The 72,089-nt window shown below is 46.6% G+C and overlaps 2 protein-coding genes across 2 annotated transcripts; one reads left to right on the forward strand and one right to left on the reverse strand.

Annotated features, from left to right (window-relative positions):
• Positions 1–2,188: 2,188 nt before the first annotated feature.
• Positions 2,189–38,764, reverse strand: LOC309550858 (IgGFc-binding protein-like; the record flags this gene model as incomplete). Its single annotated transcript, XM_082251221.1, has 3 exons — positions 2,189–2,547; positions 37,037–38,239; positions 38,659–38,764. The coding sequence occupies 3 exons, from the start codon at positions 38,762–38,764 to the stop codon at positions 2,189–2,191; spliced, it is 1,668 nt and encodes a 555-aa protein (XP_082107347.1).
• LOC309549496 (uncharacterized protein) lies at positions 28,413–32,503 on the forward strand (the record flags this gene model as incomplete). Its single annotated transcript, XM_082249830.1, has 2 exons — positions 28,413–28,441; positions 31,822–32,503. 2 exons carry the CDS (start codon positions 28,413–28,415, stop codon positions 32,501–32,503), a joined length of 711 nt encoding a protein of 236 aa, XP_082105956.1.
• Positions 38,765–72,089: the final 33,325 nt, after the last annotated feature.

Raw genomic sequence — 72,089 nt, forward strand, 5'->3', positions numbered from 1 at the left:
TCTTTTTATTGCATCCTTTTGAGCAATGAACATCAATTCTCAGGTTTTTAAGGGTAGAAAAGACAGAAGTTACAAAGTTATTAGCAAACAATATTAAAAGGAGACGACTACAGAAAATAATTCTTCTGGCATTGAATAAAAAAGTTTGACAACCCCCAATGCCCCCCCCCCCCCAGTGACCAGCCAATGTAATACATTTCTGCAGGGGGCCTCATTAGTGATGGGCGGCCTAACATTTCCTGGTGGAGGGGTGTCAGTAGTGATTGGTGGGTGTAATATATACTAGGAGGAGGGGTGTCAGTAGTAATAGGTGGGTGTTATATATCCCAGGGGAGGAGTCTCAATGGTGATTGATGGGTGTAATATAAACTAGGAGGAGGGAGTCAGTAGTAATAGGTGGGTGTTATATATCCCAGGGGAGGAGTCTCAATGGTGATTGGTGGGTGTAATATATACTAGGAGGAGGGAGTCAGTAGTAATAGGTGGGTATTATATATCCCAGGGGAGCAGTCTCAATGGTGATTGGTGGGTTAATATAAACTAGGAGGAGGGAGTCAGTAGTAATAGGTGGGTGTTATATATCCCAGGGGAGGAGTCTCAATGGTGATTGGTGGGTGCAATATATACTAGGAGGGGGTCAGTAGTGATTGGTGGGCGTAATATATACTAGGAGGAGAGGTGTCAGTAGTAATTGGTGGGTGTTATATATCCTAGGAGGAGGGTGTCAGTAGTAATAGGTGGGTGTTATATATCCTAGGAGGAGGGTGTCAGTAGTAATAGGTGGGTGTTATATATCCCAGGGGAGTAGTCTCAATGGTGATTGGTGGGTGTAATATAAACTAGGAGGAGGGGTATCAGTAGTAATAAGTGGGTGTTATATATTCCAGGGGAGGAGTCTCAATGGTGATTGGTGGATGTAATATAAACTAGGAGGAGGGGCTCAGTAGTGATTGGTGGGTGTTCTATACTCCAGGAGGGTTGTCAGTAGTAATAGGTGGGTGTTATATATCCTAGGGGAGGAATCTCAATGGTGATTGGTGGGTGTGATATATCCCGGGATGGGTGTCAGTAGTTATCAGTGTCTGTTATATATCCCAAGGGGAGGAGTCTAAATGGTGATTGGTGGGTGTAATATATCCTGGGGGGGGGGGGTGGTTAGTAGTGTTCGGTGGGTGTTATATATCCCAAAGAGGGGGGGGGTCTCAGTGGTGATTGATGGGTGTGATATATTCTGGGAGGGGTATAAGTAGTTATCAGTGTGTGTTATATATCCCAGGGGGAGGAGCCTCAATGGTGATTGGTGGGTATAATATATCCTGGGGGGGAGAGGGTCAGTAGTGTTTGGTGGGTGATATATATCACAAAAGGGGTGATTGGTGGGTGTTATATATCTAGGAGGAGGGGTGTCAGTAGTTATCAGTGTGTGTTATATATCCGAGGTGGAGGAGTCTAAATGGTGATTGGTGGGTGTAATATATCCTGGGGGGAGGGGGGTCAGTAGTGATTGGAGGGTGTTTTATATCGCAATGGGGGAGGGGTCTCAATGGTGATTGATGGATGTGATATATCACAGGATGAGTGTCAGTTAACATAGGTGGCTGTTATATATCCCAAAGGTGGGGGGGGGGGTCTCAGTGGTGATTGATGGGTGTGATATATCCTGGGAGGGGTGTCAGTAGTTATCAGTGTATGTTATATATCCCAGGGGGAGGAGCATCAATGGTGATTGGTGGGTGTAATATATCCTGGGGGAGGGTGGCCAATTATATACCCCAAAGGGGGGAGGTGTCTCAGTGGTGATTGGTGGGTATGAGATGCATCCCTGAAGAAGTGTCAGTAGTGATTGGTGGGTTTTTATGTTCCAGGGGAGGAGTCTCATTGGTGATTAGTGGGTATAATTTATCCTGGAGGGAAGGGGGTGAGTAGTGATTGTAGTGATTGGCGGGTGTTATATATCACAAATGGGAGAAGGGCCACAGTGGTGATTGGTGGGTATGAGATGAGATGCATCCCTAAAGAAGTGTCAGTAGTGATTGGTGGGTTTTTATGTCCCAGGGGAGGAGTCTCATTGATGATTGGTGGATATAATATATCCTGGGGGAGGGGGGGTCAGTAGTGATTGGTAAGTGTTATATGTCCCAAAGGGGGGAGGGGAATGGTGGGTGTTAGATACATCCCAGAAGGGGGGTCAGTAGCAGATAAAGTTAAGCTTCGTGGCACAGCACTGGTCATACCAGGTGAAGTTCTTGTCTGGTGAGATTAGGGTACACATGTTGGTGATGGGGTCACTGGGCTGACCATTCCCCCAGTTCATGTAGTCGGTGGTTTCCCCATCTGTCCAGTATAGATACCCCCACACTTTGTGCCTGCGGAGGCCAATCCATAGTCCAGTCTTTGGCATACTAGTGTTCCCAAATGTGGAGGCCACAAGGTTCTGGATGCTGCTGTTCGGCACACTGAATAGGTCGGTGTAGTGTTGGCGGCAGTAGCGTAGGGCGTCCCACCAACTAAGTTGCATGCTCATCATGTAGAGGTCGGCCAACCTATCTGCAGGAGGAAAAGAGACATATTAGTCAATATTCACATTATCGCTATGCTGAACTCTAACATGAAATTTGCATTTAAGACGACTCAAGGGACATTGAATTTAAGCCCCCCCCCCCATGACAATCTTATCACCTGTTGTAGCGGGATCCTTTCTACTCACCTTTCTCAGCAGGAGTTGTGGGTTCCTTTAACCTAATTCCCAACATTTGTATGGGATACCATCATCCCCAGACTCCTAGACACACCCAGAGATTAAAAATTCCACATCCTCCCACAATTTGGTGTTAAGAGAGACCATGCCTGATGGGACAGCAGTGACTGGGTACATAACCAGTTACTAAATACTGATTCTTCCATCGCTTTGTCTGTTGTGTGGGTCACTGGCAGAGGGTGCAAGAGCACACATCTCTGTAAAGCCCCAGTCGCTGTTTTTGGACACTCTGCCAGCAGATTTCAGAGTATTGCCCTTCCAGAGGGGTGTCATTGCCTTTAGCCAACTGAACCTCCAGACCAAAAGGCTCATCCAGCCATACCTTGTGGAGTAAACAAAAAGACAAGAAAAGGGCGCACCGACCTAGCGCATTATCCTCAATATAGGCTTTATTAATTGAAACAAAAAATGGCTACTCACAAATGTAGGTGAAAATCAATCACATCAAATTCATGCACTTGAGTATCAGAAGTAGTCCATACAGATGTCCATAGTCTCATTAGGATGACGTCTGACGCGTTTCGAGGCATAAGCCTCTTCCTCAGAGCATACCTTGTGGAGTCTATCTGGTTGGCTACCTGAAAATGTAGCTACAACAAGCCTCCTCCTCCAGTATCCCAAGTAACTGCATTTGTACTTGGCGATACTGCACAGTTTATTTTTCCATTGAACTTCCCCTATTCCTTGTTTGCTATTATTATTTCTACCATCTGCCCGTATAACTCCCTTGCTCCTAGGATTCCTGCCATAGCAGCTACCAGAGAATGCAGAACCAGATCAGGGATTGGAAAGTGGTCTGATCTGATCATATGAGATTCCACCAGATCAATATGCAGAACTGGTTATCAAAGCCCCAGAGAGGGAAGCAAGTAGGTTAACCCTCCATCTCCCGACAGAGGATCAGGATTCCCTGGAGAAGATAGTCAGCCACCTGAAAGTAGAGAACAGCCAGGCAGTAGCATTGGGGGACCTCAGGACTTGGGAAGTCCACTTCATGATACGTGATGGAACTGTAAAATTTGGCAGAGGAGGGCCAGCCAAAGGAATATCTATACCATTATATTTTGGTACCAGTACCAGTCCTGCTCACAGGGGTATCAAGGTGATGCCTCTGGCCGTGCCAACTGATGTGGAAGGGGTTTCCATAACCTGCCTACTACACCAAATGTGGGTGGTCCGTTACAAGTGTACAGAGAAAGTGGGAGGAGTGAACAGCAGGTTGTTGCTTTACCACAGCAAAGGTAAAATCTCAACTTACTTTACTTGTTCCAGCAGAGAGGTAGTGGTGTAGGATAAGGGTTCAAATCTCCTTTATGAATACTATGTGGTGCCAGAGTAAGTGGAATGGGTTCAGCTCAGGACAATTCAGATTAATAGATATTTTAGGTGCTTTAGGAGCCACTAGAGGTCCTCATAGGTGGGATGCCACTAAAAGCAGGGGACGTTCTGAGTTAATGCCAACCCTGCCCCTGCCAGCACATGGCATATAAACAGTTGAGGTGAGGAGACGCCTCTCTCTCTTAGATATGGGAAGCCCTGAAAACCAAGCTACAGCAAGCTGTGGGCTTTAAGGCTCTATCTCCCATTAAGGGGGAAGCAGGCAAAGAGAGGGACTTTTTCGATAATGCACATTCCTGGCTAAGGATGCAGGACTTTATGGACTATGCACCTCTCTTACACTTTTGGATGAGGCCTCCTGATAGAGTGCAGAAGGAAACTGACAGTGGATCACAGTGGAATGGCCTGGCTGGGCGATTGCAGGTAAGCAGCAGGTTGGAACAGGTAGGTACTGGCTGGCAGCAGACAGGTAGAGGGCTGGCACTGGCTGGTAGCAGTCAGTTGAAGGGCAGACGCTGGCTGATAGTAGGTAGGTGGTAGGCAGGTACTGGCTGGTAACAGGCAGATAATGAGCAGGTACTGGCTGGTAGCAGTCGGGTGGAGGGCAGACACTGGCTGATAGTAGGTAGGTGGTAGGCAGGTACTGGCTGGTAGCAGGCAGATAATGAGCAGGTACTGGCTGGTAGCAGTCGGGTGAAGGGCAGGCACTGGTTGGTAGTAGGTAGGTGATAGGCAGGTACTGGCTGGTAGCAAACAGATAATGAGCAGCTACTGGCTGGTAGCAGTCAAGGGGAGGGCAGGCACTGGTTGGTAGTAGGTAGGTGATAGGCAGGTACTGTCTGGTAGCAGGTAGGTGCTTGGAGCAGATTGCTAGGCAGCATGTGTAGGAACAGCGGAATTGAAAAATGCCAGGTCAGAGACTGGTAATAAGATCAGATACAAATACATAAACAGGAACATGTTCAGTGGTCAGTGCACAAAAGAGTTCAAGGGATGGTCAGGTCCAGCCGGGCCGGTAACTGGTATCAGATGCAGGTAACAGATCAAGCAGGAGACAAAGTAGATGAGACAGAACTGAACCTGAGCATTGGCTCAGTTTAATAGCCGCCAATGGCGCCAACATTCGTGAAAGATGCACATCTATGGGCACACGATTGCACACTCGTATTTGTCTCCAAGTGTGCCCTGTGCTCTCTGTGCCCCCAACTGTACCCCATGCACCTCAAGTCTCTAAGTGTGCCCTGTGTACCCCAAGTCTCCATGTGTGCCCCACGCACCCCAAGTCTCTTAGTGTGTCTTGTGCTCCCTGTGTCTCCAAGTGTGCCCTGTGCACCCCAGGTTTCTGAATGTACACCATGCACCCTAAGTCACCCAAGTGTGCCCTGTGTACCCCAAGTGCACCCATGTGTGCCCTTTGTAACCCAATGTGTGCCCTGTGTACCCCAAGTGCACCCCATGCACTCCAAGTCTCCCAAGTGCGCCCTGTGTACACCATGTGTGCCCTGTGTACCCCAAGTGCACCCCATGCACTCCAAGTCTCCCAAGTGCACCCTGTGTACCCCAAGTCTCCAAGTGTGCACCATGCACCCCCAAGTCTCTAACTGTGCCTTGTGCTCCCTGTGTCTCCAAGTGTGCCCTGTGCACCCCAGGTCTCTGAGTGTACCCCATGCACCCTAAGTCTCCCAAGTGTGCCCTGTGTACCCCAAGTGTCCAAGTGTGCTTTGTGCGCCCCAAGTCTCCAAGTGTGTCCTGTGCTCCCTGTGTCCCCAAGTGTGCTCTGTGCACCCCAAGTCTCCGGGTATGCTCTGTGCACCCCAGGTCTTCAAGTGTGCCCCGTCCCCCCCAAGTGTGCCTTGTGCTCCCTTTGTCTTCAAGTGTACCCTGTGTTCCCCAAGTCTCCAAGTGTGCCCTGTGTACTCCAATCCTCCAAGTGTGCCGTATGTACTCCAAGTATGCCTTGTGTTCCCCATTTGTCCCTGCAATACCCTTTTCTCCAAGTGTACCCTTGTGCACACTGTATCTCCAAGTGCACCCCTGTGAGCTCAGTGTCTCCAAATGCCCCTCTGTTCAACCCATGTCTTCAAGTGTGGCCCATGTGCCCTGTGTCTCCAGTCATACACCTGTACACCTTCATGACTCCTGTGTCCCCGTGCAACCTCTAGTATACCCTGAATTTTACTGACCTGCTGTCCTCATTTTTTCAGATTAGTGCATTCTTTAGAGCAATAAAAAAGGCTTATTCCTTTTTATATTTATTATTCCAAGGAGGGCGGTGGTAAGACAGTTACAAAATGTTACAAAAGCTGAAATGAATAAAGTAATACATACAAGCAAACAGTAGTAAGATAAAAGAGAGAAATTTGGGATGAAAATGTGGACCAAACCCCCCCCCCACCCCGATGGGACCTCATAGTCCCCATAGTCATTAATAGTGATGAGCCGAACATCCCCCTGTTCGGTTCGCACCAGAGCACCGCGAGGGAAAGTTTGTTCGAACAATTGAACTCGAAGTCTATGGGACTCGAATGTCAAAAATCAAAAGTCTTCATTTTGAAGGCGTAAATGCAAGTTATTGCCCAAAAAAACTGTATGGGGATCCGGGTACTGACCTGGGGTACATGTACCAATGCAAAAAAAGTTTTTAAAAAGGATCATTTTTTAAAGTAGCAGTGATTTACTGATTTTAATGATGCTTAAAGTGAAACAATAAAAATGAAAAATCCCTTTAAAGATCGTGCCTGGGGGATCCCCTTAATGTGCCTGTAAAGTAGCGCATTTGTGCGATGTTTGTAGCCTGCTGCAGCAATACTGACATTTATAAAGGAAAAAATCTCATTTAAACTTGCTCTCGGCTGTAATGTATTGTTGGCTCCCTGCAATACAGATATAAAAAAAAAACTAAAAAAAAAACACGTAGGGTCCCCCCAGTCCCTTTGGGTCTAGTATGGATTTGGATCTGGTACGCCAAAATTATCAGAAAAAAAATGCGCTGGGCGCAGGAACAAGCCCTGCTTTTAAAAATGTCATACCAATTTGAAATCGCATGTACTTGTCATACAGGTGCAGAAAAATTGGGCCTTTGGTGTTGGTGGTGCCTGAACACCGTAACCCCTCACAGTTACTCTTGCTGGGCACAGGGACAGACCCTGTCATTAAAAATTAGATACGAAATTGAAATTATATGAACTTGTCATACAGGTGCAGAAAAATTGGGCCTTGTGTGTTGGTGGTGCCTGAACACCCTAACCCCTGACAGTTACTCTTGCTGGGCGCAGGGCACAGGGACAGGGCCTGCTGTTAAAAATTACATACGAAATTTAAATTGTATGCACCTGTCATACAAGTGCAGAAAAATTAGGTCTTGGGTGTTGGTGGTGACCTAAACCAGAAACATTGTTGGAAGCTAGCAGAATAAAGATTGAGGAATAGGATAGGCAGCATATGCAGTCTTCAAGGGCAGACCCCTAGCTGCTGTTGATCCAGGACTGATTCATTTTGATAAAAGTGAGCTGGTCAACGGAGTCTATGGACAGACGCACTCTTTTTTCCCCCACAAAACCTCCAGCAGCACTGAATGTCCGTTTGGAAAGCACGCTGGAAGCAGGACAGGCTAGTAGCTTGATTGCATACTGAGCAAGTTCTGACCAGTGGTCCATCCTCAAGACCCAGTAACCCAGTGGATGCTCAGTTGGAAAGGTCTCCAAGTCTGCTCTTGCCCCTAGATAATCCTTCACCATATGATGGAGACGCTGCCGATGGTTGCTTAAACAGCCCTGGGTGCTGAGGACTAAAGAACTGTTTAATGGTATCGGTCAGCCGGCCGCCTTCTCCACCACTCCTCCTTTGGCTGAACGATGCCTCAGAAACACGTCCAGAGAATGTTAACCTCCCAGTGTCTGGAAAGGTGGTACACAATTTTTTTTCAAGGCGTCCTTAAGATGTTTCATCCTCTGCTCCCTCTGCGAAGGCAGGATGAGCTCTGTAACTTTACCCTTGTAACATGGATCAAGAAGAGTTGCCAACCAGTAATTATCCCTCTCCTTGTTGATAGCACAAATCCTCGGGTCCTTTTGCAGGCTTTGCAGAATGAAGGAGCCCATGCAATGTAAGTTTGAGGAGGCATGAGCTTCTGAGTCCTCTGGGTCACTAAGGATGACATTGTCAGAAGCAATCTCTCCCCAACCAGGTTCCATTCCAGGGGTTTCTGGAGAATGAAAATCATCCCTTGAAGACTGATGTATGTTATCCTCTACATCCATGCTACCACAATCCTCCTCTTGCTCTTCCTCCTGTGTGTTTTGTGGCCCTGCAGGAATGATATCTGCATAAAGGGGGCCTTGAGAGGAAAGGAAGTCCACCTCCTCCTCCCGCTGTTCTGCCTCAAGTGCCCTGTCCATGATTCCACAAAGCGTGTGCTCTAGCAGATAGACTAGAGGGATAGTACCACTGACTCATGCATCGTCCTGGCTCACCATCCTTGTGGCCTCCTCAAATGGTGACAGGACAGTTACACCTGGTGGACATGTCACAAATGAGGCAGTTGGTGGGCAGGTTGAATTCCTGTTGAATGTCAGATAGCAGAGCACAGGCATTGTATGAACGCCGGAAATGGCAACAGATTTTTCTGGCATCTTTAAGCCTGACTGCTTGCGTAGCCCCTTGAACGCTTAGGCAGCACTGCTGCTTCAGAGGACAATTCAGGAAGAAGAAGAGGAGGAGGAGGTGGAGAAGCCAGATGTGGCAGAACCAGCACCAGCTTTTTGGAGGCATGGTGGAAAAACAAGCTCCAGCACTGAACCCTGTCCTGCATCCTTCCCAGTGTGTTACCCAGTGCGTCGTGAAGGAAATGTAACGTCCCTGTCCATGCCTGCTGGACCAAGAGTCAGCAGTAATGTGAACCTTCCTGCTGACTGCTCTGTCCAATGAGGCAAAACACTACCTTCCACATGATGGTAGAGAGCCGGAATGGCCTTACGCAAAAAGAAATGTCTTTTTTAAAACCTGCCACTGTGATACAGCATTTTCTGCAAATCCATTAAAGGGGGCAGAGTCAACTAGATGAAAAGGCAGCAATTGTAGTGCTAGCAATTTGGCCAAGCTAGCATTAAGACGATGAGTAGGGATTAGCCTCGAGTTTGAATCGAAGCTAAGTTCGACTCGAACATCGCTCGTTTAACCACTTAACGACCAGCCACGTAAATGAGTGGTTATACCGGGATGATGCCTCTAGCTAGAGGTATCATCCCGGTACCGTTGTTTGAAGCCGACGGTCAGCTTTCCGTCGGTAACGATCGATGCGGCTCGGGAGCCGCTCGATCGTTACCCGGGGGGGGCGGGAGGGGACATCCCCCCCTCCCGCCGCCTTTCGCGGCTTTGCTCGGGGCTCCCGTCCCACCGGGAGCCCCGAGCACCCAGCCGGCGCGTCCGCCGGCTGGATGGAGTCCCGATGAATGCCAGAAACGGCTTCGATCGGGGCTCCGATGACGTAACCCGGAGGCGGCGTCCATGACGTCACTTCCGGGTTAGTGTGCTGCAAAAGGCGGCAGATTTGAAAAATGGCTGTATGCAAAAATGCAGTTTTCGGCGTTTTGCATACAGGGAAGTGTAGTGGAGAGGTATAGGGTCTTTTAGACCCTCGATCCCTCCATAAAGAGTACCTGTCACACATATTGGTGTCACAAGGGATGTTTACATTGCTTGTGACAGCAATAAAAGTGATCAGATTTTTTTTTTTTTAAAAAACCTGTAATAAAGTTAAAAAAAAAGAAAAAATAAATAGGAAAAAAAAAAAAAAAAAAATTTAGCCGCCCCCGTCACCGTTAGCTCGCGCACAAAAAAAAACGTATACGCAAGTCGAGCCGCAAATGAAATCGCTGTTCAAACCACACATGTGAGGTATCGCCGCGATCGCCAGAGCGTGGGCAATAATTTAAAAAAAAGAGCTACACTCTAACTCTAAACTGGTAACCGTTAAATAAATTTAAAGCGTCGCAGATTGAGATCTCTATTGACCGTAGTTTGTCGCCATCCCACGGGGGGGCGCAATTTTAAACCGTAACATGTTTGGTATCTATTTACTCGGCGTGACATCATCTTTCACAATATTCAAAAAAAATGGGCTAACTTTACTGTTTAGTATTTTTTAAATGCAGTGAAATGTGATTTTTCAAATTTTTTCCAAAAAAATGGCGTTTTAAAGACCGCTGCGCAAATACCGCGTGACAAAAATTTTTGAAATGACCGACATTTTATTCTCCAGAGTCTTTGCTAAAAAAATATATATAATGTTTGGGGGTTCTAAGTAGTTTTCTAGGAAAAAATACTGGTTTTAACTTGTGAACAAAAAGTGTCCGAAATAGGGCTGGGGGTAAAGTGGTTAATCGTTCATCGAATGACAAACAAATGTGCTTCTTCATGGGAAATTTGAGATCCCATAATGCACTGCGCGCGTGCGGCGCGTGCAGTTGGTTATGTGATTGGCCAAAGCATGCACCCTGACCTCATGCTTTGGCCAATCCAAATGATCTCCATGATTGCCATGATTGGACAAAAGGCAGGCTACCTTTAGCCAATCATGGCTCAGGGGCCAAGTACACGCCCCACACTACATAAAGGCTGCTTGCGCAGTCGCAGCGTGTAGTGTGATTATTGTGCAGGCGAGGAGACAGGGAAAGGAACGTGTTTTCAGGCAGGGCGAGAATAGCTTTTTTTGCAGTTTGCCAGATAGTGCAGTGAGACATTCCTAGCAGTGTAGGGAGAGGAACGTGTTTGAGGCAGGGAGAGAATTGTTTCTTTGCAGTTTGTCAAACAGTGCAGTAAGACATTCCTAGCAGTGTAGGGAGGGAGAGAGATTTGTGCTTTTTACAAGATCAGAGATCAGATAGTGAGAAGCAGGGCTGCTGTTAGAAATCGCGGGGCCCCATACAGACTACCTGGCAGGGCCCCCCTAAGAAAATATTAAAGATATATTTAGCTAAAGTAACAACAAAAATCACTATTATCAGACAAAAATACAATGTAACTCACATAATTCCTGCTAAATCTAAAAGAAAAAACTATGTTAATAAATAAAAATGAAGATAAGATGAAAAAAATATACAGGCTGGGCAGTTGGAGCTCTGGGATCAGAGAGACAGAGGGAGAGAAATAAAGTTACAGATAAACTCAGGAGCAGAGCTAACATTAGAGCCAGGGCTGGGAGGGGGGCCCGCACAGGGAGGGGGATTAGTGGGGGACAACTGTCTTTCTCAGCAGATAAAAGCGGATAGCAGGGAAAGGAACACAGATCAGATTCAGGTGCTGAAAGAAGATTTCTGTATTTGCTGTCCATCACTAATCCCCCTCTCTGTGTGGGCCCCCCCTGTGTGCTCGGGCCCCCTACAAGAGGGCTGGTGGTCCCCCCCTATCAGCGGCCCTGGTGAGAAGTATATTCAGTAGTGCATACCATACACCATATACCATACATAGATCTCTATATATATATATAGGACTATCAATTACATCATATCGGGTCATTGCGTATACTGTATACCCATCACATCTTCATCTATATATAGGGCTATCGATTACATCATATAAGGTGATAGAGTATTTTAATCAGTCACTTGCGTATACCCTATGTGACGGTTCACTGACAGTGGAAAAACGATGTGACAGATAAATTGATGGTTTGGACTGCTTCAGTTGGTCAGACTTGTAACAGATGCATGTCATCAGCTCAAACACCTGTCTTCCACGGATTGTAAATCATCCTGATTTGCTCACCTATTGTTTAGGGTGGGTTCTCAGTATTTACACTATGATATGTGTATTTGTATCTTGTTTTAGCTTTTTTTTTTTGGATATTTATAGCACTGATTACTGCAGTAATGTCACTGGTAACCCCAAAAGTGTAAAAAATGTCAGTCAAGGGTCCGATCTGTCCGCCGCAATGTCGCAGTCCCGCAAAAAACAAATCGCAGATCGCCGCCATTACTCGTTAAAAAAAAAAAAACAACAAAAATGACAAAAATCTTTCCCTTAGTTAGTAAACGCAATAACTTTTGCGCAAACCAATCAAAATACGCTTTTTGCGATTTTTTTTTTACCAAACATATGGTAAAAAAAAAAATTGGCCCAAAATGTTAAAAAATTTTGATTTTTACTTTTTTTTGGGGGGAATTTCATAATAAAAAATGTGAAAAATATTGTTATTTTTGAAAAATTGACGCTCTTTTTTTGTTTATAGCGCAAAAAGTAAAAATCGCACAGGTGATCAAATACCACCAAAAGAAAGCTCTGTTTGTGGGAAAAAAAGGACGTCAAATTAGTTTGGGTACGGCGTCGCACGACCGCGCAGTTGTCCGTTAAAGACACGCAGTGCCGAATCGCAAAATAGGCCCTGGTCAGGAAGGGGGTAAAATCTTCCGGGGCTTAAGTGGTTAAGTAGACTACTCTGCACTGCACTGTCTGTTAGAGTGTACATCACATTCCTCTCCCTGCCTCAACCACTTCCTATCTCCCCCTCACACTCTATACGCAGCTGCTGTGTGCAAGCAGCCTTATATAGTGTGGGGCGTGTCCTTAGCTTGATTGGCTAAAGGTAGCCTGCCTTTGTCCAATCATGGCAGAGATGATTTGATTGGCCAAAGCATGGAGGTTAATGTGCATGCTTTGGCCAATCACATAATGCACTGCAAGCGCGCAGTGCATTATGGATGCGGTCACTCGAATTTCCAGCGAAGAAGCCCATTTGTTCACCATTCGGCGAACGGGCGATGTTCGAGTTGAACTCACGTCCGACTCGAACACGAAGCTCATCCCTAAAAGAATGTTCTTTGCAGCCAGGAGCGATGGTCTGCCGAGAAGCCTAAAGAGACCCTTAATGGGTTCTACAGAAGGTTTTTATGATTGTGTGCTGCACAGGACGGAAGTAATTAGTTACCTTGTTTTAGACTTTCTGAGGGTTGAGATACACATGTCTGCCTCAGATGCTTCTTCCTCTATCAGTATGAGCTCTTTGGAACTCCAAAATTCTGACGCCAAGTCATTACTTGATGTAGCGCCCTCCTACACAGGCTTCTGCTTTAGCTACAGAAGCTGGAATCATTACGTTTGGTCTGCTCGAAGCTTCACAGACTGGGAGTTTGATTACCTTCCCCTGACTCTAGGAGAAGCTTCTGGAGATTAGGGCAAAAGGTTTTAAATACTCGGCCTGAATATTTGTTAGGGCCGATCCAAATTCTGGGGATGTGTGCTGAGATGTTGGGTGGGTTCCTGGTAAATAGGCTGAAGCCCAGCGGAGATCGTCTTCCCTTGAGAGAGAGAATGGAGGACCTCGGGCACTCCTGAATGGACTGCTGCTGTGTGCCTGACTGCTTTGCACTAACTTGGGAAAGAACCTGTTTATATCTTCAGCGGACCCTACAGGAGTGAGTGCTACATTTATTAATACATACATAAGAAGTAACCCTTCCTACCTTTGCAGGGCTGAGTGGTGTTGGGAGTGGTCATCCCATGTAGACTGGTGGTGGGAGTGGTCATCCTTTGTAGACTGGTGGTGGGAGTGGTCATCCTTTGTAGAGTGGTGGTTACAGGTGGCAGGCTCTGGCAATCACAGCTCAACTTGCTGTCATAATTGTTGGAGGTGTCCCCAGCGGGGTTATTTGATGAAGAGTCACCTGTGCAGAACAGAAAGTCACAGATCAAATGTAACATCGCCTCCATTTTTATTATACAGGATTTAAATATTTCCAACTGTTTGTTCAGCACTTTACAGTATAACGGGGAAGGTACAGATAACATTGGGGGTAACTAAACTGCCGGCACAATGTCACACGCTTCATGTGATCTGTCCTGTTATTAGACAGAAAATATCATATGCAAAGGCACAGAGCCACTCTGATTGGTCACTGCTTGTTTTTACATTTAAGAGCCCACCCCCTTCCTCCTTTCCTGCTGATCCTGTGAGTACACTACTCTCACTGACCACCAATGTAATGGGGCACCCTGAGCGTTACTGTAATGGGGCACAATAATCACCAATTTAAAGGGGCACCCTGACCACTACTGTAATGGGGCACACTGATCACCAATTTAAAGGGGCACACTAATTACTAATTTAATGGGGCACCCTGACCTCTACTGTAATGGGGCACACTAATCACCAGTTTAATGGGACACACTGGCCACCAACTTATTGGCGCACCCTGACAACTACTGTAATGGGGCACACTAATCACCAATTTAATGGGGCACACTGATTACCAATTTAATGAGGTTCACTGCCTACCAATGTAATGGGGCACACTAATCACCAATTTAATGGGGCACACTGATTACCAATTTAATGAGGTTCACTGCCTACCAATGTAATGGGGCACACTAATCACCAATTTAATGGCGCACCCTGACCACTACTGTAATGGGGCACACTGATCACCAATTTAATGGGGCAAACTGATTACTACTGTAATGGGGTACACTGGTCACCGATGTAATGGGACATACTGGCCACCAATTTAATGGGGCACACTGACCACCAATATAATGGGGCACACTGACCACCAATATAATGGGGCACACTGACCACCAATTTAATGGGGCACACTGACTACTACTGTAATGGGGCACACTGACCACCAATTTAATGGGGCACACTGACTACTACTGTAATGGGGAACACTGATCACCAATTTAATGGGGCACACTGACTACTACTGTAATGGGGAACACTGATCACCAATTTAATGGGGCACACTGACTACTACTGTAATGGGGCACACTGACCACCAATTTAATGGGGTACACTGACTACTACTGTAATGGGGCACACTGACCACCAATTTAATGGAGCACACTGACTACTACTGTAATGGGGCACACTGACTGCCAATTTAATGGAGCACACTGACTACTACTGTAATGGGGCACACTGACCACCAATTTAATGGGGTACACTGACTACTACTGTAATGGGGCACACTGACTGCCAATTTAATGGGGCACACTGACTACTACTGTAATTGGGCACACTTAACACCAATGTAATGGGGCACATTGACCACTACTGTAATATGGCACACTAATTACCAATTTATTGGTGCACACTGACTATTACTGTAATAGGGCACACTGACCACCAATTTAATAGGGCACACTGACCACCAATTTAAAGCGGAGTTCCGGGCACAAAATCGATCTTTTTTTTTTGTGCCCGTCCGCTTGTTCTCCTTCACCTGAAACAGAATTGGATAGTTAGGTTTTTTTTTTTTTTGTACTCACCTTGTAATTGTAGATCGAATATACTCACCTATTCTTCACTTCCTCCCTCTGCGCCGCGGCTCCGCCGTCACTTCCTGGCTTACACTGATTCCTGGGAGCTGAACGTCATCGCTCCCAGGAATCAATGCGACGGCACCGGCCCCGCTCGTCACTTCCAGGGCGTGAAGAGAGGGGCCGTTGCAGGCGCATTCTGGGAGAAGAGGACAAAGAAGAAGAAGAAGCGGAAGAGGATCGCGCCGGCTTCAGCTGCCCACAAGAGAGATGGCAACGCTGTGGAAGAAATTGTGAGTGAGTATTTCTTCTTGCAGGTAAGTGCGAACCGGGACAGATCAGAGGCTAGCAATTGTGGAATGTACTAGCTCTGACTGTCCCGGGGGTATGTTTACTGAAAAATGTTTTCTGTGCCCAGAACTCCGCTTTAATTGGGCACACTGACCACCAATCTAATGGGGTATACTGACCACCAGCGTTAGGGGGGATACTGACCATTAATTTAATGGGGCACACTGACCACTACTGTAACGGGGCACACTGACCACTACTGTAACGGGGCACACTGACCACAAATGTAATGGGGGGCACTGACCATTACTGTAATGTGGCACACTGATTACCAATGAGGCACAATGTAAGGGGACATTGACCACCAATTTATTGGGGTAAAATGAGCACCTATGTAATTGGGCACACTGACCACCAACATAATGGGGCACACTGACCACCAACGTAACGGGGCACACTGACCACCAATTTAATGGGGCACACTGACCACTGCTGTAATGGGGCACACTAGGTGGCATTATTAAGACATTCCCCAGCCATCTGCTATGCTTTATTTAAAGTCTGTAAGTTCAGACAGGGAGGGGGGATTGCACTGGGGATATACTGGGGGGGAATAAAGATTTGTGCTGGGATGAGGGTTGAGAATTTGTCCTGGGGAAAGAGGATTTGTGCTGGGGGGGGGGGGGTTAATGGAGGATTTGTGCTCTGAGTGGGGATTATAGGGGAAGGAAAGTGAGGGGAGGGGGGATTTGGGGGGATGTTCTGCTGGGAGGGGGGATTTTTTTTTTTTGGGGGGAGAAAAAGGATTTTTGCTTAGAGGGGGAATTTGATGCGGGATTTGTGCTCTGAGTGGAGATTATGAGGGAAGAAAAGTGGTGGGAGGGGTATGTTGGGAGAGTTATGTTGGGGGAATGTTGTAGTGGGGGGGGGGGGGGGTTTGGAAGGATGTTGTGCTGGAAGGGGGGATTTTTAGGGGGAGAAGATTTGTACTTAAATGGGGGGTTGGGAATTTGTCCTGGAGAAGGAGGATTTGTGCTCATAGGGGGGATTTGATTTATGAGGGAAGAAAAGTGCTGGGTAGGGTATGTTGGGAGGGGTATGTAGATTTAACGATATTGCCGATATTTTTGTGACGTCATCGTGTATGTTGCGCGGGCAGCTCTTAGGCCGCCTCCCTCAGCCTCATTACAGTATGTACCCGTTGCCACACTGGAGTCTGCATGTTGCACAGTTGGTCGGGACAGTGAATGATCTAAAGTGTCAGTGAGTGATCTAGTGTAGTTCTTCAAAATCACAGTGACCAGTCACAGACACACGTTCTGTAACACAGCTGCCACGGCCACCCACCACCACCTTTTTGCAGCGCCTTTCCACCTATTTCTTCAGCATTGGGCGGCAAGAGGAGGAGGGGGGAAGAGGAGGAGGGGGGGAAGAGGAGGAGGAGGGGGAGGAGGGAAGAGGTGGAGGGGGGAAGAGGAGGGGGAGGGGGGAGAGGAGGAGGAAGGGGGAGAGGAGGGGGAGAGGAGGAGGAGGGGGGTAGAGGAGAGGAGGAGGAGGAGGAGGGGGAGAGGAGGAGGGGGGGGAGGAGGAGGGGGAGAGGGGGGAGAGGAGGGGAGGTGGGGTGAGGGGGAGAGGAGGGGGGAGAGGGGGAGAAGAGGAGGGGGAGAGGAGGAGGTGAAGGAGGGGGGAAGAGGAGGGGGGTGAGGGGGAGAGGAGGAGGGGGGGGAGGGGGAGAGGAGGGGGGGAGAGGAGGAGGAGGAAGGGGGGAGAGGGGGAGAGTGGGGATGAAGGAGGAGGGGGGATAACATCACACATATAAGATATATATACAGTATATATATATATATATATATACACACACACATATATATAGAATCTCAATATGTTTTTCATTGTTCACTTACCACCAGGGCTCTGCTCGGCTGCCAATGGTTCTTTCTCTCCAGGCACAAGCCCTGCCTCGGGGCTACCACTAAGGAAAGTTAGGCAGCCATGCTCCTCCATCTCTCTCTCACACCTCCAGGCAGGGCTGGTGCCAGGACTTTTACCAACCTACTAGGCGAAACCTAATTTTGCCGCCCCCTTTGCATCCGCCCCTGACTCCACCCAGTTTGCCCTGCCCATGTATACCCCACCTTTGCTACCATTTTGGTGGTGAAGTCAGTTACCGGCCCAGCACATGATACGCATGCAGCGTATGTAGGATCCTGGAGGCGGTGGGGGTGGAGCTTTTTGCGGCACCTCTCCACCTATTTCTTCAGCTGTGGTTGGCAGGCCTGCACCTGTGTGCCTCTGGACCCGGCTGGAGGACCCAGAAGAAGTGGCGTCAATAGGATTGGTGTCACCTGGTGCGAGAAAACATGGTGTTCACAGCCCCCCCGCTGGCCTGCCACAGTGCTTTGTCCTGCCGCTGCAGACTTAATAAAACATAAAAGTATCAATGCTTACAGAGAAATGCTGGACTATTTCAGATGCAATTCAATGAAACGACAACCATGCTGCCACACAGGTCCATTATATTGTATATACATATACACCTTTGTTCACAACAAACCAGCTACGAATAATTATAATAATTCTTATTTTTATTCATAGCTGGCTAGCTGAGTTTGTTGTGAACAAAGGTATGTGTATATACAATATAATAGATTTGTAATAAACAGCATAAAATATTAATAATACTGTGTGTATGTTTGATTATTTTAAGACTATCAAGAATATTTTATTAGACCCTGATAAATGACATGTCTGTGGCCCCTGATAAATGACATGCCTGTGGACCCTGATAAATGACATGTCTGTGGCCCCTGATAAATGACATGCCTGTGGACCCTGATAAATGACATGTCTGTGGCCCCTGATAAATGACATGTCTGTGGACCCTGATAAATGATATGTCTGTGGCCCCTGATAAATGACACATCAGTGGCCCCTCCAATGATAGTGCAGGCCTTTCATTCGCTGTTTTGGAACACTGAAAAGTTTTATTCTTACCTGTTTCCTCGATGCGATTGGCTGACGGGCGGACAGAAGGCATGACCACTCACAGTGCCTTCACCTATACAAAGCAATGAGAGGGAGGTGTGTCCAGGGTGTAGGGGTGAGGCCGCCTTGCAGCCAATCCGAGTGGATTTACAGAGACTGTAGTAGAGCAGAGAAGTCGTAAAGTTTGTCAGAGTCGGTGCCGTCCACATTGCCGTGCCACCTCCTCCGTACACACAGCACCCAGGTGTTGTCCCCACACCCCGGGGGCCACTGTGAGATCAGCCTGTACCTTGCCTATAGGTAGCGCCGACCCTGCAGCCACCACACAGGGTGCCAGCCAGCCACCAAAGGGAGCCAACCAGCCACCAAAGGTTGACAGCCAGCCATCCAACCACCCACCCGGTGCCAGCCAGCCATAAAAGGGTGGCAGCCAGCCATCAAATGGTGCCAGCCACCATAGGGTGCCACTGCCAGCCAGCCACCAAAGGGTGCCAGCCAGCCAGGGTGCCAGCCAGCCACCCACCCGGTGCCAGCCAGCCGCGAAAGGGTGCCAGACAGCCAGGCAGCCATCAAACGGTGCCAGCCAGCCACCACAGGGTTCTACTGCCAGCCAGCCAGTCAGCCACCAAAGGGTGCCAGCCAGCCAGGGTGCCAGCCAGCCACCCACCCGTTGCCAGCCAGCCACAAAAGTGTGCAAGCCAGCCAGCCCTCAAAGGGTGCCATCCAGCCACCAAAGGGTGCCAGCCAGACACTGACCACAGGGTGCCAGCCAGCCAGCCAAGTCACCCACCACAGGGTGCCAGCCAGCCAGCCACCCACCACAGGGTGCCAGCCAGCCAGCCACCCACCCACCACAGGGTGCCAGCCACCCACCACAGGGTGCCAGGCAGCCGACAGTGCCCACAACAGGGTGCCAGCCAGTCACCCACCCACCACAGGGTGCCAGCCAGCCAGACAGCCACCCACTACAGGGTGCCAGCCAGCCACCACAGGGTGCCAGCCAGCCATTTTGTTTAAGCCTATATTAGTGTCTTTCTTGTTTCAATGGAGATGGATGGAGATAGAAAAATTAAAAGTGTGGTCTGGGACTATTCCTCTTCTCCATCTCCAGGAAAATCAGCAGCACTGTGCAACACTTGCAAAAACAATGTAAGCATGGGATCAATAACTGCAAAAACCAAAAATACGTCTAATCTTTGGTCCCATCTAAGAGTTCATCATATTGAATTGTATAATGCAGCACAGAAAAAACAAAATGAATCACAAGGTGAAACATCCCTATCCTAGGCAACAATAACAGATATGTTTCAGAAAAAAAGAACAGGTGGCTACAGGGCCGGCGCTACCTGTAAGGCGACCCAGGCAGTCGCCTAGGGCGCCACTCAGCAGGGGGGCGCCAGCATTCTATTTGTACACTTGCACTGTGTGTCCTGTCCACAATGACTGTTGCTGGCCGGGCGGCGCGGCGCCCCTCTTGCTGCTGTGCCTGCTTAAACAGTACGATCGGCTCGGCCTCGGCGGGCGGCGGCGCCGGCTCGAATCAATCATCATGTCTCTCTCTGTCTTGTGTGTGACACTGACACACAGACTGTGACAGGCAGTGCCGCGCGTCTTTGCATCATTCACTGCAGTGGAGCTGTGGAGGTTCCCCCTGCCCTGCCAATGACGTCAGGCGGGCGGGGGGAGCCGGAGAGGAGAGCGGGGGGGAGCCGGGGAGAAGAGCGAGCGGGCGGGCGGGGGGAGGAGACCGGGCGGGCGCAGTCCAGAGCGGGAAGGATCACATTTTGAATCAGAGGAGCGAGCAGCAGCAGATTCACAGTGCAAGAAGGACCAGTCCAGTCCCCGCCCCCGGCCAGATCCAGGAAGATAGAGAAGGAAGAAGAAGGAGAAGAAAGAGGACCTGTCCGACCACCTGTTGCCATTTTGAACAGTGAACACACATAACGTGAGTGAAATGTGTATATTTTAAATTGCTATATTCAGTGAGGTGAGGGAGGGGTAACATTACATTTATCCTTGGGATGGAGTATAATTGTTTTATTGTGGCTGTTTTAAAAAATCTCTACTTCTCTTGTCTTGTGCTCGGCTCGCTCCCTATTGTATTCTGCCTAAGGTCCGGTTCACACTTATGCGATGCGGGAAGGCTGCGAATTCGCAGCCTGTTCCCGCATCGCAAACGCACCCCTGGCAGTTCACACTGCCATATGTGATACACAGGGGGTGTCAATGAAATTTTAACGACACCCCCAGTTTGATGATCGCATATCGCAGTGCGATCTTTAGTGCCGGTTCACATATGTGCGGCTGTGGCGATCGCATGTAATATCGGAGCGCACTGCTCCTTCATTACATGCAATCGGCTGTGCGGTGCAAATTCAGCCATACACTTTGTATGGCTAAATTTGCACTGCACCCACAGCAAAGATGCACAGGACCCTTTTTTCAGCCGCATCAGGATCGGATCGCACAGTGGTTCACACTTGTGCGATCCGATCCTGTGCGAACTGTCAGATCGCACTGCGATATGCGATCAGACTGGGAGTGTCGTTAACATTTCATTGACACCCCCAGTGTATCGCATATGGCAGTGTGAACTGCCAGGGGTGCGTTTGCGATGCAGGAACAGGCTGCATATTCTCAGCCTTCCCGCATCACATAAGTGTGACCCGGACCTTACAGTTAGCACAGAATCGGATCGCACAAGTGTGAACCACTGTGCGATCCGATCCTGATGCGGCTGAAAAAAAAGGGTCCTGTGCGTGTTTGCTGCGGGTGCCGTGCGAATTTAGCCATACAAAGTGTATGGCTGAATTCGCACCGCACAGAGATCGCATGTAATGAAGGAGCAGTGCGCTCCGATATTACATGCGATCTCTGTGATCGCACTAATGTGAACCGGTCCTAAGTGCCGGTTCACATTATTGCGGCTGTGGTGATCGCATGTAATATCGGAGCGCACTGCTCCTTCATTACATGCGATCTCTGTGCGGTGCAAAATCAGCCATGCAGTTTGCACTGCGAGATGCGATCTGATCTGGGGGTGTCATTAACTTTTAATTGACACCCCCCCCGTGTATCGCATATGGCAGTGTGAACTGCCAGGGGTGCGGATGTGATGCGGGATCACGCTGCATATTCGCAGAATTCCCGCATCACACAAATGTGAACCGGGACTACAGGCGCTCACAGCTCATAGCTGCAGGTGAGCGACCGTCGTAGGTCTACGCCGTTTTGCGCTTGAGGGCCAGCCTGTCGCAGACCCGCAGTAAATATGTGGTGGGCAGTCCAGAACAGGTTAATAAGGCAGTGTAAAAGTTAAGAATAACGTGAATTGAAGACCCTGTTTACATCTACTTGGTGTCGTTTTTCCATGTTGCATCGATCTGCGTGTTTTACACACATTTTTAGGTGCGCTGCCATAAAACTCTATTAGAATGACCCTTTCATTAAAGTGCATCATTGCCCTGCATGCTGCATGTTTGATGCACTTTCATAAAACATGTGTTCTAATACAGATTAATGGCAGCGCACCTAAAAATGTGTGTATAACGCTCATAAAAATGTGACACAGAAAAACCACAGCACACAGATGTGAACCTAGCTGTACTGTAACCTGTAATAACGAATCAAATGTATCTGACTGTAAGTCATTTGTGCGATGCGGGAACGCTGCGAATATACAGCGTGTTCCCGCATCGCATCCTCACCCCTGGCAGTACACACTGCCATATGCGATACGCAGAGGGTGTCAATTAAAAGTTAATGACACCCCCAGTTTGATCGCATATGGCAGTGCGATCTGCAAGTTCGCACAGAATCGGATCACACTAGTGTGAACCACTGTGCGATCCAATTCTGCTGCGGATTAAAAAAATGGTACTGTGCGTGTTTAGTGCAATTGCAGTGCGAATTCAGCCACACAAACTGTATGACTGAAATTTGTACCGCACAGAGATCGCATGTAATTTAGGAGCAATGCGCTCCGAATCACATGCGATCTCTGTGATCGCACAAATATGAACCGGGACTAACAGACTGAAGTTTAATGCAATAAATGCAATATAGTAAAACGTTTTAGGCCCCAACACATTACCATCATGTTATGGAAGTGTATGTGTGGTGTACTACACTACATGGTCTGACTGTAACAGACTGAAGTTTAATGCAATTATGGGAGACACTTTGGTTGGGGGCCTGTGGAACCCAGCTTACCTTACAAAGGTTGGGAAATCCCTCTCTCAGCCCCCTAGGCCTCTCTTATGTGTAAGGGCTCTTTCACACAGTCCGCCTCCGTAGGCGGATCCGGATCCGTGCTGCTCAGCTGAGCTGGCGGATGACAGTTTCATCTCTGCTTGCAGTGCGGAGAGGGAGGTGTCACAGCCCCTGCTGCTCTCTATGGGGGATCGGATGAAAGCGGACCGCCTGTCCGCTCTCATCCGATCCCATCCGATCTAATCCCCTGGACGGATGGAAAATAGGGTTTCCATCCGCCCGGATTTCACGGATAGGATACGGATGTCAGTGGACATGTCTCCGCTGACACCCGCTGCCCCATAGGGATGCATGGGGCATCCGATCAGATCCACCAAAAAAACTGACAGGCGGATCTGATCGGAGCGCCTGTGTGAAAGGGGCCTAACTCTGTGTTTAGACTTGTAATAAATGTGTATTGTATTCTCTTTTATCATTGTTGCTGGCAGTCTGGTCTTCCAGTCTGGTTTAAGTGTGCCGAGTTAATTAGCATGTTAGTGAACACTTTTGCAAGGCACTATAGATGAGATTAGCTATGAGTCAGCTGCAACTCATTAGCTAACCATTGTGTGATGTTTTGGGTAAACATTCGGGTCATTGTTCATATAGTGACTGACATACTTCTCAAGTGTATAAAAGTTGCTTTCAGACACATATAAGCTAAGTTCAGGCTAGTTTTTGTATGTAGGGCGGCTGGAATATTTATATATGTTCAAGACTGGAAGAAGCCGTAGACTGACAGAAGCCCACAAGTACAGTGTGGGTCGGAGGTCCCGTCACATATGTGTGTACTAATGCGCATTGTGCCACACATTAACCCTAAGGTAGCCTGTTTGTTTTAAAGACCTGCATAAAACCCCCAAAAAATTTACATTCAGCATTTTAGGCAATGCAAAGCATGTTCGTGTTTTGCCACGCATTGTGTTGCACAGCAAGTGCAATGAGAAGGTGTGTTGGGGTGTCATATAAGAAATTGAAGGTTTAGTCTACAAGGTAGTGTACCTGACATTACTTGATTGTTTTCTTGCATAAAATTGCCTGAAAATCTGATATCACAGAGAAAGTATTCCTATGTTTTTAGGTTCAACAGACACGTGACGTGACTCCACTCTTTGAAGAAATTGAATGTTTATGATACAAGGTATTGTACCTGACATTACTGGATTGTTTTCTTGCAGATTTTTGTAAAGTAGTGAGTGTACAGCTTGTATAACAGTGTACATTTGCTGTTCCCTCAACACAGCCATTCATTTCTAAATTTCTTTGGCAACAAAAGTGAGTACACCCCTAAGTGAAAATGTTGAAATTGGGCCCAATTAGTAAATTTCCCTCCCCGGTGTCATGCGACTCGTTAGTGTTACAAGGTCTCAGGTGTGAATGGGGAGCAGGTGTGTTAAATTTGGTGTTATCGCTCTCACTCTCTCATACTGGTCACTGGAAGTTTAACATGGCACCTCATGGCAAAGAACTCTCTGAGGATCTGAAAAAAAGAATTGTTGCTCTACAAAAAAGATGGCCTAGGCTATAAGAAGACTGTCAAGACCCTGAAACTGAGCTGCAGCATAGTGGCCAAGACCATACAGTGGTTTACCAGGACAGGTTCAACTCAGAACAGGCCTCGCCATGGTCGACCAAAGAAGTCGAGTGCACATGCTCAGCATCATATCCAGAGGCTGTTTTCGATTGCTGCAGAGGTTGAAGGGGTCAGCCTGTCAGTGCTCAGGCCATACGCCGCACACTGCATCAAATTGGTCTACATGGCTGTCGTCCCAGAAGGAAGCCTCTTCTAAAAATGATGCACACCATTATGTTGGGACGGTGTATGATTGTGTGTCTGTGCACGGGGGGATGCGTGCTAGCTCTTAGTTGCCCTCTCCATTTTTAAGTCTTGATGTTTACATCAACTGCGTCTGCTCTCATACATACAAAACGTAGTCTTAGCCATAGTCTTACATACACATATTTTTTTGCGTCTTTCACACTCACACACGTGCGCACATATGTACTGTAGGTTTCTAAATGATTTTCAAGTATTATTGTGGTTTGGTGATCATCAAAGAGAATATTAATTAAATATTAATAATTTTTGATGTACATTTATTCTACAATAGTTATTTCTATAACTGAACAAGATGTCTGCACCACCAGCACGAAAGAAATTGTCTGGTGCTGCTTTCCGAAAGAAAAGAAGGCTCCAAGAAGAAGATACTTCTAAGATGGCTGGATCATTGAATAGGTTCTTTAAACCTGATCCAGTGCAAAAAGCTGTAAGCGAGATGGAGTGCAGAACTACAGAGAATCAAGAAGCTGTAGTAGATGTCGACCCACACCCTTCTACTTCAACTGTGGGCGAACATTCTTTGGGTATAGAAAGTGATACCAACACTGAGGAAGAGAGTTCACAGAAATCAGCATCATCAGAAGATGAAAATGGAAAAAGCACGCCGTTAGACTTCTTTGATCCAGCTGACTGGCCTGATACGCTTACTAGCTCACTAAAAGAAACTATCGTTCTGAAAGGTCCCGCAAAGCCAAAAGAGCACTTTGCATTTCCTAAAGATGCATCCAAGAGACGGTTTACATTAACCCACTATAGACGGCGCCTTGGAAATGGTGAAGTGCATGTTAGAAAGTGGCTGAGTTATTCTCCTAGACTGGACAAAATATTTTGCTTTTGTTGTAAACTCTTTACAACGACGAAAATGAGTCTGACAACGGGAGGCTACAACGATTGGAAAAATGTGTCCCAGTGTCTGGCTACACATGAAATGTCTCCATCTCACCTCACTGCTATGGGAGACTGGACAGAACTGCTAACAAGGCTTGGGTCAGGAAGTACTATTGACCATTCATACCAGAGATTATTGGCAACTGAAACGCAGCACTGGCAGAATGTTCTTCAGCGGCTTGTAGCCATTGTTCAATACCTTGGGAAGCAGTGCTTGGCTTTCAGGGGCAGTAGTGACACACTGTACTCTGAAAACAATGGAAATTACTTGCAACTTGTCGAAATGATTGCAACATTTGATAGTGTGATGCAAAGCCACTTGAAAAAGATACATAATGCAGAAATTCATCATCATTATTTAGGAAAAGACATCCAAAATGAACTAATTGGTTTAATTTCAAAAGAAATACAGAGGCGCATTCTGCGGTTGCTTAAGGATGCCAAGTACTATTCCATTATACTTGACTGCACCCCTGACATCACTCTTGTTGAACAGATGACTATGATTTTCAGGTTTGTATCTGTTAAGCAAGGAGACTCACCAACTGCAAATCCTGAAATACACATTGAGGAAAGATTCCTTGGTTTCCTGCCAGTTCACAACTCATCTGGAGAAGGATTAACAGGGGTAATTTTGAACGAGCTTGAAATGCTGAAGATACCTCTCAGTGATATGAGAGGTCAAGGGTATGACAATGGCTCCAACATGAAGGGCAAGCACTCAGGAGTACAAAAAAGAATCATGGACCTGAACTCACGAGCTTTCTATGTCCCCTGCAGTGCTCATTCCTTAAACCTGGTAGTAAATGATGCTGCTATGTGCTGTAGGGATGCCAGTACATTTTTTGGCATTCTTCAGAAAACATATGTTTTTTTATCAGGTTCAACAAATCGATGGGATGTTCTAAAAAAGCATGTGAGCAAGCTGACAGTTAAGCCGCTATCTGATACTAGATGGTCAAGCAGAATTGATGCTATTCGGCCATTTAGGTTCCATGTTGGAGAAGTGTATGACACCTTAATTGAAATCGGAGGTGATATGAATTTTGCTGCTCTTGCAAGAATCGAGGCTTCATCCTTGGCAAAAGAGCTAAACAAGTTTAAATTCTTGTGTCTTATCATCCTTTGGTTTAACATATTAAGTCGAATTAATTCTGTCAGCAAAGTTCTTCAAAGCCCGTCAATGTACTTGCCAGATGTTGTGGAACTTTTGGAATCAATCAAGACATTTTTTCAATCTTATCGGACAGATGAAGGTTTTGAGGATTTACTTAAAGAAGCAGGAGAGCTAGCAGTGGAAATGGAAATCGACCCAGTGTTTCCCCCTCAAGTGCACCAGCCGAGGAAAAAAAAAAGGTTGTTTTTGTATGAGGTTCCAGATGATCCTATCTTGGATCCTAAAAATAAATTTAAAGTGGAATGTTTCTTCACAATATTAGACACAACAATAAAATCTGTGCACGAAAGATATGAACAGCTGAAATTTCATTCCACACATTTTCAATTTTTGTATGACATCCACAAGCTAAAAGATGTTCAAAAAGAAGAACTTCTGAAGTTCTGCATGGAATTGCAGAATGTTTTAACCGATGCAAAATCAAAGGAGTCTGATGTAGATGGAAGGCAACTGTGTGAAGAACTTGCTGTCTTGGCTCCTGTTATAAAACCTCCAATGACACCTGTTGATATTTTGGCCTACGCAGTGAGGAATGGATTTGCTCCAAATGTGGCAATTGCACTTCGAATTATGTTAACCCTACCAATCACTGTTGCCACAGGTGAGCGAAGCTTTTCAAAGCTGAAAATTATAAAAAATTATCTGCGTTCTTCAATGTCCCAAGAACGGCTTGTGGGACTTGCCATGATTTCAATAGAGAATCGGACGGCACAGGAGATTGACTTTGAAACATTACTGAAGGACTTTGCAAATGCCAAAGCAAGAAAAGTAAAATTTATTTAGATTGAATAACTGTTTGAAAGTATTTATGTTATTTAAGCTGTTTATGAAGTTGTTGAAGCTGTTTACAAAGTTATTTAGCACTTAAATTGTATGGTGCATTTATATAGTTATTTTGCTACGTGTTTGGAGTTCTTTGAATGACCATAGGATTTCTATTGTTGCACTTATATTATGCAAGTATACCACTAGAATAAAAATGAGTGGCGTGTATTTTTCTCTTAACAACTATATGTTGTATTGCACTTTCAGAATGTTTTGTATTAAACTATTAAAATTTGCACTTTATTTTACATTATGGCTTTTTGTGCTTTTGGGGGGGGGGGGGCGGCAATTTTTATTTTGCCTAGGGCGCCAAAAATCCTTGCACCGGCCCTGGGTGGCTAAAATCTGATGGAAGATCCCAACTGCTGCACAGAGTAATCACAGAGATGATGGTCACTGATAACCAGCCATTTACAATGGTGTCTGACTCTGTATTTAAGCGGTTGATGTCCATAGTTGAGCCAAAGTACACACTGAAGAGTGACAAGTTTTATCGAACTGAAATGCTGCAAAAAATTCACCAAAAGGTTGTTGACAAAGTAAAGACTATGCTGCAACCAGAGAATGCTGGCAACTCACTCTCATTCACGACGGACTGCTGGTCAGGACAAACAGAATCACTAATGAGTCTTACATGCCACTTCATTGACAGCGGATGGACAAGAAGGCATTTGGTATTGAATACAAAAGTGATGCAAGGATCCCACACTGGGGAGTACATTAGAGAAATGTTTCTAGGCATGCTAGAAGAATGGGGAATCAGCGAAGACCAAGTGATGCTTGTGCTTCGAGACAGTGGAGCGAACATGGTTGAAGGTATGAAACTTGCTGAAGTGTCAGACCTCAGTTGCATGGCACACACCCTCCAACTGGTGGTAAATGATGCTCTGTCAAACCAAGTGTGCAGGCCATTTCCACCATTCTGTTCTTGCCAAGCAGCAACTGAGGTGCATTCAGGAAGACCTTGGCCTACCCAAAAACAACCTGATACAGGCTGTTCCAACACGATGGAACTCAACGCTACAAATGTTACAAAGGATACTGGAGCAGAAGCGAGCTCTCACTATATATTCTGGTGAATATGGACTTGGAGGACATTCTTGTCCTACTGCCGATCAGTGGGACATAGTAGTCAACATTATAGAGACGCTCCTACCCATTGAGGAAGTGACACAGGAGGTGAGTCATTACGACTCATCTGTTTCCTCTGTGATCCCATGTGTGAGAGTCCTGAAGATGCTTCTTCAACAGAATGAAGGACCCAACACACGTGGTATCAAAGCATGTAGGCAGGCCATGAGGGACAGCCTCGCCAAAAGGTTTGAGAAGCCTGAGGAGAATAAAAATGTTGTGTTTGCAAGTCTTTTGGATCCTCGATACAAGAACCATCCTTTCTCTTCTGATGATGTATTGGCCAAGGCAAAACAATGGCTGACAGAAGATATTCGACAGGAGGTGCAGGAGGTTCCTGACGAAAAGAAAAGTCAAGAAGAGAAGGTTTCTAATGTGGAAGAGCAGGATGCAGGAGAAAAATGTCCCAAAAGACAACGGACAGAAGAGAAAATTCATTGTGGTGAAATAGATGCAATGTTCAATGTTATATTTGGGCCTCATGCAGAGGATTCATCAGAATCGGCAATAATGAGTCTGGATGATGAACTTCATCTCAATTTGAAGGAACCAGTAATTGACAGAAGAAGTGGTGATCCTCTTCAGTGGTGGAAAGAAAGTGAGGCATGCTACAAAAGACTTGCTTCTCATGCTAGAAGATACCTTTCTGCTCCTCCTTCCTCAGTACCAAATGAGCGTGTTTTTAGTGAAATGGCAGCAATTTATGAAAAGAAAAGAAGCCGTTTAACTGGTGAACATGCTGAAATGTTCTGCTTTCTGCACTATAATATTGTTCTACTTAACTGGGAGTATTAATTTGAAAGTGTAGTAGTAGTGTCTGTCCACCAGTCCACTGAGTCTGTCCAATCCACTGTCTAGCTTGTGTCTATCTATTTTTTTTAGCAGTTTTGCGCTGACTGTGCTGCGCTGCAGTCAGTGCAAAACTGCTAGAAAAAAAATAGACAGTGGATTGGAGTCAGTGGTCTACTGCTACAGTAGTGCGCCACTCACTGCTGCAATAAATTGAAATCACTATTGCGGTAGTGATTTAAAATTATTGCAGTGAGTGAGTGCCCTACTGTAGCAGTAGTCCACTGACTCCAGTCCAATCCACTGTGTAGCTGTTGCCTTGCTTTTTTTCTAGCAGTTTTGCACTGACTGCAGTAGTTGCAGTGAGTGCCATACTGCTGAGGTAGTCCTCCACTGACTCCAGTCCAATCCACTGTGTATGTGTAGCTGTTGTTGCCTAGCTTTTTTCTAGCAGTTTTGCACTGACTTCAGTATTTGCAGTGAGTGCCATACTGCAGAAGTAGTCCACTGACTCCAGTCCAATCCACTGTGTAGCTGTTGTGTTGCCTAGCTTTTTTTCTAGCAGTTTTGCACTGACTGCAGTAGTTGCAGTGAGTGCCATACTGTGCAGAGGTATTCCACTGACTCCAGTCCAATCCACTGTGTAGTTGTTACCTTGCTTTTTTCTAGCAGTTTGGCACTGACTGCTGTAGTTGCAGTGAGTGCCATACTGCAGACTGCAGAGACAGTCCACTGACTCCAGTCCAATCCACTGTGTAGCTGTTGCCTTGCTTTGTTTCTAGCAGTTTTGCACTGACTGCAGTAGTTGCAGTGAGTGCCATACTGTGCAGAGGTAGTCCACTGACTCCAGTCCAATCCACTGTGTAGTTGTTACCTTGCTTTTTTCTAGCAGTTTGGCACTGACTGCAGTAGTTGCAGTGAGTGCCATACTGCAGAGGTAGTCCTCCACTGACTCCAATCCAATCCACTGTGTAGCTGTTGCCTAGCTTGCTTTTTTCTAGCAGTTTTGCACTGACTGCACTGCAGTAGTGAATTAAAATTATTGCACTTGAGTCAACTACTGCAGCAATTGTGCATCAGATGATGTGAAACGTTTTCCTATCAGTTTTTATGCAGTTAAGGTGTGAAGAATGAGCACTTAATGTTAAAAATGTTATCAAATAAAGATTTACATGTTCAGAGATTTGTGTCAAAATTTTTGTTTTTTGTTTGCAAAATTTCATGTGTGAAAATATCGGCCAATATCGGTGTGCGATCGGCAAAATATCAGTATCGGCAACGAAAAAACGATATCGTTCGATCACTACTCCTTACTAATCATCTCCTGATGACATTCATTGCATTCCAACATTCCTAATTTTAGAGGGATAGTATTAATAGTTTAGGTCTTTCCAGGTTGGAAGGGGAGCATGTTCTGGTTATATATATATATTTCTAGGGGATACACAGGCAGGGGGATACACAGGCAGGGGGTTGCACAGGCGGGGATTGCATTGGCAACTATCATCTTGGATAAAGTATTAATATTGGATTAAGTATTACACTTCGGCTCAGCACTATCTAAAAAGCTCTTCTCTATCCCTCCACAGGTAATCTATGCTGCTTTCAAAATCCACCTTTAACTGAAATAGAATCCTTGTTTCTAATTTGCTCAATGGTAATCTATGCTGCTTTCAAAATCTTTACCTCTGTCCATAGAACACTGATGTTTATTTTGCTTTCTCTTGTCTATACCTAAATTACCAGCTGTCCTTATCTTTATTACTCTGCCATTCTGCTCTCTTGCTATGTCTTGTAGTCTGTCTTTGGTGTGAGAAGTTTATTCTGTTAGCCATGTGTCCCTCCTATGCAATCCTAATTGATTAATTGGCAATACCTCCACCCAACTCAGTATAAATCTAAGCCCTTTCTAGGGGTTGCCTAGGCGGGGATTGCATTGGCAACTATCATCTTGGATAAAGTATTAATATTGGATTAAGTATTACACTTCGGCTCAGCACTTCAGCGAATGCACAAAGCATACAACTGCAAGCCAATAGACAGACTACAGATGACCTGAGTCTCTATACAACTTTTCCATCTCACATTCAGTCTACTTCTCAATCTCACCACCCTGTATTATGCAATCCCTAACTCTCCTTCTCATGTTTGCATCCTCTCTCCTAAAACTTTCTCTCCTTTACCCCTCTTCACGTCCCACAGCTTGTATATATCACCCTCACTCCTATCCTCACCTTTATACTGCACTCATCAACTCCTGCTGATTCTGAACCCACACACCAATAAAACCTACAGGACACTGAGATGTATCCCCCCTCATAAATCTTACTCCCATATCACCTCCCTCACCCTTCTGCTTCTCCTAACCTATGGAGATATTTCCCCAAATCCTGGACCACCATCATCTACCTTTGGCAAACATACCCGTCACCCCCTATCCTCTGACACCAGCCGAAATCTGGTTTCTATTCCTCTTCTGCCTAGAGCCAACCTCCCCTTCTCCTGTGCCCTCTGGAATGCCCGCTCTGTTTGCAACAAGCTCACCTCTGTCCATGACCTATTTATCACAAGCTCCTTCAACCTGCTTGCAATTACTGAGACCTGGCTTCAAGAATCTGACTCTCCTTCTCCTGCTGCCCTCTCCCATGGTGGCCTCCTGTGGACTCACTCTCCCAGGCCCAGTGGACGGAAAGGAGGTGGGGTTGGAATTCTGCTTTCCCCTCAAAGCACTTTTCAGGTTCTTCATCCACCGCCTTCTCTGTCTCTCTCCTCATTTGAAGCTCACTGTATTCGTCTATTTTCTCCAGTTTCGTTGAGAATTGCTGTGATCTATCGGCCTCCTGGACCAGTATCAGGCTTCCTTGATGACTTCTCTGCCTGGCTACCCTACTTTCTCTCTTCTGAAATTCCCACAATCATTCTTGGAGACTTCAACATCCCTGTTAATCTTACACTCCTGCTACTTCTAAACTTTTGAGCTTAACCTCCTCTTTTGACCTAAAACAATGGACACATGCTTCTACACACTCTAATGGCAACAGTCTTGACCTCATGTTCTCTTACCTATGCACTCCTCGCAACCTCTTCAACATTCCATTCCCTCTCTCTGATCACCACCTCATTAGTTTCAGTCTCTCCTTGTCCTCCTCCTTACCTTCCAGCTACTGAACAATTACCCGTAAAAACATTCACCATCTTAACCCTTAACTTCTTTTTTCTGCTACAGATTGTCTCTTCAACACAATTTCATCCCTTTCCTGCCCCAACATGGCCACTTCTGTCTACAACAGTTCACTGTCATCTACCCTGGATGCCTTGGCCCCCCTCTCTACACACAGAATAAGGCCCCGACCGCTACAACCCTGGCAGACAGACAATACCAGAAGCCTCGAAAAACGCAGTTGCGCTTGTGATGAACGCCCATTTGCTGGAACGTTCACCAAGGGCTAATGGAGGAGTGTGGAGGCCAGCCTCCTGCCCACGGATTATGGGCCCTAGCTTGTAGGGGAGTGCACCTCTGTGTGGGGGTATATGCTGGGGGACAATGGGAGTAGTGTTGCTTTGGACTCAAATCCATGTCACCCCAAGATACAGACTCAGACTGGGATCAATGTTACAGGCCTAAAGCTGCCTGTTGCAGCAGAGGACTTCTCCACACATTGAGGTCTAAAGAGATGCTAATGACGTCTACTGTGCGGATGTGTATTGACAGTTATAATAAGGTGTGTTGAAGGTGGAGACGTGCAGTCTGGGAGCCTATGTCTTCTGCTTTCATCTGTTTAGAGGTGAGGTGTGTTCAAGCTTCTAGGAATGTGTATTTGGCTATGTTTTGGGTTTGTTGAATTAATTATGATAATGTTGCAATGTCACCTGTGTCTGTCCAGATGGCCAGGTATGTTAATTGCTGGATATATATTGCAAGTGAGTTGGTGAATAAAAGGTCATTTGTTTTACCCTTCATTGAGCTTCGGCTGTTTGGGGGGAATTGAGGGGCCAGGTCACTGCATCACGTGAGATTCTGGAGACTTAAGACAAAAATACTTGGTCCAAGTATTGGGGATCTGTTACAGCGCTCTTGAGCGTCTGTGGCGTAAGACTAAGTCACAGCAAGATTTCAGCCAATATAAATCTGCCCTCCAAAAATACAGTTCCTGCCTCCACACTGCCAAACAGACCTACTTTATCACTCTCATTAACACCCTCTCACACAGTCCCCATCAACTCTTTTAGACCTTCAACGCTCTACTTCGTCCTCCGTTGCTTCCACCCACTAACTTACTCACTGCCCAAGAGATTGCCAATCACTTCAAAAATAAGATTGATACAATTTTGAAGAGATCTTTACACTACAGATATCTCCCTCACTTTACACACCTTGTCCTCCTGCACAATCAATACTTCCCTTGTTTAACCCAACTACTGTAGAGGAAGTCACTAAAATTTTTCTAATGCCCACCTAACTTCCTGCCCCCTGGACCCTGTTCCTTCTCAGATACTACGGTCACCCTCTGACTCTATCCTACACTCTTTAACTCATATCTTCAACCTCTCCCTCCACTGGCATCTTCCCCAACTCTCTAAAACATGCGCTAGTAACTCCCATACCAAAGAAAGCCTCACTAGACCCCACCAATCTTAATAACTTAAGACCCATCTCCTTACTCCCTTTTGCTTCCAAACTCCTTGAACGTTTAGTCTACAACCGCCTGAGCAAGCACCTCATTGAGAATAACCTTCTTGATCCCCTTTAGTCTGGATTTCGCCGGCAACACTCCACAGAAACTTCTCTCCTAAAACTTACAAATGACTTACTAATAGCTAAAACCAATGGTCACTACTCAATACTCTTACTCTTGGGCCTCTCTGCTGCCTTTGATACTGTTAACCACCCCCTCCTTCTCAAAAAACTCAGTTTGTTCGGTCTCCGTGGCTGTGCTCTCCATTGGTTCGAATCTTACCTATCTCACCGCACCTTCAGTGTCACTTACAATTCCACTTACTCCCCTGCAACTCCTCTTACTGTTGGGGTCCCCCAAGATTCTGTCCTTGGACTTCTACCATTCTTAATCTATATCTCCTCCCTGGGTCAGCTAATAGCCTCCCATGGCTTCCACTACCATTTCTATGCTGATGACACCCAAATCTACCTCTCTACCCCTCAGCTCACCCCATCAGTCTCCTCCCTCATCACTGATCTACTAACAGACATATCAGCCTGGATGTCTCACCACTTCCTCAAACTGAATCTATCTAAAACCGAGCTCATAATATTTCCTCCTCTACGTGCCCCTTCCCCGGAATTCTCTGTCAAGATCAATGGCACAACTATCAGTCCTTCCACACATGCCAGGGTGCTAGGGGTAACCCTTGACTCTGCACAGTCCTTTCAGGCTCACATCCAATCCCTGTCCAAATCATGCCGCCTTAACCTCCGCAAAATGGCTAGAATACGGCCCTTTTTAACCAACGACACCGCCAAGCTTTTAATTCACGCCCTGGTTATCTCTCGTCTCGACTATTGCAACTCCCTCCTCATTGGATTACCTTTACATAGATTATCGCCCCTTCAATCCATAATAAATGCTGCTGCAAGACTTATCCACCTTACCAACCATTCAGTGTCCTCCACCCCTCTCTGCCAATCCCTTCACTGGCTTCCACCCTCTCTGCCAATCCCTTCACTGGCTTCCACCCTCTCTGCCAATCCCTTCACTGGCTTCCACTCACCCAACGAAAAAAATTCAAAGTGCTAACAATAGTTTACAAAGCCATCCACAACTCTGCCCCCAGCTCATCGCTAACCTGATCTCAAAATATCAACCAAGCCGCTCTCTTCAGTCCTCCCAAGACCTCCTGCTCTCTAGCTCCCTTGTCACCTCTTCCCATGCTCGCCTCCAGGATTTCTCCAGAGCTTCTCCCATTCTTTGGAACTCTCTACCCCAATCTGTCCGATTGTCCCCTAATCTATCCATCTTTAGACGATCCCTGAAAACCCTTCTCTTTAAAGAAGCCTATCCGGCTTCTAACTAATAACACTGTTTCACTTTCTTCATCAGCTCATCCCCCACAGCTATTACCTTTTGTATCAATTGACCCCTTCTTTTAGATTGTAAGCTCTAACGAGCAGGGCCCTCTGATTCCTTTTGTTCCAAATTGTATTATAACTGTAATGTCTGCCTTCATTTTGTTAAGCGCTGTGCAAACTGTTGGCGCTATATAAATCCTGTATAATAATAATAATAATATAGGGTGGAGCGGGAAAAGACCAATGGGAGGGGTTTAACCACTTAACCACCGGAGGATTTTGCTGTCTTATGTCTGGGCCACTTTTTGCGATTCGGCACTGTGCGACTTTAACTGACAATTGCGCGGTCGTGCAACGTCGTACCCAAACGAAATTTACATCCTTTTTTTCCCACAAACAGAGCTTTCTTTTGGTGGTATTTTATTACCTGTGCAAATTTTACTTTTTGCGCTATAAACAAAAAAATAGCGTCAATTTTGAAAAAATAACAATATTTTTCACATTTTTTTATATGAAATTCCCCCCCCAAAAAAATGTAAAAATCTAATTTTTTTTAAATTTTTGGCCAATTTGTTTTCTGCTACCTATGTTTGGTAAAAAAAATCACAATAGGCGTATTTTGATTGGTTTGCGCGAAAGTTATTGCGTTTACTAACTAAGGGAAAGATTTCTGTCATTTTTGGTGTTTTTTTTTAACGAGTAATGGCGGCGATCTGCGATTTTTTTGCAGGACTACGACATTGCGGTGGACAGATCGGACCCTTGACTGACATTTTTGACACTTTTGGGGTTACCAGGGACATTACTGCAGTAATCAGTGCTATATATATGCACTGTTACTGTAAAAATGACACTGGCAGGGAAGGGGTTAATTTTATTGGAGAGGGAGGGGTTAATGTATGCCTGGTGCTTACTGACATGTGTGGGGGGAGGTGACTGAGTGACACAGGGACAGATTGCATGTTCAGCTATGCTGAACCCTACAATCAGACCCTGCCTGTCACTTAGGAGATCCGCCCGCTTTGTTTACACAAGCGGGCGGATCTCCAGACTCGATTCCCCGACGATCAGGGAAGAGCGGCGGTGATCACCGCCTCTCCTTCCCTGGCCCGACTCCCGCTGTGACTGAAAACAGCGGGAGCGAGCCTCCGGCGGTGCGCGAGCGCCGCCCACAAGGGGAGGAGTCCAGCGACGTAGGTCTACGTCGCTGGACGATAACGAGCCACTTTGCCACAGTATAGTCCCAATGACTGGTCGGCAAGTGGTTAATATCTCAGATGTTAATTCTGAAACCTTGGTAAGTAAGCCATTGGTCAAATCTATACTTTCAGTAACTGTCCATCTTTTGCTACATACCGACAACGTACATTTCCATCTGAAATAATCCTGAAATTATGTATGCAGTGCAGACAGTGCAGCTTGCATCATTGCTGAATGACTATATTGATAAAATTGTAGGAATAACAAAATAAATATAATTATTACCAGTAAAGCTATAGGACATGACCCAGACATCTTTATCCAAAAGTTGTTGAACCCAGTGAGATCCCGGGGAGACGGTCACCTCCAGCCAGGAGTATTTCAGTGTCTTGAAATCATTGTCATTCCAGGTGGTGTTTGGCATAAGTGAGATTCCATCTACCACTATACCTGACATTTGGCCACTAACAGTGACTACAAGCAGATTGGTCGTAATTCCAGTGGAAGCATAAACTACCTGGGAATTCTCTAGGTCTGTGGTGGCCACCACATTGGACATGAAGGGAGTTAGGGTTGTGTTTGCCTTATTGGAAATTCCAGAACAGACAAACATGACCATCACATCATGATCGGCAGTTATCCAGAGAGCATTTGTATTCATTTTCTGCACAAAACTGTCTCCTCTTGAAAGACTTTTAAAGGCCACCCTCTCAGACCCATTATACACATTCAGATTTGTTCCTTGAGAAGCCATCACCATAATTACATCATCATTCCGTGGCTGGACAGACAGTGGCGGCAAAACAAACAATCTTCCCCAGCTAGTTTCAGGGGGCAGCTGCTCATAGATGTAGCCATATAAGTACATTGGATATTTCTGGTAATCTTGATGGCCACTCAGAACAGCGACGGGTTTATTGGCTTGTATGAAAGATCCCGAGAGGTCACCACCAAGCAGCTGGAACTGGACGCCTTGGTAGGGTGAGAGCTGGAAACTTGTTGAGCTCCCAGATGACCAGGACTGGCCCTTGAATGTGACAGTGCCACCATATAATGTCACTGTGATAGAATTTGCCTGGTCCAAGTTTAATATGGCAAATTGAGCATTGCTTGGAAAGGCTGAGATGGGTGTGATGACATAGTATTGTTTGTCTAGAAGATCCACTGGGTAGATGTATGACCAGTCATAGCCACCATTCCTCCAGACCTTGGAGATGACAGATATACTGCTATTGGATGAAATCACAATGACTCCTGCAGAGGAGATAGAACTCCCATTGAGCATGACACTGGTTGGAATAGCAAGGTTGACCATTTCACCCTGCTGGAGGGTAACGCTCTGGAAGAAGTTGGTACCCTGTATTGTTACATTGACCATAGCACAACAGTCAATCCCATTCAGAATGAGCTCAAACTGGCTGCTTCCCAATGGAGAAGCTTCCATGAAAGCGGTGACAAAGATCTTGCCACTGTAGAGAGTGGATGACCCTACAGAGGAGAGAAAAATGAGGACTATACATTAGTGACTGCACTCACAACATATGCTAGAGATGGAACAGGAATAGAAGGTGGCAAGGCCAAAATAAAGGATGAGTCCATTCAAAATAATATTTCAGTTTTCTTGTGGAATCTTTAGTGGAAAGTTAGACCACCTGACAGTTTCTTCTATATCTCGTATAGCAGTATGGAGTTCCCTGGTCTGTGCCCATTATGAGGGGTTCCAACCATCCCTGTGCTGAGTTCCTGGGTCTGTACACCTAGGGTGCTAATGATAAGGGCTTCCACTATCCTTGCACTGAGTTCCTGGGTCTGAAAACCTGTTGTGCTCATTATAAGGGGTTTCCACCATCATTGTGCTGTGTGCCTGGGTTTGTACACCTGCTTTTTTCATTGTGAGGGGTTCTTACCATCCCTGTGCTGTGTTCCAGGATCTGTACACCAGCTGGGCTCATTATATGGTGGTCCCACCATTCCTGTGCTTAGTTCCCAGCTGTGAACATCTGTGGTGTCCATTATGAGGGGTTTCCACTTCCCTGTGCTGTGTTCCCAGGTCTGTACACCTGCTGTGCCCATTACAAAAGGATTCCCGCCATCCCTGTGCCAAGTTCCCGGGTCTGTACACCTGCTGTGCCCATTATTAAGGGTTTCCACCATCTCCGTGTTGAGTTTCTAGGCTCTGTATACTAGCTGGACCCATTTTAAGAGATGGCCCACATTTCTCGCCACTATGATCCTAAAAATATTTCAGCCAACTCCACCAATAACTAAAATACAGCTTTGGTATAGGCTGACACTTTAGTGGAAACCAGTCATGAAAGAACAATGGAGGCCTGCAATGCTGACCTCTCCTTGTTAAGTATAATGTTGGAGGGCCCCTCTAAGGTTTTATCTCTTCTTAAGACTGGCCAATGTCTTTCAAAGATCTCGAAGATTCGCACAATAAAAAAAAAAAATCTCAATAAAAATAATCAAACAAAAATAAATCTTAAACATTGTAAAAAGATTCCCCTTGGATTAAATATATATTAGCAGACTCTTCCTTCATTAAATCTATAAAGGTATACTATGTGTGTAGAATATTTTGGCACCTTACGTTCTGGTGGATGAGCCCCAACAGAAGAGGATATGATCCATCTAAGAAATGTAACGAATGTAGAGTGAATGCATATCATGGAGGAAAGAGGATGGAAGAAGAACCCACAATTACCTCTTTTGTGTCTCATCACCCCAAACATGTGGTGTACCTCCTGCAGTGCTTGTGTGGCTTACCGAACATTGGTAAAAACATGCTGATACTGCAGGCTAAGATTAAATTACACAAAGAACAATAAGAAAGATATAAAACCCATTACCTCTCATTTCACCTCTCTGAATTCCACAATAAGACCCAAAGACCCAAGAATAGAGATAACACAGCCACATGCTGAACATAAAGAAGAGAATTCTGGAAAATGAGCTGAGTAGAAGGAAGAGGCTCCACAAGAAGAAGACCTGGGTAGAAGGAAGAGGCTCCATGAGAAGAAGACCTGGGTAGAAGGAAGATGCTCAATAGGAAGGAGAAAACTTGGGTAGAAGAAAGAAGCTCCAAGAAGAGATATGGGTAGATGGAGGAGTCTCCATAAGAAAAAAAAAAGACATGAATAGAAGGAAGAGGCTCCATAAGAAGAGGAAAACCTGGGTAGAAGGAAGAGGTTACATAAGAAGGAGAAGACCTGGGTAGAAGGAAGAGGCTTCATAAGAAGGAGAAGACCTGGGTAGAAAGAAGAGACTGCATAAAAAGGAGAAAACTCAGGTAGAAGGAAGAGACTACATAAGAAGGAGAAGATCTGGGTGGAAGGAAGAGACTACATAAAAAAGAGAAAACTAAGGTAGAAGGAAGAGAATACATAAGAAGGAGAAGACCTGGGTAGGAGGAAGAGGCTCCATAAGATGGAGAAGACCTGGGTAGAAGGAAGAGCCTCATAAGATGGACAAGACCTGGGTAGAAGGAAGAGGCTCCATAAGATGGAGAAGACCTGGGTAGAAGGAAGAGGCTCCATAAGATGGAGAAGAACTGGGTAGAAGGAAGAGGCTCTATAAGAAGGAGAAGACCTGGGTAGAAGGAAGAGGCTTCATAAGAAGAAGAGGCCCTGGGTAGAAGGAAGATGCTTATAAGAAGAAGAGGACCTAGGTAGAAGGAAGAGGCTTCATAAGAAGATTACCTGGGTAGAAGGAAGAGGCTCCATAAGATGGAGAAGAACTGGGTAGAAGGAAGAGGCTCCATAAGATGGAGAAGAACTGGCTGGAAGGAAGAGGCTCCATAAGAAGAAAAAGACCTGGGTAGAAGGAAGAGGCTTCATAAGAAGAAGAGGACCTGGGTAGAAGGAAGAGCCTTCATAAGAAGAATACCTGGGTAGAAGGAAGAGGCTCCATAAGATGGAGAAGACCTGGGTAGAAGGAAGAGGCTCCATAAGAAGAAGAAGACCTGGGTAGAAGGAAGAGGCTTCATAAGAAGAAGAAGACCTGGGTAGAAGGAAGAGACTACGTAAAAAGGAGAAAGCCCAGGAAGAAGGAATAGACTACATAGGAAGGAGAAGACCTGAGTAGAAGGAAGAGGCTTCATAAGAAGAAGACCTGGGTAAAAGGAAAAGGCTCCATAAGAAAAAAAAAAGACCTGGGTAGAAGGAAGAGGCTCCATAAGAAGGACAAGGCCTGGGTAGAAGGAAAAGGTTTCATTAGAAGGAGAAGATCTGGGTAGAAGGAAAAGGCTCCATAGGAAGGAGAAGACCTGGGTAGAAGGAAGAGGCTCCATAAGATGGAGAAGAACTGGGTAGAAGGAAGAGGCTCTATAAGAAGGAGAAGACCTGGGTAGAAGGAAGAGGCTTCATAAGAAGAAGAGGCCCTGGGTAGAAGGAAGAGGCTTCATAAGAAGAAGAGGACCTGGGTAGAAGGAAGAGGCTTCATAAGAAGATTACCTGGGTAGAAGGAAGAGGCTCCATAAGATGGAGAAGAACTTGGTAGAAGGAAGAGGCTCCATAAGATGGAGAAGAACTGGCTGGAAGGAAGAGGCTCCATAAGAAGAAAAAGACCTGGGTAGAAGGAAGAGGCTTCATAAGAAGAAGAGGACCTGGGTAGAAGGAAGAGGCTTCATAAGAAGAATACCTGGGTAGAAGGAAGAGGCTCCATAAGATGGAGAAGACCTGGGTAGAAGGAAGAGGCTCCATAAGAAGAAGAAGACCTGGGTAGAAGGAAGAGGCTTCATAAGAAGAAGAAGACCTGGGTAGAAGGAAGAGACTACGTAAAAAGGAGAAAGCCCAGGAAGAAGGAATAGACTACATAGGAAGGAGAAGACCTGGGTAGAAGGAAGAGGCTTCATAAGAAGAAGACCTGGGTAAAAGGAAAAGGCTCCATAAGAAAAAAAAAAGACCTGGGTAGAAGGAAGAGGCTCCATAAGAAGGACAAGGCCTGGGTAGAAGGAAAAGGTTTCATTAGAAGGAGAAGATCTGGGTAGAAGGAAAAGGCTCCATAGGAAGGAAAAGACCTGGGTAGAAGAAAGACTACATAAGAAGGAGAAAACCTTGGTAGACGGAAGAGGTTCCATAAAAAGAAGAAGGCCTTACATGAAGGAAGAGACTACATAAGAAGGAGACTACGTGGGTAGAAGGAAGAGGCTCCATGCAAAGAATACCTGGGTCGAAGGAAGAGGCTCCTAAATCACATTGAGAATCTGTAGCAAGACTTGAAAATTGCTGATCACAGACGCTCTCCATGCAATCTGACAGAGCTTGAGATATTTTGCAAAGAAAAATGGGCAAAAATGTCCTCTCTAGATGAGCAAAGTTGGTAGAGACATCCCCAAAAAGACTTGCAGCTGTAATTGCAGGGAAAGGCGGCTCTACAAAGTATTGACTCCAGGGGGGTGAATACAAATGCCCCCCACACTTTTCACAGATTTATTTGTATCATTTTCCTTCCACTTCACAATTATGGCCACTTTGTGTCGGTCTATCACATAAAATCCCAATAAAATACATTTACGTTTTTGGTTGTAACTTGACAAAATGTGGAAAATTTCAAGGGGTGTGAATACTTTTTCAAGGCACTGTAAATCCTCTATAATAATAATACAGTATACTGCGGTAGGGTGGCACGTGCAGGCACAATCATGTACACGTACGTCATGTGCCTACTCAGGCTAAGGGGGATTGTGGATCCTGGTACTCGGGGGCCTGGTGATCATGCGATTACTATGCGATCACATAATCGTAATGTCAACAAAGTGGTTATGAATAAATTCATTCATACCAGCTGTGTTGACTATGCTTTGATTGGCCCACAGCTATCACATGGTACCTGGGCCGATCACAAGCACCCTGTACCAGGTGATTAGCTGTAGCCAATCACAGATCTCTAGTGATCACAGCTTGGAATGGTTAACCCATTCATGACAGTTGAAAACTTTACTGGCACAATGATCTTCATTGTAACAGCAAAGAGTAGAAAAAAAAGGAAAAATCCCTGAAAACAGGTACCCGTTCCCCCCTCCCCCCCTGAAAGGTGCCAAATGTGGCACTGGAGGGGGGGGGGAGGAAGCAGATAAGCAGAGCTTCCACTTTTGGGTAGAACTCCACTTTAAATTGTGGGAATTCCCAGTGATTTCAGGGATTCTTAGGGACATGGTGGGTGCCGGCTTCCTTAGGAACCAGAGACAGCCGAGAGCGATCATATATAGAAGGGGTAAATACTACTTCTGTATACGATCTACAGCTCCTGCTAAACGGGCAAAAGTTCAGGATTATGTCCAGCCAAAGTTCAGGAGTATGTCCAGCCAAAGTTCAGGAGTATTTCCAGCCAAAGTTCAGGAGTATGTCCAGCTAAAGTTCAGGAGAATGTCCAGCCAAAGTTCAGGAGTATGTCCAGCCAAAGTTCAAGAGTATGTCCAGCCAAAGTTCAGGAGTATGTCCAGCCAAAGTTCAGGAGTATGTCCAGCCAAAGTTCAGGAGTATGTCCAGCCAAAGTTCAGGAGAATGTCCAGCCAAAGTTCAGGAGTATGTCCAGCCAAAGTTCAGGAGTATGTCCAGCCAAAGTTCAGGATTATGTCCAGCCAAAGTTCAGGAGAATGTCCAGCCAAAGTTCAAACCATTGTCTGATTCGTACTTGTAAATTGCATTTTCATTTAACCACTTGCCACCCGCCCCCTATAGCGGATTGACGGTGGCAAAGTGGTTGTATTATCCTGACCCGCCGTCCTATGACTTCCAGCAGGATAATGGTGATCGGTGGACACACCGCATCTCCGATCTTGGTAAAGACCTACTGACGTAGGCTCTTTACCATGTGATCAGCTATGTCCAATCACAGCTGGTCACATAGTAAATAGGAAGAGTCGTTGATCGGCTTTCCTCAGTTCGTGCCTGACAGGCACGAGTAGAGGAGAGCCGATCGGCGGCTCTCCTGACAAGGGGGCTGTGCTGGCAATCAAAGCATTGATTACCAGTGCAGACCCTTGGGGGGTGCCACTAGAGCCAACAGGGATGCCCACCCATGGCCAGCAGGGGTCCCACCCATGACCATCAGGGATGCCCACCCATGACCATCAGGGATGCCCACCCATGGCCACCAGGGATGGAAATCAGGGCTCAGGGAGCCTGCCAGTGCTGCCCTCCCTATCAGTGCTGTCCACCATTGCCCATCTAACAGTGCTGCCCACCAGTGCCCATCATTGCCATCTATCAGTGCCGCCCACCAATGCCCATTATTGCTCATAAGTGCCGCCTATCAGTGCCCATCAGTGCCACCTATCAGTGCCCATCAGTGCCGCCTATCAGTGCTACCTATCAGTGCCACATATCAGTGCCCATCAGTGCTGCATATCAATGCCGCCTATCAGTGCCCATACGTGCTGCATATCAGTGCCACCCCATCAGTGCCTCCTCATCAGTGCCTGTCAGTGCGGCCTCATCAGTGCAGGAAAAAACGTATCTATTTACAAAATTTTATAACATAAACAAAAAAATTGTTTTTTTTTCAAACTTTTCAGTTTTTCTTTATTTGTTTAGCAAAAAAGAAAGAACCTTGCGGTGATCAAATACCACCAGAGGAAAGATCTATTTGTGGGAAAAAAATGACATACATTTGGTTTAGGTACAGTGTTACATGACCGCGCAATTGTCATTCAAAATGCAACAGCGCTAAAAAACTGAAAATTGGCCTGGGCAGGAAGGGGGTGTATCTGCCCTGTATTGAAGTGGTTAATTTGAAATTTACCTTGAAGGTCCACTGGGTGGCAGTGTGGAGGCCCTTTTCTTACTGCCCCCTTCCTGTTACTGATACGGAAGTAACCTATAGAACGTCTCTTCTGGGTCCCGGTGTCACTGTCCCCGGTATGACCCAAGGTATGTATGGGTCTGCCCTCCATTTAGTTTCTTTGGAGGACAGGTGAGAAATCAGGGGTCCCGGTGTCTCATTAAAAAGAACCTGTTACCAAAAGATGCAGCACACGGGGGGAATTTTTGCCCCCTATGTGATTAAAAAAATAAAAATGAAAAAAGTGTAAAAAAATTAAAGTTACACCCAAACACTTAAAAACCCCTTTTTAGAAATGTTTTAGCCCACCCCACACGCACACACGCACACACGCACACACACGCGAAAAGATCACATAGCATAGAGTGTACAAAATATGGTAGGGTGGCTTAAGCGTTTCAGGAATAAGCCTTACTCAAAGCAGGCAAACTCAGGCTTGACATGTTGGGTATCGATTTACTCGGTACAACCTCATCTTTTATATTTTACCAAACAATTGGATAATATATTGCGATTATGTGCCCTAAAATTACCTTTTGTGTATTTTTCTGATAGAAATGTTTCTTTATGTAAACCCTTGCGATAATACTGTGTAACATAAAAAATTTGAGCTACCAACCAGTGACGACCGGTCTATTGAGGGCGCAGGGGCGCCGCCCCCCCCATCCATGCGTCCGGCCCCCTAATCTGCATGCAGGGACGCTGGACGCATGGAGCTTAATGTTTTTTTTTTTAATCACCTGATTAGAGCCAGAGGCTCTAATAGGGTGATGCAAAGGGTGGAGCCGGGGCGAAGAGCAGTGCGCCCCGAGCCCACCCATTGTGTGACAATAGCGAATGAAAAATCGCTATTGCTACACCGATCCTCCTCCTGGCCAATCAGGAAGCGCGTCCGATACGCGCTTCCTGATTGGCCGCAAGGCAAACCCTATGTCATTGGCCGAGGAGGAGGCGGGAGCTGGAGGACTAGAGGAGACGCGCCGCCGGGACTGATAAGAAGCCGACGCCGAGAGACTGATGAGATGCCGCCCGCCGCCGCTGCTGCTCCAGGTAAGTAAGGGGGCACGCACGCTGATCTCTGCATTGGGGGAATGTATGCTGGTCACTGCATTGGGGGCACGCACGCTGATCTCTGCATTGGGGGAATGTATGCTGGTCACTGCATTGGGGGCACGCACGCTGATCTCTGCATTGGGGGAATGTATGCTGGTCACTGCATTGGGGGCACGCACGCTGATCTCTGCATTGGGGCATGTATGCTGGTCACTGCATTGGGGGCACACACGCTGATCTCTGCATTGGGGGAATGTATGCTGGTCACTGCATTGGGGGCACGCACGCTGATTTCTGCATTGGGGCATGTATGCTGGTCACTGCATTGGGGGCACGCACGCTGATCTCTGCATTGGGGGCGTGTATGCTGGTCACTGCATTGGGGGCATGTACGCTGGTCACTGCATTAAAGGGGGCATGTACACTGAAAGGGGGCATGTATGCTGGTCACTACATTGAAAGTGGGCATGTACACTGGTCACTGCATTGAAAGGGGGCATGTATGCTGGTCACTGCATTGGAGGGGGCATGTACACTGGTCACTGCATTGAAGGGGGCATGTACGCTGGTCACTGCATTGAAGGGGGCATGTACACTGGTCACTGCATTGAAGGGGGCATGTACACTGGTCACTGCATTGAAAGGGGGCATGTATGCTGGTCACTGCATTGAAGGGGGCATGTACACTGGTCACTGCATTGAAGGGGGCATGTACACTGGTCACTGCATTGAAAGGGGGCATGTATGCTGGTCACTGCATTGAAGGGGGCATGTACACTGGTCACTGCATTGAAGGGGGCATGGCACGCTGGTCACTGCATTGAAGGGGGCATGTACACTGGTCACTGCATTGAAGGGGGCATGTATGCTGGTCACTGCATTGAAGGGGGCATGTACGCTGGTCACTGCATTGAAGGGGGCATGTACGCTGGTCACTGCATTGAAAGGGGCACGCTGGTCTCTCTGCATTGAAAGGGGGCACACTGTACCTTATTTATTGAAGGCCCCTTTCACACTTTTGCGACCTCAAAGCCACGCAATTTTTTACAGCGTTTTTTGCCGCAAAGCAATGCCTATTACATTTTTCTGTTTGCGCCCCCCCAAAAACTTTCAGGACCAGCCGCCACTGCTACCAACATTTTATTTTCTAGGGCGATCTACTTTCAGATCATGTTGGGGGGGGTTTTACATAATCTTCAGGCCGAAAATGTCTTTTAAACGCTCGTGCAAAAACGGCTCTGGCAGTGAAAGATGGAGGCATTGATTTCTGGTATTAATTGATTTAAGAAATGATTGGATTGATCGGGGTGTTTATGTCATCTATATAACGTGTACGCATATTGGCAGTGAAGGGCGGGTTGTTACATTCTTTCCATTTCTATGTCTTTGTATCAGTTTGTCTTGTTTCTTATTGGCCATGAATACTGAGCGGTGATTGGTGAGAATTGGTGGGCTCTGTAATAAATCTTCTCATTATCTCCAGTGACAGGACGTCATGCAAAGCTCCAGTCGGCTCTGAGTACTGTGTATATATAGAGTGTGTATATATAGTGCGGTGTGTATACATCATTATGAAAAGTCGTGATGACAGAACACACAAAGACTCCCTTAATCACCACATCATTATCCTATGTACACCATGCTATGGAAATACGGAGGGGGGGGGGGAGAGCACTCAATAGGTATACAGCAATATAGAGAGAGATACATCACTGTATATAAAACCTATAGATCAGGAGGTGTGCTATAGATCCATGTCTATTTTTGAGGAGTTCTGTAGGTCAGGAGGTGTGCTATAGATCTGTGTCTATGTGTGAGGGGTCCTACATATCTGTACTAGAGAAACTTCCTATAGATCTGACTCTATGGGTACCCATACCACCACCTCCATCTCTCCATCATCCACAGTACCAGTCAGATGTCCCCACAACCCACAGTATCCATCAGATGACCCCATCACCTACAGTATCCATCAGATGACCCCATCACCTACAGTATCCATCAGATGACCCCATCACCTACAGTATTCATCAGATGACCCCATCAACCACAGTATCCATCAGATGACCCCATCACCTACAGTATTCATCAGATGACCCCATCACCCACAGTATTCATCAGATGACCCCATCACCCACAGTATCCATCAGATGACCCCATCACCTACAGTATTCATCAGATGACCCCATCACCTACAGTATTCATCAGATGACCCCATCAACCACAGTATCCATCAGATGACCCCATCACCCACATTACCCGTCAGATGACCCCATCAACCACAGTAACTGTCAGATGACCCCATCACCCACAGTACCCGTCAGATGACCTAATCTCAAACCGTACCCATCAGATGACCCCCCTCTGCCTATATTACCCATCAGATGACCCCATCATCACCCACATTACCCATCAGATGACCCCATCATCACCCACATTACCCATCAGATGACCCCATCATCACCCACAATACCCATCAGATGACCCCATCACCCACAATACCCATCAGATGACCCCCTCACCCACAGTACCCATCAGATGACCTCATCACCCAGAGTACCCATCAGATGACCCCCTCACCCACAGTACCCATCAGATGACCCCCTCACCCACAGTACCCATCAGATGACCTCATCACCCAGAGTACCCATCAGATGACCCCATCACCCACAGTACCCATCAGATGACCCCCTCACCCACAGTACCCATCAGATGACCCCCTCACCCACAGTACCCATCAGATGACCTCATCACCCACAGTACCCATCAGATGACCCCATCACCCAATGGATAAACCCATTACCCAGAGTACCCATAAAATTACCCCATGATACACCTGTATTAACCATCCTCAAATCCATACATAAAAGAAACCCCAAAAACCTTCAAAGCATTAGTTAGGAGGAGGAGGAGGGTACCTTGTATAGGAGGTGCCAGCTGGAGGCACAGCAGGACGAGGAGGCAGGCAAAGCTCAGCATGGTGCTACCGGACAGTCAGAGGTGACAATGACAGGAGATGAGGAGGGATGAGGGATCTGTACATTACCTGCACAGCGTGTCATCACACCACCTGCCCCTCCCCCACCTCTACACACCTTTCTCTTTCTCTATAAATACAGTTGTGCTCATAAGTTTACACACCCTGGCAGAATTTATGATTCCTTGGCCATTTTTCAGAGAATATGAATGAGAACACAAAAACTTTTCTATCACTCGTGGTTAGTGTTTGTCTGAAGCCATTTATTATCAATCAACTGTTTTTACTCTTTTTATATCATAATGACAACAGAAACTCCCCAACTGACCCTGATCAAAAGTTTACACACCCCAGTTCCTAATACCGCGTATTGCCCCCTTTAACCACTTAAGCCCCAGCCCTATTTCGGACACTTTTTGTTTACAATCTAAAATCAGTATTTTTTCCTAGAAAACTACTTAGATCCCCCAAACATTATATAATTTTTTTTAGCAAAGACTCTGGAGAATAAAATGTCGGTCATTGCAAATTTTTTTGTCACGCGGTATTTGCGCAGCGGTCTTTAAAACGCCATTTTTTTGGGAAAAAATTTGAAAAATCACATTTCACTGCATTTAAAAAATACTAAACAGTAAAGTTAGCCCATTTTTTTTGTATATTGTGAAAGATGATGTCATGCCGAGTAAATAGATACCCAACATGTTATGGTTTAAAATTGCGTCCCTCCGTGGGATGGCGACAAACTACGGTCAATAGAGATCTCAATCTGCAACACTTTAAATTTATTTAACGGTTACCAGTTTAGAGTTAGAGTGTAGCTCTTTTTTTAAAATTATTGCCCACGCTCTGGCGATCGCGGCGATACCTCACATGTGTGGTTTGAACAGCGATTTCATTCGCAGCTCGACTTCCGTATACGTTTTTTTTTGTGCGCGAGCTAACGGTGACGGGGCGGCTACATTTTTTTTTTTTGTTCCTATTTATTTTTTCTTTTTTTAACTTTATTACAGGTTTTTTAAAAAAAAAAAAAAAAATCTGATCACTTTTATTGCTGTCACAAGCAATGTAAACATCCTTTGTGACACCAATATGCAGTGACAGGTACTCTTTATGGAGGGATCGAGGGTCTAAAAGACCCCAAACCCCTCCACTGCACTTCCATGTATGCAAAACGCTGAAAACGGCATTTTTGCATACAGCCGTTTTTTAAATCTGCCGCCTTTTGCAGCACAGTAACCCGGAAGTGACGTCATGGACGCCGCCTCCGGGTTACGTCATCGGAGACCCGATCAAAGCCGTTTCCGACATTTATCAGGACGTGCCAGCTGGGTGCTCGGGGCTCTCGATGGGACGGGAGCCCCGAGCAAAGCCACAGAAGGTGGCGGGAGGGAGGGGGACGTCCCCTCCCGCTCACCCGGGTAATGATCGAGCGGCTCCCGAGCCGCATCGGTCGTTACCGACGGAAAGCCGACCGTCGGCTTCAAACCACGGTACCGGGATGATGCCTCATCCCGGTATAACACCGTAAAGTCAGCCAACGTACCGGTACGTTGATATGCGGTAAGTGGTTACCATCAATGACAGCTTGAAGTGTTTTGTGGTATTTGTGGATGAGGCTCTTTATCTTCTCAGATGGTAAAGCCGCCCATTCTTCCTCCAGTTCCGGTAAATTCTTGGGTTGTCTTCCATGAATGGCACGTTTGAGATCTCCCCAGAGTGGACCTATGATATTTATGTCAGGAGACTGAGATGGCCAATCCAGAACCTTCACTTTATTCTGCTGTAGCCAATAGTGATGACCCCCCCGGTTCGGTTCTCACCAGAACATCTCGAACAGGGGAATGTTCTTCTGAACCTGCAAATTCCATTAAAGTCTATGGGACACGAGCAAGAAAAATCAAAAGTCCTCATTTTAACGCACGACTATTTACTGCGGCAGTCAGCCCCCTACAGGCAAAACGATGTAGGGCTACGTCGCTCGCCCATGAGCCTCTAGGGGGCAAGCGCGCACCGCCGGAGGCGTGCTACCGCTCCCCCGCTCGTTCACTAACATGCCTGCGCGAGTGATCGGTGGCTCCGATGTCCGCCGGTCACTCGCGATCTCCCGCTGGAGAGGGAGAAAGGCAGGCGGCTGATGTAAACACAACCAACTGTCATTCTCCCTGGTGTAACTGCAGAGATCATATGATCCTGCTATGTAGGATTATATGTCTCTGTGGTTACATCACAAGCCACGCCCCCCCACAGTTAGAATTACGTCCCTAGGGATACACTTAACCCACTGATCACCAATAAAGTTAACCCCTTCCCTGCCAGTGTCATTTTTACAGTAACAGTGCATATATATAGCACTGATTACTGTAGTAATGTCACTGGTACCCCCAAAAGTGTCAAAAATGTCAGTTAGGGGTCCGATCTGTCCGCCGCAATGTCGCAGTCCCACAAAAATATCACAGATCGCCGCCATTACTCGTAAAAAAAAGCAAACAATAGAAATGACATAAATCTTTCCCGTAGTTTGTAGACGCAATAACTTTTGCGCAAACCAATCAAAATACGCTTATTGCTTTTTTTTTTTTTTACCAAACATATGTAGCAGAAAACAAATTGTCCTAAAATGTTAAAAAATTTTGATTTTTACATTTTTTGGGGGAGTTTCATATAAAAAATGTGAAAAATATTGTTATTTTTTTCCAAATTGTCGCTCTTTTTTTGTTTATAGCGCAAAAAGTAAAAATCGCAGCGGTGATCAAATACCACCAAAAGAAAGCTCTGTTTGTGGGGCAAAAAAAGGACGTCAATTTCAATTGGGTACAGCGTCGCATGACCGCGCAATTGTCCATTAAAGTCACGCAGTGCCGAATCGCAAAACAGGCCCTGGTCTTTGAGCAGCCAAATCCTCCGGGGCTTAAGTGGTTAAAGGCTTAAATGCACGTTATTGGCCCAAAAAAGTGTATGGGGACCCGGGTCCTGCCATGGGGGACATGTGTCAATGCAAAAAAAATGTAAAAAAAATAGTTTTTACAGGAGCAGTGATTTTAATGATGCTTAACCACTTAAGCCCCGGAAGATTTTACCCCCTTCCTGACCAGGGGGTATTTTGCGATTCGGCACTGCGTAAATTTAACGGACAATTGCGTGGTCATGCTACGCTGTACCTAACCGAATTTGACGTCCTTTTTTTCCCCACAAACAGAGCTTTCTTTTGGTGGTATTTGATCACCTGTGCGATTTTTTGATCATGCGCTATAAACAAAAAAAGAGCGACAATTTTGCAAAAATAACAATATTTTTCACTTTTTTATATATGAAATTCTCCCCCAAAAAAAAAGTAAAAATTAAATTTTTTTTTAACATTTTAGGCCAATTTGTTTTCTGCTACCTATAAAAAAAATCACAATAAGCGTATTTTGATTGGTTTGCGCAAAAGTTATTGCGTTTACTAAGGGAAAGATTTTTGTCATTTTTATTGTTTTTTTTTTAACGAGTAATGGCGGCGATCTGCGATTTGTTTTGCGGGACTGCGACATTGTGGTGGACAGATCGGACCCTTGACTGACATTTTTGGGGTTACCAGTGACATCTCTACAGTAATCAGTGCTATACATATGCACTGTTACTGTAAAAATGACACTGGCAGGGAAGGGGTTAACTTTTTTTGAGAGGGAGGGGTTATGTGTGTCCCTAGGGGCGTGCTTTCTACTGTGATTGGCTGTGGCTTGAGGTGTAGGAACAGTGATCAACGGTCCTACATAGTAGAACCGTGTGATCTTTATTCTTACACAGGAGAGAATGACAGGCGGCTTTGTTTACATTAGCCGCCTGCCTTTCTCCCGCTCTAACGGAAGATCGCGAGTGACCGGCGAACATCGGGTCCGCTGGTCACACGCGCGGGGGGGGGGTCCATGAGCGCACGGGAACGGGAGCGCGCCTCCCTAGAGCCTCACAGGCTAATGACGTAGTACTACAACGCTTTGCCTGTGAGGGGCCGACTGCCGCAGTAAATAGTCGTGCGGCGGTCGGCAAGCGGTTAAAGTCGCACAGTGCCAAATCACAAAAAGTGGCCTGGACATAAAGCAGGAAAATCCTCCGGTGGTAAAGTGGTTAATAATGAAGCTAAGGAGGAGGCAGAATCCCTATGGGTAGAACTTCAAAGGGAAGGCACTATGGGGAGGGTAATATTGGGCGTATTCTATAGGCCAGGGCTCAAAATTTAAAGTCCTGAGCTACTAGCCAGGCCTTAAGGGTTACTCGCCACCAGTTGCCCCACCCAACCCCTACTCTGCCCCGCCCCTAAATGCGCCCTCAAAAAATTATTTTATAAAATTACACTGTTAAATCTTTTTGCATGAATGCAGAAGTTGCACAAATAAATATTAATAACAACAGTGTGATTGGATGTGCGTTTTACCTGGATTTTAGGTGCACTCGGGGCCGTCTTCAACACAGGGCAAAAGGGGAATCTGCCCCGGGCCCAGCCATTGTTGTGGGGGCCCAAAGCAGCAGCCCCTTGTGCCTGCACTGCCCACAAATAGTTGATAAGTGCATTTGGTAGGGCCCAAGAAAATATTTTCCCAGGGTCCAATCAATACTAAAGAAGGCCCTGGGTGCACTTCTATTGAATTCTATTACAGTGCGTTTTCTGAAGCCGCATCAAAGATGCAGCATGCAGGACTTTGACCACTTGCCGACCGCTCACATGGAGCGTACTGCGGCAAAGTGGCTCGATATCTTCAAGCGACATAGACCTACGTCACTGGACTCCTCCCCTTGTGGGCGGCGCGCACGCGCCGCCAGAGGCTCGCTCCCGCTGCATTTAGACACAGCAGGAGTCGGGCATGGGGAGGAGTGGCGGTGATCACTGCCGCTCTTCCCCGATCAGGGACCGAGTGGGACATTGCGGTGGACAAATCGGACACTTTTGACATTTTGTGGAAACCAGTGACACTAATACAGGGATCAGTGCTAAAAAATATGCACTGTCACTGTACTAACAACACTGGCAGGGAAGGGGCTAACATCAGGGGCGATCAAAGGGTTAAATGTGTGCCTAGCCAGTGTTTCAGTGTTGGGGGGGGGGGGGGAGGTGCTATTACTAGGGGAAGGCATGGATTGGTGTTTCTGCTTTACAGAAAACAAATTGGCCTAAAATGTAAAAAAATTTAGATTTTTACTTTTTTCTTTTTTTTTGGGGAATTTCATATAAAAAAATGTGAAAAATATTGTTATTTTTTCAAAATTGTCGCTCTTTTATTGTTTATAGCGCAAAAGTAAAAATCGCACAGGTGATCAAATACCACCAAAAGAAAGCTCTGTTTGTGGGTAAAAAAAGGACATAAATTTAATTTGGGTACAGCGTCGCACGGCCGCGCAATTTTCCATTAAAGTGACGCAGTGCAGAATCACAAAATATGGCCTGGTCAGGAAGGGGGTAAAATCTTCCGGTCTTAAAGCGGTTAAAAATACCCTCATTGAGAATTTTTTTGTCAAAGACATGGAGCTAAATACATTTTGGCCTAAATATATCACAAAAATTGAAAATATTGGATATTTTTTAACTGTCAAAGTAGAAAAATATTTTTATTTTTTCAAAATTGTCGATTTTTTTTTATTAATATCGCAAAAAATAAAAATCGCACAGGTGATCAAATACCACCAAAAGAAAGCTCTGTTTGTGGGGAAAAAAGGATGTAAATTTCGTTTGGGTACGGCGTTGCACGACCGCGCAATTGTCAGTTTACCACTTAAGCCCCGGAAGATTTTACCCCCTTCCTGACCAGGGCCTATTTTGCGATTCGGCACTGTGTGACTTTAACGGACAATTGCGCGGTCGTGCGACGCTGTACCTAAACTAATTTAACGTCCTTTTTTCCCCACAAACAGAGCTTTCTTTTGGCGGTATTTGATCACCTGTGCGATTTTTACTTTTTGCGCTATAAACAAAAAAAGAGCGACAATTTTGCAAAAATAACAATATTTTTCACATTTTTTTATATGAAATTCCCCAAAAAAATGTAAAAATCTAAATTTTTTAACATTTTCGGCCAATTTGTTTTCTGCTACCTATGTTTGGTAAAAAAAAAATCGCAATAAGCGTATTTTGATTGGTTTGCGCAAAAGTTATCGCGTTTACTAACAAAGGGAAAGATTTTTGTCATTTTTGTTGTTTTTTTTTTAACGAGTAATGGCGGCGATCTGCGATTTTTTTGCGGGACTGCGACATTGCGGCGGACAGATCGGACCCTTGACTGACATTTTTGACACTTTTGGGGGTACCAGTGACATTACTGCAGTAATCAGTGCTATACATATGCACTGTTACTGTAATAATGATATTGGCAGGTAAGGGGTTAATTTTTATTGGAGAGGGAGGGGTTAATGCATGCCTGGTGCTTACTGACGTGTGGGGGGGGAGGGGGTTGTGTGACACAGGGACAGATCGCAGGTTCAGCTATGGTGGATCCTGCAATCTGTCACTGTTTGTCACTTAGGAGATCCGCCTGCTTGTGTTTATACAAGAGGGCGGATCTCCACATTCGATCCCCGACGATCGGGGAAGAGCGGCAGTGATCACGTCGCTGGAAGATATCGAGCCACTTTGCTGCAGTACGCTCCATGTGAGCGGTCGGCAAGTGGTTAAAGTCCTGCATGCTGCATCTTTGACGCGGCTTCAGAAAACGCACTGTAATAGAATTCAATAGAAGTGCACCCAGGGCCGTCTTTAGTATTGATTGGACCCTGGGAAAATATTTTCTTGGGCCCTACCAAATGCACTTATCAACTATTTGTGGGCAGTGCAGGCACAAGGGGCTGCTGCTTTGGGCCCCCACAACAATGGCTGGGCCCGGGGCAGATTCCCCTTTTGCCCTGTGTTAAAGACGGCCCTGAGTGCACCTAAAATCCAGGTAAAACGCACATCCAATCACACTGGCCAAACCACAGTTCACCAGTTATTGGGGATAAGAAAGTGAATAGGGGGGGGGTCTGGGTTGTGATAATATATGTTAATGAAGAGCAGAGTGAAGGACTGTAGAGAAAGTGCTAAGGCTGTATTTTGGGACAGGACCGGGTCAGCTAAATGGCTGCTTGGAATGCTCAGAGCTGGGACCAGAGGCTGCAGGGAGGGCCGCTGATAGGGGGGGACCACCAGCCCTCTTGTAGGGGGCCCCGAGCACACAGGGGGGGCCCACACAGAGAGGGGGATTAGTGATGGACAACAAATACAGAAATCTTCCTCCAGCACCTGAATCTGATCTGTCCCCCTCCCTGCTATCAGCTTTTATCTGCTGAGAAAGAGACAATCGTCCCTCACTAATCCCCTCCCTGTGTGCCCCTCCCAGCACTAATCCCCTCCCTGTGTGCCCCTCCCAGCACTAATCCCCTCCCTGTGTGCCCCTCCCAGCACTAATCCCCTCCCTGTGTGCCCCTCCCAGCACTAATCCCCCTCCCTGTGTGCCCCTCCCAGCACTAATCCCCTCCCTGTGTGCCCCTCCCAGCACTTATCCCCCTCCCTGTGTGCCCCTCCCAGCACTAATCCCCTCCCTGTGTGCCCCTCCCAGCACTAATCCCCTCCCTGTGTGCCCCTCCCAGCACTAATCCCCTCCCTGTGTGCCCCTCCCAGCACTAATCCCCCTCCCTGTGTGCCCCTCCCAGCACTTATCCCCCTCCCTGTGTGCCCCTCCCAGCACTAATCCCCTCCCTGTGTGCCCCTCCCAGCACTAATCCCCTCCCTGTGTGCCCCTCCCAGCACTAATCCCCTCCCTGTGTGCCCCTCCCAGCACTAATCCCCTCCCTGTGTGCCCCTCCCAGCACTTATCCCCCTCCCTGTGTGCCCCTCCCAGCACTAATCCCCCTCCCTGTGTGCCCCTCCCAGCACTAATCCCCTCCCTGTGTGCCCCTCCCAGCACTACTCCCCTCCCTGTGTGCCCCTCCCAGCACTAATCCCCTCCCTGTGTGCCCCTCCCAGCACTAATCCCCTCCCTGTGTGCCCCTCCCAGCACTAATCCCCCTCCCTGTGTGCCCCTCCCAGCACTAATCCCCTCCCTGTGTGCCCCTCCCAGCACTTATCCGACTTCCTGTGTGCCCCTCCCAGCACTAATCCCCTCCCTGTGTGCCCCTCCCAGCACTAATCCCCCTCCCTGTGTGCCCCTCCCAGCACTAATCCCCCTCCCTGTGTGCCCCTCCCAGCACTAATCCCCTCCCTGTGTGCCCCTCCCAGCACTAATCCCCTCCCTGTGTGCCCCTCCCAGCACTAATCCCCCTCCCTGTGTGCCCCTCCCAGCACTAATCCCCTCCCTGTGTGCCCCCCTCCCAGCACTAATCCCCTCCCTGTGTGCCCCCCTCCCAGCACTAATCCCCTCCCTGTGTGCCCCCCTCCCAGCACTGGCTCGGAGGGATAATGGGGGACACCCTGGACATGGACCTCCATATGTATTCTGCTACATGCAACCCCAGACCATTAGAACTCTAAGATGAGACTATTCATTGTATGGGAAAAACACAAGTTTCTAGGAAAACGATGATGATTTGATTTTATATAAATAAGTGAAAGACAATAAGACATAAATATCCAATGAAAACAGAGCCACAGTCTACCCAATAGCTGATATTATAAAGTGAAACAAAGCAAAATACCACGTGTAACATAAGTCATATCACGAGAAAATGGCACCCATCCACACGCAGTCTCAGAACACTGTAAACTTTGTATGAAAAAAAATGTGTTCAGGTTTGTCCCCACACATAGGAGAACCCCTTCTAACGCATTTCACCCAAATGCCACATCAGTAAAATGCATTAGAGGGGGCTCTCCTATGGGTGGGGGACAAAGCTGAAGCCATTTTTATTCACATCAGGTTTTACAGTGTGCCAAGACTATGCGCAGATGGGCGCCATTTTCCTGTAGTCCTAGAGAGAGCCTGACGAGCCGGTGTAACGTGAGAATTACCTACCCCGTGAGAAAAACCTACCCTCGTCACTTCCGGCCAGGAACAGCTGAGCAGCGCAGCAGTGCGCATGCTCACAGCCCCGGATACCTAATGGAAGAGCTGAGGATCAGACTAGTGCGAATGCTCACAGCCCCGGAGACCTAATGGAAGAGCTGAGGATCAGACTAGTGCGCATGCTCACAGCCCCGGAGACCTAATGGAAGAGCTGAGGATCAGACTAGTGCGCATGCTCACAGCCCCGGATACCTGATGGAAGAGCTGAGGATCAGACTAGTGCGCATGCTCACAGCCCCGGATACCTGATGGAAGAGCTGAGGATCAGACTAGTGCGCATGCTCACAGCTCCGGATACCTAATGGAAGAGCTGAGGATCAGACTAGTGCGCATGCTCACAGCCCCGGAGACCTAATGGAAGAGCTGAGGATCAGACTAGTGCGCATGCTCACAGCCCCGGATACCTAATGGAAGAGCTGAGGATCAGACTAGTGCGCATGCTCACAGCTCCGGATACCTAATGGAAGAGCTGAGGATCAGACTAGTGCGCATGCTCACAGCTCCGGATACCTAATGGAAGAGCTGAGGATCAGACTAGTGCGCATGCTCACAGCTCCGGATACCTAATGGAAGAGCTGAGGATCAGACTAGTGCGCATGCTCACAGCTCCGGATACCTAATGGAAGAGCTGAGGATCAGACTAGTGCGCATGCGCACTAGTCTGAAACGATCTCGGTGTCCGTTAAAAAAACCTACCGACGCGGCGGTGACATAAAATAGCTGTGCTGCACTATGAGTCATCTCCGCTCCTGTCCCGGTCACTTCCCTGATCTCGGCTACTAAATATAAAAGCTGCTGGCGGCTCCGTGATTTATCTTTTCATACAGCCGCCGCCGCTTTTATATTTAGTAGCCGAGATCAGGGAAGTGACAGGGACAGGAGCGGAGATGACTCATATTGCAGCACAGCTGTTTTAATGTAACCGCTCGCGTTACACAGACTGCCGTGAACCGGAAGTGACGGGGGTAGGTAATTCTCACGGAACACCGGTACTTATCCCAATCAGCAATAGTGCAACCAGCGGGCTGGGATAGAATTCTGTTGCATGGGAGCCGTTACTGTTTACTGCGCTTTTGGCCAAATATAAATCATATCACACCTGGAAATCAATACAATGTATGACAAAGTTTATCATCAGATCCTATCTTCAGAATAATTGCTTGGTCTTCAATCACCACAAACAAGGCATTTCACCCCTCGGTCACTGCATTCAGAAGACCTTTATTCAAGGGTGGACTGGAAGATCAGGGCCCACAGAGGAAGGGAGAAGGAGGGCCTCTTCTGCATTTCATGGTGAAAATTGGGCATGGCTACGAAACATTGAATATTGGGTGTTGGGTAGAGGTACAAGGTTAAAGTGTGAACCTTCTCACTGTATACATTGCACATGTTTAACTCCGTCCTTGTACCCACAGCATGCTCCGTAATTAGGTTCAGGTATAAATGGTCATTATCTTGCTCCAACTTATGTTGTTCTTGGTTTTTCATAACTGGCTGGGGATCCAGACTGCAGGAAAGAGTGGGTGGTGGACGTCTTCCCTTCTGGTCCTTGAAGGAGATCTGGAACCTCAATGACAGAGCTTGGCTTGCCCTCAGTGATCACTGCCCACCCACCCACCCGATGTTACATACAGGTTCGAAGGAGGGCAGACTGCATTGACAGATGGAGGGCCAGGCCCTATAGTTTCAGCACTTGTGGAGAAAACCATCATTAAAATTGATGAGTGGGGGCCATCATCAGTCCGCACTCGTCAGTTCTTGATGAGAGCGGAGGGGGATTGGAATGCTTATGAAAGAAAATCCTAAATTTTAGGTTGTTACAGGAATTTGAATTGAGAAGAAGAAATCTTCCAATGGGGACAATCAAGGATTCCCCTCACTTTGGAGGCATTTCCTCTACCAGCATGCATCAGTAGCCAGGAAAATCTTACTGGTTGGACTATTCATAAGCCAGTTTTACCGTAACATGTCATAATAATACCAGAGGTACCAGACAGTGACACCTACTGGCAGAAGGGGGAAAGCACAGCTACATGAATTTAGGGGAAAACCAAATGAACATGTAGACTATAAACCAACCAAGAATATCTACCACCCAGCAGTACTAAATTTGTCTGGTAGCCCCTGTATAAGACAAGGGGGCTGCAGTGATTTCCCCACACTTCTGAGATTCCCTAAACTATTCTGTGAACCAGAATACTACGCAGTCATCTTTCCCACTCCCCATACACACACCAGCGGCACAGATCCATGTCTGGCAATGCGATCTTTGCCCACCATTAACTTCCATACACAGATACTAACCTGTATGCAATCAGATTGGCCATCTCAATGGCTGTCAGCCAACTGCCGCAATATAGAGAACACAAGAGTGCAGCCACACTCGGTGAATTATACAGGCGTTGGTAATACAACTACACACACAACAAGTGCACAACAAACCGTTCATTTTATTGCATCCTTTTGAGCAATGAACACCAGCTTATCAATTCTCAGGTTTTTAAGGGTAGAAAAGACAGAAGTCACAAAGTTATTAGCAAACAATATTAAAAGGAGACGACTACAGAAAATAATTCTTCTGGCATTGAATAAAAAAAGTTTGACAACCCCCAATGCCCCCCCCCCCCCCAGTGACCAGCCAATGTAATAAATTTCTGCAGGGGGCCTCATTAGTGATGGGCGGCCTAACATTTCCTGGTGGAGGGGTGTCAGTAGTGATTGGTGGGTGTAATATATACTAGGAGGAGGGTGTCAGTAGTAATAGGTGGGTGTTATATATCCCAGGGGAGGAGTCTCAATGGTGATTGGTGGGTGTAATATAAACTAGGAGGAGGGAGTCAGTAGTAATAGGTGGGTGTTATATATCCCAGGGGAGCAGTCTCAATGGTGATTGGTGGGTGTAATATATCCTAGGAGGAGGGGTGTCAGTAGTAATAGGTGGGTGGTATATATCCTAGGGGAGGAGTCTCAATGGTGATTGGTGGGTGTAATATAAACTAGGAGGAGGGTGTCAGTAGTGATTGGTGGGTGGTATATTTCCCAGGGGAGGAGTCTCAATGGTGATTGGTGGGTGTAATATAAACTAGGAGGAGGGTGTCAGTAGTAATCGGTGGGTGGTATATTTCCCAGGGGAGGAGTCTCAATGGTGATTGGTGGGTGTAATATATCCTAGGGGGAGGGTTGTTAGTAGTAATAGGTGGGTGTTATATACTGCGGGAGGGGTGTCAGTAATGATAGGAGGGTGCTATATATCCTAGGAGAGGAATCTCAATGGTGATTAGTGGATGTAATATATACCGTAGGGGAGGGGGTTAGTAGTGATTGGTGGGTGTAATATATGATGGGGGGAGGGGTGTCAGTAGTGTTCGGTGGATGTTTCATATCCCAAAGGGGGGGGTCCCAGTGGTGATTGATGGGTGTGATATATCCCGGGAGGGGTGTCAGTAGTTATCAGTGTCTGTTATATATCCCAGGGGGAGGAGCATCAATGGTGATTGGTGGGTGTAATATATCCTGGGGGAGGGTGGCCAATTATATACCCCAAAGGGGGGAGGTGTCTCAGTGGTGATTGGTGGGTATGAGATGCATCCCTGAAGAAGTGTCAGTAGTGATTGGTGGGTTTTTATGTTCCAGGGGAGGAGTCTCATTGGTGATTAGTGGGTATAATTTATCCTGGAGGGAAGGGGGTTAGTAGTGATTGTAGTGATTGGCGGGTGTTATATATCACAAATGGGAGAAGGGCCACAGTGGTGATTGGTGGGTATGAGATGCATCCCTGAAGAAGTGTCAGTAGTGATTGGTGGATTTTTTATGTCCCAGGGGAGGAGTCTCATTGAGGATTGGTGGATATAATATATCCTGGGGGAGGGGGGTGAGTAGTGATTGTAGTGATTGGCGGGTGTTATATATCACAAATGGGAGAGGGGCCACAGTGGTGATTGGTGGGTATGAGATGAGATACATCCCTAAAGAAGTGTCAGTAGTGATTGGTGGGTTTTTATGTCCCAGGGGAGGAGTCTCATTGATGATTGGTGGATATAATATATCCTGGGGGAGGGGGGGTCAGTAGTGATTGGTAAGTGTTATATGTCCCAAAGGGGGGAGGGGAATGGTGGGTGTTAGATACATCCCAGAAGGGGTGTCAGTAGCAGATAAAGTTAAGCTTCGTGGCACAGCACTGGTCATACCAGGTGAAGTTCTTGTCTGGTGAGATTAGGGTACACATGTTGGTGATGGGGTCACTGGGCTGACCATTCCCCCAGTTCATGTAGTCGGTGGTTTCCCCATCTGTCCAGTATAGATACCCCCACACTTTGTGCCTGCGGAGGCCAATCCATAGTCCAGTCTTTGGCATACTAGTGTTCCCAAATGTGGAGGCCACAAGGTTCTGGATGCTGCTGTTCCGCACACTGAACAGGTCGGTGTAGTGTTTGCGGCAGTAGCGTAGGGCGTCCCACCAACTAAGTTGCATGCTCATCATGTAGAGGTCGGCCAACCTATCTGCAGGAGGAAAAGAGACATATTAGTCAATATTCACATTATCGCTTTGCTGAACTCTAACAGGAAATTTGCATTTAAGACGACTCAAGGGACATTGCATTTAAGCCCCCCCCCCCATGACAATCTTATCACCTGTTGTAGCGGGATCCTTTCTATTCACCTTTCTCAGCAGGAGTTGTAGGTTCCTTTAACCTAATTCCCAACATTTGTATGGGATACCATCATCCCCAGACTCCTAGACACACCCAGAGATTAAAAATTCCACATCCTCCCACAATTTGGTGTTAAGAGAGACCATGCCTGATGGGACAGCAGTGACTGGGTACATAACCAGTTACTAAATACTGATTCTTCCATTGCTTTGTCTGTCGCGTGGGTCACTGGCAGAGGGTGCAAGAGCACACATCTCTGTAAAGCCCCAGTCGCTGTTTTTGGACACTCTGCCAGCAGATTTCAGAGTATTGCCCTTCCAGAGGGGTGTCATTGCCTTTAGCCAACTGAACCTCCAGACCAAAAGGCTCATCCAGCCATACCTTGTGGAGTCTGTCTGGTTGGCTCCCTGAAAATGTAGCTACAACAAGCCTCCTCCTCCAGTATCCCAAGTAACTGCATTTGTACTTAGCGATACTGCACAGTTTATTTTTCCAGTGAACTTCCCCTATTCCTTGTTTGCTATTATTATTTCTACCATCTGCCCGTAAAACTCCCTTGCTCCTAGGATTCCTGCCATAGCAGCTACCTGAGAATGCAGAACCAGATCAGGGCTTGGAAAGTGGTCTGATCTGATCATATGAGATTCCACCAGATCAATATGCAGAACTGGTTATCAAAGCCCCAGAGAGGGCAGCAAGTAGGTTAACCCTCCATCTCCCGACAGAGGATCAGGATTCCCTGGAGAAGATAGTCAGCCACCTGCAAGTAGAGAACAGCCAGGCAGTAGCATTGGGGGACCTCAGGACTTAAGCCCCGTACACACGCACAGATTGTTGGCCGTAAATTGTTGGCCAACGTCCGATCTGCCGATTGTTGGCTTGTTAGTATGATGATTCCGACAACCAACTGTGAATTTTCGGCCGAAAAAAATCTGGTGTGCATGCTATAAAATTTTTGTTGGCCAACAAAGAACGGCCGATTGTTCCTCAGTCAGTACAGACAAAAATCAGATGAGCAAGACTGGGCATGCTCAGAGAAGAAAAAACACACGGAAAGTAGACCAGAACATGACATCTTCTGAAGTTGGTTTTTGTTGGCCAACAAACGTCCAGTGCAAGACTAGAGCACATTCCAACCAACAAACAACACTGGACAAAAGTTGGCCGATCAGTTGGCCGACAATCTGAGCGTGTGTACGGGGCTTTAGAAAGCAGAGAGTGGGGGAAGTCCACTTCATGATACGTGATGGAACTGTAAGATTTGGCAGAGGAGGGCCAGCCAAAGGAATATCTATACCATTATATTTTGGTACCAGTACCAGTCCTGCTCACAGGAGTATCAAGGTGATGCCTCTGGCCATGCCTACTGATGTGGAAGGGGTTTCCATAACCTGCCTACTACACCAAATGTGGGTGGTCCGTTACAAGTGTACCGAGAAAGTGCAAGGAGTGAACAGCAGGTTGTTGCTTTACCACAGCACAGGTAAAATCTCAACTTACTTTACTTGTTCCAGCAGAGAGGTAGTGGTGTAGGATAAGGGTACAAATCTCCTTTATGAATACTATGTGGTGCTAGAGTAAGTGGAATTGGTTCGGCTCAGGACAATTCAGATTAATAGATGTTTTAGGTGCTTTAGGAGCCACTAGAGGTCCTCATAGGTGGGATGCCACTAAAAGCAGGGGACGTTCTGAGTTAATGCCAACCCTGCCCCTGCCCCTGCCAGCAGATGGCATATAAACAGTTGAGGTGAGGAGACGGTTCTCTCTCTTAGATATGGGAAGCCCTGAAAACCAAGCTACAGCAAGCTGTGGGCTTTAAGGCTCTATCTCCCATTAGGGGGGAAGCAGGCAAAGAGCAGGACTTTTTCGATAATGCACATTCCTGGCTAAGGATGCAGGACTTTATGGATGTGACGGGAGTCACTTTGGGCATGGGGGTTGTGGACCCCAAATTCCTTTAGAGAGGTTGGGGGGCACCATGCCCAGCCTTATGGGGCTCTCTTATGTTTAAATCACCCTGCATCTGTTATGGATGCAGGGTGACCAGGAGGGCGGTGAACACCAAAAATATGGGTGGACTACTACAAATGGGACAGTAATATTCAGGAATAATGTCGCCCTTGTAACATGAAGACTTTTGTTCCCTTTGCCATGAGGTTTCTGAGCAGGAAGCCCACTCCTAATATGGTCATCCCAGGAAGTCCTGAGGAGCCGGACTGTCTAAGGTGGCTCCCCATTCAGCTATTGTCAGGTGTGCTAATAATGACCGCACCTGTTGTCTGCTAAGGGAGGTATTGACACAGAGTAATGTGTATTGAGGGCTCGTTAGGGAACCATTGTTCTGTGTCTGACTATTATGTACATTGACTGCCCCCTGGGGCTTCTGTCTCCTTGCATTGGTCAAAGCTATCTGACCAATCCCTGTTGACTCATTTTCAAGTTCTCATTTGCATTTCCTGGTCAAGCTATCTGACCAATCACTAATGACTCATTTTCGAGCCCTCATTTGCATGTCTGGAGAGGACCAGAATGGGAACTGCAGGTACTTTACAATTGACCAATAGGAAAGCGGTTGTTGGGGGCAGGATGTTAGAAATTCTGTATAAAAGTGCGCCGTGTTCTTCCAATAATTTGTCTTCCTGTTTGAACTTACATACAGCCTGCCTGGTGTGTGTTCTAATGGATTCCAAACGGCACATAGCTGTAGTTCGGATCCCGGATTCTTGGTTGACCGAACCATCAGACGTTGCGATCTGCAAGCTGACTGACTAGAAACAGAGGAGTGTCGGGAGAGCGGACAGAGCGAGCAAGGGTCTCGTCACATTATGTATTAGCACACCTGACAATAGCTGAATGGGGAGCCACCTTAGACAGTCCGGCTCCTCAGGACTTCCTGGGATGACCATATTAGGAGTGGGCTTCCTGCTCAGAAACCTCATGGCAAAGGGAACAAAAGTCTTCATGTTACAAGGGCGACATTATTCCTGAATATTACTGTCCCATTTGTAGTAGTCCACCCATATTTTCGGTGTTCACCACCCTCCTGGTCACCCTGCATCCATAACAGATGCAGGGTGATTTAAACATAAGAGAGCCCCATAAGGCTGGGCATGGTGCCCCCCCAACCTCTCTAAAGGAATTTGGGGTCCACAACCCCCATGCCCAAAGTGACTCCCGTCACAATGGACTATGCACCTCTCTTACACTTTTGGATGAGGCCTCCTGATAGAGTGCAGAAGGAAGCTGACAGTGGATCACAGTGGAATGGCCTGGCTGGGCGATTGCAGGTAAGCAGCAGGTTGGAACAGGTAGGTACTGGCTGGCAGCAGACAGGTAGAGGGCTGGCACTGGCTGGTAGCAGTCAGTTGAAGGGCAGACACTGGCTGATAGTAGGTAGGTGGTAGGCAGGTACTGGCTGGCCCTGTGTCTCCAGTCATACACCTGTACACCTTCATGACTCCTGTGTCCCCGTGCAGCCTCTAGTATACCCTGAATTTTACTGACCTGCTGTCCTCATTTTTTCAGATTAGTGCATTCTTTAGAGCAATAAAAAAGGCTTATTCATTTTTATATTTATTATTCCAAGGAGGGCGGTGGTAAGACAGTTACAAAATGTTACAAAAGCTGAAATGAATAAAGTAATACATACAAGCAAACAGTAGTAAGATAAAAGAGAGAAATTTGGGATGAAAATGTGGACCAAACCCCCCCCCCCCCCACCTCGATGGGACCTCATAGTTCCCATAGTCATTAATAGTGATGAGCCGAACACCTCCCTGTTCGGTTCGCACCAGAACACCGCGAAAGGAGGGAAAGTTTGTTCGAACAATTGAACTCGAAGTCTATGGGACTCAAATGTCAAAAATCAAAAGTCTTCATTTTGAAGGCGTAAATGCAAGTTATTGCCCAAAAAAACTGTATGGGGATCCGGGTACTGACCTGGGGTACATGTACCAATGCAAAAAAAGTTTTTAAAAAGGATCATTTTTTTAAAGTAGCAGTGATTTACTGATTTTAATGACGCTTAAAGTGAAACAATAAAAATGAAAAATTCCTTTAAAGATCGTGCCTGGGGGATCCCCTTAATGTGCCTGTAAAGTGGCGCATTTGTGCGATGTTTGTAGCCTGCTGCAGCAATACTGACATTTATAAAGGAAAAAATGTAATTTAAACTTGCTCTCGGCTGTAATGTATTGTTGGCTCCCTGCAATACAGATATAAAAACAAAAAAAAAACACGTAGGGTCCCCCCAGTCCCTTTGGGTCTAGTATGGATTTGGATCTGGTACGCCAAAATTATCAGAAAAAAAAAATGCGCTGGGCGCAGGAACAAGCCCTGCTTTTAAAAATGTCATAGCAATTTGAAATCGCATGTACTTGTCATACAGGTGCAGAAAAATTGGGCCTTTGTTGTTGGTGGTGCCTGAACACCGTAACCCCTCACAGTTACTCTTTCTGGGCACAGGGACAGACCCTGCCATTAAAAATTAGATACGAAATTGAAATTGTATGAACTTGTCATACAGGTGCAGAAAAATTGGGCCTTGTGTGTTGGTGGTGCCTGAACACCCTAACCCCTGACAGTTACTCTTGCTGGGCGCAGGGCACAGGGACAGGGCCTGCTGTTAAAAATTACATACAAAATTTAAATTGTATGCACCTGTCATACAAGTGCAGAAAAATTAGGCCTTGGGTGTTGGTGGTGACCTAAACCAAAAACATTGTTGGAAGCTAGCAGAATCAAGATTGAGGAATAGGATAGGCAGCATATGCAGTCTTCAAGGAAGGGCAGACCCCTAGCTGCTGTTGATCCAGGACTGATTCATTTTGATAAAAGTGAGCTGGTCAACGGAGTCTATGGACAGACGCACTCTTTTTTCCCCCACAAAACCTCCAGCAGCACTGAATGTCCGTTTTGAAAGCACGCTGGAAGCAGGACAGGCTAGTAGCTTGATTGCATACTGAGCAAGTTCTGGCCAGTGGTCCATCCTCAAGACCCAGTAACCCAGTGGATGCTCAGTTGGAAAGGTCTCCAAGTCTGCTCTTGTCCCTAGATAATCCTTCACCATATGATGGAGACGCTGCCGATGGTTGCTTAAACCTAACAGCCCTGGGTGCTAAGGACTAAAGAACTGTTTAAAGGCATCGGTCAGCCGGCCGCCTTCTCCACCACTCCTCCTTTGGCTGAACGATGCCTCAGAAACACGTCCAGAGAATGTTAACCTCCCAGTGTCTGGAAAGGTGGTACACAATTTTTTTTCAAGGCGTCCTTAAGATGTTTCATCCTCTGCTCCCTCTGCGAAGGCAGGATGAGCTCTGTAACTTTACCCTTGTAACATGGTCAAGAAGAGTTGCCAACCAGTAATTATCCCTCTCCTTGTTGATAGCACACATCCTCGGGTCCTTTCGCAGGCTTTGCAGAATGAAGGAGCCCATGCAATGTAAGTTTGAGGAGGCATGAGCTTCTGAGTCCTCTGGGTCACTAAGGATGACATTGTCAGAAGCAATCTCTCCCCAACCAGGTTCCATTCCAGGGGTTTCTGGGGAATGAAAACCATCCCTTGAAGACTGATGTATGTTATCCTCTACATCCATGCTGCCACAATCCTTCTCTTGCTCTTCCTCCTGTGTGTTTTGTGGCCCTGCAGGAATGATATCTGCATAAAGGGGGCCATGTGAGGAAAGGAAGTCCTCCTCCTCCCCCGCTGTTCTGCCTCAAGTGCCCTGTCCATGATTCCACAAAGTGTGTGCTCCAGCAAGTAGACAAGAGGGATAGTGCCACTGATGCATGCATCGTCCCGGCTCACCATCTTTGTGGCCTCCTCAAATGGTGACAGGACAGTTCATGCATTCTTTATGAGCAGCCACTGGTGTAGTGAAAAGAAGCCAAGCTCTCCTGATCCTGTCCTTGTGCTATACCCACACAGGTACTCATTGATGGCCCTCTGCTGCGTGTGCAGCCGCTGCAGCATTGCCAATGTTGAGTTACACCTGGTGGACATGTCACAAATGAGGCAGTTGGTGGGCAGGTTGAATTCCCGTTGAATGTCAGATAGCAGAGCACAGGCATTGTATGAACGCCGGAAATGGCAACAGATTTTTCTGGCCTGCCTCAGGAGATCTTGGAAGCCGGGTATCTGTTCAAGAAATGCTGCACCACCAAAGTCAGGACATGTGGCAAGTATGGAACATGTGTCAAGTGTCCCTGTCGGAGGGCGGAGAGAAGGTTGGTGCCATTCTCGCATACAACCATTCCTGGCTGAAGCTGTCGTGGTGTCAACCATCTCTGAGTCTGAGCCTGCCCCTGAAGAGCTGACATAATCTCTGCCCCAGTGTGACTCCTATCCCCTAGACAGACCAACTGAAGCACTGCATTGCATCTTTAAGCCTGACTGCTTGCGTAGCCCCTTAAACGCTTAGGCAGCACTGCTGCTTCAGAGGACAATTCAGCAGAAGAGGACATAGAGGAAGAAGAAGAGGAGGAGGAGGTGGAGAAGCCAGATGTGGCAGAACCAGCACCAGCTTTTTGGAGGCATGGTGGAAAAACAAGCTCCAGCACTGAACCCTGTCCTGCATCCTTCCCAGTGTGTTATCCAGTGCGTTGTGAAGGAAATGTAACGTCCCTGTCCATGCCTGCTGGACCAAGAGTCAGCAGTAATGTGAACCTTCCTGCTGACTGCTCTGTCCAATGAGGCAAAACACTACCTTCCACATGATGGTGGAGAGCCGAAATGGCCTTACGCAAAAAGAAATGTATTTTTTAAAACCTGCCACTGTGATACAGCACTTTCTACAAATCCATTAAAGGGGGCAGAGTCAACTAGATGAAAAGGCAGCAATTGTAGTGCTAGCAATTTGGCCAAGCTAGCATTAAGACGCTGAGTAGGGATTAGCCGCTGAGTAGGGATTAGCCTCGAGTTTGAATCGAAGCTAAGTTCGACTCGAACATCGCTCGTTTAATCGTTCATCGAATGACAAACAAATGTGCTTCTTCATGGGAAATTCGAAATCCCATAATGCACTGCGCGCGTGCGGCGCGTGCAGTTGGTTATGTAATTGGCCAAAGCATGCACCCTGACCTCATGCTTTGGCCAATCCAAATGATCTCCATGATTGCCATGATTGGACAAAAGGCAGGCTACCTTTAGCCAATCATGGCTCAGGGGCCAAGTACACGCCCCACAATACATAAAGGCTGCTTGCGCAGTCGCAGCGTGTAGTGTGATTATTGTGCAGGCGAGGAGACAGGGAAAGGAACGCGTTTTGAGGCAGGGCGAGAATAGCTTTTTTTGCAGTTTGCCAGATAGTGCAGTGAGACATTCCTAGCAGTGTAGGGAGAGGAACGTGTTTGAGGCAGGGAGAGAATTTTTTCTTTGCAGTTTGTCAAACAGTGCAGTGAGACATTCCTAGCAGTGTAGGGAGGGAGAGAGATTTGTGCTTTTTACAAGTTCAGAGATCAGATAGTGAGAAGTATATTCAGTAGTGCATACCATACACCATATACCATACATAGATCTCTATATATATATATAGGACTATCAATTACATCATATCGGGTCATTGCGTATACTGTATACCCATCACATCTTCATCTATATATAGGGCTATCGATTACATCATATAAGGTGATAGAGTATTTTAATTGGTCACTTGCGTATACCCTATGTGACGGTTCGCACCGTCACTGACAGTGAAAAAACTATGTGACAGATAAATTGATGGTTTGGACTGCTTCAGTTGGTCAGACTTGTAACAGATGCATGCCATCAGCTCAAACACCTGTCTTCCACGGATTGTAAATTATGCTGATTTGCTCACCTATTGTTTAGGGTGGGGTCTCAGTATTTACACTATGATATGTGTATTTATATCTTGTTTTAGCTTTTTTTTTTTGGATATTTATAGCACTGATTACTGTAGTAATGTCACTGGTACCCCCAAAAGTGTCAAAAATGTCAGTCAGGGGTCCGATCTGTCCGCCGCAATGTCGCAGTCCCGCAAAAAACAAATCGCAGATCGCTGCTATTACTCGTTAAAAAAAAAAAAAAACAACAAAAATGACAAAAATCTTTCCCTTAGTTAGTAAACGCAATAACTTTTGCGCAAACCAATCAAAATACGCTTTTTGCGATTTTTTTTTACCAAACATATGGTAAAAAAAAAAATTGGCCCAAAATGTTAAAAAATTTAGATTTTTACTTTTTTTGGGGGGGGAATTTCATATTAAAAAATGTGAAAAATATTGTTATTTTTGAAAAATTGACGCTCTTTTTTTGTTTATAGCGCAAAAAGTAAAAATCGCACAGGTGATCAAATACCGCCAAAAGAAAGCTCTGTTTGTGGGAAAAAAAGGACGTCAAATTAGTTTGGGTACGGCGTCGCACGACCGCGCAATTGTCCGTTAAAGACACGCAGTGCCGAATCGCAAAATAGGCCCTTGTCAGGAAGGGGGTAAAATCTTCCGGGGCTTAAGTGGTTAAGTAGACTACTCTGCACTGCACTGTCTGATAGAGTGCACATCACATTCCTCTCCCTGCCTCAACCACTTCTTATCTCGCCCTCACACTTTATAAGCAGCTGCTGTGTGCAAGCAGCCTTATATAGTGTGGGGCGTGTCCTTAGCCCCTGAGCCATGATTGGCTAAAGGTAGCCTGCCTTTGTCCAATCATGGCAGAGATGATTTGATTGGCCAAAGCATGGAGGTTAATGTGCATGCTTTGGCCAATCACATAATGCACTGCAAGCGCGCAGTGCATTATGGATGCGGGCACTCGAATTTTCAGCGAAGAAGCCCATTTGTTCACCATTCGGCGAACGGGCGAACAGCCGATGTTCGAGTTGAACTCACGTCCGACTGGAACACGAAGCTCATCCCTAGTCATTAAAGAGAGTCTTTCATTGTCCTGCTCCCCTCTCCCTGTACTGTCCATCACCAAGGAGGGAGGAATGTTCTTTGCAGCCAGGAGCGATGGTCTGCCGAGAAGCCTAAAGAGACCCACCCTTAATGGGTTCTACAGAAGGTTTTTATGATTGTGTGCTGCACAGGACGGAAGTAATTAGTTACCTTGTTTTAGACTTTCTGAGGGTTGGGATACACATGTCTGCCTCAGATGCTTCTCCCTCTAATCAGTATGAGCTCTTTGGAACTCCAAGATTCTGACGCCAAGTCATTACTTGATGTAGCGCCCTCCTACACAGGCTTCTGTTTGAGCTACAGAAGCTGGAATCATTAAGTTTGGTCTGCTCGAAGCTTCACAGACTGGGAGTTTGATTACCTTCCCCTGACTCTAGGAGAAGCTTCTGGAGATTAGGGCAAAATGTTTCAAATACTCGGCCTGAATATTTGTTAGGGCCGATCCAAATTCTGGGGATGTGTGCCGAGATGTTGGGTGGGTTCCTGGTAAATAGGCTGAAGCCCAGCGGAGATCGTCTTCCCTTGAGAGAGAGAATGGAGGACCTCGGGCACTCCTGAATGGACTGCTGCTGTGTGCCTGACTGCTTTGCACTAACTTGGGAAAGAACCTGTTTAAATCTTCAGCGGACCCTACAGGAGTGAGTGCTACATTTATTAATACATACATAAGAAGTAACCCTTCCTACCTTTGCAGGGCTGAGTGGTGTTGGGAGTGGTAATCCCATACAGACTGGTGGTGGGAGTGGTCATTCCATGTAGACTGGTGGTGGGAGTGGTCATCCTTTGTAGACTGGTGGTTACAGGTGGCAGGCTCTTGCAATCACAGATGCGGTCATAATTGTTGGAGGTGTCCCCAGCGGGGTTATTTGATGAAGAGTCACCTGTGCAGAACAGAAAGTCACAGATCAAATGTAACATCGCCTCCATTTTTATTATACAGGATTTAAATAATTCCA

Source organism: Pelophylax lessonae (genome assembly GCF_965119305.1).
Source record: "Pelophylax lessonae genome assembly, chromosome: 1".
In the NCBI taxonomy this organism is placed as follows: domain Eukaryota; kingdom Metazoa; phylum Chordata; class Amphibia; order Anura; family Ranidae; genus Pelophylax; species Pelophylax lessonae.